Source organism: Gopherus flavomarginatus, chromosome 2 (assembly GCF_025201925.1).
Source record: "Gopherus flavomarginatus isolate rGopFla2 chromosome 2, rGopFla2.mat.asm, whole genome shotgun sequence".
NCBI classification, from domain to species: domain Eukaryota; kingdom Metazoa; phylum Chordata; order Testudines; family Testudinidae; genus Gopherus; species Gopherus flavomarginatus.
Window position 1 is genome coordinate 33118695 of NC_066618.1, and position 72089 is coordinate 33190783.

Sequence of the window (72089 nt, forward strand, 5' to 3'; positions counted from 1 at the left end):
GACATGTGGACTCTGGAACAAAGATGAAAATGTGTAATGTATTACAGGACGGGGGGGATGTCACTTGAACTCTCTTTGGAACTAATCAGACAAAAGGAAACTATATATAAATTAGCTTTACTATGAGATTAAGAGCACTTCACAATTAAAGTTTAGCTCTTCTCATGAGGATTAGACCCATCATTTCAGTTGCTGTCACCTGACACTTAGCACTGCAGGGTGTGAAAAGTGCACTACATAATGAGCCCAACATTAGGGAATGAAAGGAGTGCAGTAGCAGCCCTCTCCCCAAGGGAGCCACCTCTCATTCAGCAGTAGAGTGCTCATTGGAATAGTTTCTCAGGCAATCCTAAACCAAGGTTTGAGAAAAAGGATTGTCACAGAGAAACAAGCCTCTGAAAGAAGAGGCAACTAGATGCTTTTGTCCTTCACTCAATAGAGGACAAGGCTGACGTGGAACCTCACCTGTGCTCTACTTAGGGCAAAAAATGAGCTGTAAAATGAGAACTGAGTTTTATCTTGAGAAAGCAAGAAGAACTAGGGGCAGGTCAAACCCAGACATGTTTGGATTCAAATTCCCATGCAGGTCTGGAATAGCTAAACTAGGATTCTCCCCTCTGTCATACTCTGGAGATGAACTACCTGAGCGCAAAAGTCCTATCCAGCCAACTGGTCCATGCATCCAACCTTCTTTTGCAACTTGTGCTCTGGAGATGGAGAGCTTTTCTTGGCCAGTTCTTTCACCTTGTGGCCCAGTGACTCATCTCCTGAACCATGCTTTCAGCATTTGGGTTCGGGTCAGTAGAAAGCAGTGTAGCTAGGTTTGATAAGGCTTAAATACACCTCTAAAACAGTTATTCGCGCTCATGTAAGCTCCTGCAGGAACAACCTGACAAGTGCGACTTCTCAGAGCTCCTGTGGGCAGATAAGACCCATTTTTAACACAGGCAGATAGGACAAATTTACCCATAGAAAACTGATATCTATCATCTGATTCATCTTCCTCCTATGCTTCCTCTGGCTAACGTGAAAACTGGTCCAAATCTCTATGTTCAGTGAGGAGTTTGTGTTGTGTCAGTACTGACACATCAGGGCACACTTAGCATAAAGCCACTCTCTTATCATCTTAAGTATTAAGAGGGAGTGACATGTCTAGTATGCTGACACCAGAGTACTGCCTCCAGGAAGCAGGAATGTTTCACTCCTATTGCCTATAACCTTCCTTGACTTCCTGTTCATCTCTGATGCCAATATGCTCTTCTTGGTTTTCCAAAGTCTCCATGGACTTGCCTCATCTTACTTCTGAGCTCTGATGCACCAGTTCCCTTCCTGCTCATTCCAACCCTGCAATCACAATTCTGTCTCTGTGTTTGTTCCCTGCAGCTCTCCATGATTACAGTCCATACTTTCACTAGTCCTGTCATATTTAACTGGGCTTTTCTCTCTTTGGACTTCATCTTAAAATCTTTCCTCCTGACTTTAGCCTAACTTGAATTTCCACTCACTTCTGCAACCTTCCATTTCCTCCAACTTCTCTCTCCTGCATCTGCTCTGCAAAAACATTGATTTACAAGGCATCTGGAGGTCTTCAGATATGGTCCTCTTTTCTTCGACTCCCCTCTGTCTCTGCCCATTGTTTCTCCCTCTCTGCCTGTATGACAGTCCTTTTGCCCAAAGCATTTCCTCTCTATTACACTACTCACTGTCAGGTTTTCCTTGTGATACTTTACAGGGAGCACACTATGTAAAATTTTTATTGTACCGTATCCTAGGGAACCAGCCATTTTTAGTGTTATCAATAGTGTTACTAGAATTAATGTGATTATAAGGAAGCCTGATGTGAGGCAGAAGCCAAGCTACAGATTTATTTACATCAAAGAAAGAGACAGCAAGTCTTGTAAAGTGGGGAGAGAATATATGACAGCATCTTAAAAGGCATCTACCAATTACATCAGGCTAAAACAAAATCCTGAAATAATAATAGGTCTTTATAAACCCAACTAAGCTTTCACCTCATCTGTTTCACACACTAGTGAAACTTTTATGTTCCCTTTGCCATCTTTTCTATTCAGATAGCAGAGCAATTATTCCCAGAATAGCTCATGTCTAAATGTGATTGCATAGACACCTCTGCACATCCCAGAAGGTAGAATCAGTACTTGCTAAGCAACATGATGAGTATCATCAAGAAAAATGCGTAGATGGTATAAAATAGGCAACATTGCAAATTATTCCTTCAAAGAAAAAGGATATTTTGTACAATATCACACATGCAGAAACATGTAGATTTCATGATGTGGCTATCTCCATGATATTAAGAGCATGAGTTAACTAGGGTCAGAAAATCAACTCACAAGTCTAAAGCAATGCCCTGATATGACTGAACAGGATTCTGCCTTGGGGATGAGCTAGTATATGGCATACCCACTGTATCTGAAAACTATAATTACAGCTAGCTATAAACCAAATTCTATTCTATGTGCTGCAAGCACTGGCTGCTACTTAGATTCCACCTAGCCTCTCTCATGTCCAGCTCTGCCTCCATAGGATCATGAAACGTTGTAACATGTCTGCTTTTGGAGAAAATAATCTGGGACAGGAGATCAGATGCCACCCAATAAGGCAATATTACTGCTCAAAGCGGGAAGAGGAACAGAGAGGCTACTAACCCATGCAATACTTCCATTTCACACCCTTGCCTGAAACAAAGTCCAGCTCCACTCAGCCTCCCCAGCCACCCCACACAGTGGGGATTAGTAGGTTAGGTGGAGATAGAACACACTAATGGATTTACCACTATGCACAGTCCTGCTGCTGCTCCTTACAGAGTTGAAGAGTCTGAACTAGCCACTTTGGAGTAAGTAAGTGCCCTAGGTCTGCCTCAGATTGCTCCATTTCTTCCCCACAAAAATACCCTGTGCCAACCCTATCTACTGGAGCCTAGCGTTCAGTCCAGAATTTTGCCCTGGATGTATATGACACAATCTGAGCAATTTGGAACATGCAGAGACTCTGAGTTCGAGATTTGAATCAAAGAGCTGTCTTGTGATGCACAGACACGCTGCTGAATGGAGCAGCCCTTACAATAGCAGGAACTCTCAGAAGGCAGGGGCTTTTGTGGTGGTGGCTATGCAAAGAGGGATGAGTGCAGCCCTACATCTGTGTGGAGTTGGGAGGGTCACCCTGTTATTAATCTCTGTGCATAGCACTAGGCCTCTATATATGAAGTTTTGAATTTGCTTCCAGGACTCTAATTTTAAGCACCCTGTTCACTGATAGCTGCATCTCATTAACTCCCAGGTTAGGATAAATGCTGAGTGTCGAGTGTTGCCAACATCTCACAATTATATCACAAGTCTTGTGGTATTTTATGCTTTTATTAAAGCCCCAGATCCTGGAGTCAAGTGGTTACTAGAGCTGAACCATAATGAGGTTATCCATTCTGGGAAAAATTCCAAGTTTCTGATGTTGTTGCTGTTGTTCATGCTATTCTGTAGCAGTACAACTCAGCCAGAACTGGCAGCTTGGAGAGCTGGCCAGGTGGGGAACTGGCCTTCCAGCTTCCCAAGGAGCCAAATAGGTGGGAAACTGGCCACCTGGCTTCCTGGGATTCCATAGGAATCAGGAAGCTGGGGGCTTGCCTGAGGTGCTACCCCAGAGTCTGGGCCCTAGTAGCCCAAGCTGCTGAGTGGCCATGGGCCTGGGAGCCAGAACTCCCAGAGCTTCCAGGCTCCCTATCAGTCCACTGGGGGGCTCCAAAGGACCTGGGCAGGTGAGCAGGCAGGAAAACAGACTGGAAAATTTTCAAGCAGCTCTAGTAATTATGAGAATCTCAGCTTTCATTTATAAAAAATAAGTTTCTAGCCATCATGGATGGAGAGAAAAAGCTTGAAAACAGGAACTGAAGTGAGCCCAGAAGGTACATGAAAAGTGTTTCTAGTTTTAAAAAGCTCACAATTTTTATACCAATTTCAAGATTTTTTATTTTATTTTATTCATTAGAGTGGGTGAGTCATGATTTCTGAATTCATGGGGTTGGCAATATTGGAAGTAGCAGTGGGCCGTGGACCATACTTGAGGAACCTCTAGCTTTAAGGAATTAATCGTCTTCCTGCCTCACTTTAAGTTATAAATCAAACCTGTTTAGAGCCATCTTTTCCAAGAACCATCTACTTGATACTCATAACTTAAATTTAAAAGTCAACAGTCAGATTAAAATCATACTGTTCAAATTGTATTAGAGATAGCAAATACTGCTAACATTTTCTGCAGAGATTCACATCAATAAAATATTGTATTCACCTTGCTTGCCTTTGTATCCCTTATTTGTTCACTTTGTACTAATATTGTAGCTGACACAAATCCTGGCAGGACTGCTCATGGAAACAGGGAATTTTGTTTTAAGAGAATATTGGAAATTATTGTGAAAAATTCTGATGTTGAGTATTTTCACCAGAACAAGATGCTAATAGTGTGCGCATGCACTCAGCAGACAGAAACATACAGCTCCCATTCTGAAATTCAGATGCTCATAATGTCCTGCTCACAGGCAGTCTGCATACAAGCCACTAGTCATAGAAATTATTTGTCAATAATTTGGAATAATTGAATACACCTGAGAAAGTCGCAAGATGCTTTGCAGGCAATTCAACAAGAGTGAAACTCAGCCCTGTGCAGTGTGTTAGCAAAAGGCCTAAGCACCACTGAAATCCCAGTTAACTCCATCTGGAATTAAGCGGCTCCTTGTCTTTGTTCTCTGAATATCACCGCAACAAAGAGATGAAGTTGGTCACACAAATTACCAACCACTCACACACACAGGATATATACATTAAAATACTCTTAAACGTCCTCTTTTCAGACATGTGTTGGCTTGAAAGCAATGCATGAACCAAATGCTTTATATTTATTTAATTGATTTACTGAGTATATTTATACAAGAAAAGTTCCTTGGGCTTCTGTAGCACAATTTTCAAAGAGGCCCTGTGATCTAAATCCCATCTGTGAATCCCCCTGCAGAAGTAATATTTGGAGAGTGTTAGGACAGGCAGATGTTCTGAAACAGGGGAACATTGTGCCTGTTTGAAAGCAATGTGAGATGTGAAGGTAAGAATTCTTTTGGTGCAGAGCCTTGTATCAAATGTGAGACATCTTATATTTTGGATTGACAAACGTTGAGCATCCCTGGAGAACAGCGACATCTGAAAGATCAATTTCCAGTGTGGAGCAAAGATTATAAATTCTAAGTGGGAGAAAGGGAGAGGCCAAGGGAAAGCTCCACCAGAAAGAAGTTCTGCTTTTTGACACCATAATAATAGTACTTGGCACTTAACATGTTCAAAAGCTATTACAAATGTTAATTAATCCTCCACACCTCTGGGAACTTTGTTCTTGCCTTTTATATCTTCACCTCTTTTCTGGAAAAATCCTGACTCTGCCCTCATTGAGTACATGCTGGGTTATACATATGGTTGCCAATCCTCCAGGATTGTCCTGGAGACCCCAGGAATTAAAGATTAATCCTTTACACAGATTACACAGCTCCAAAGTCTTCATGCTTTTCCACCAGTCCTTCATTTGAATTGCAAATCTTTGCCTGCTTATTCTATGTGGAATGTGATGTTGTGAGGTGTCTCTGGGACTGACAAGCAGGAGCATTTATTTATAGTTCTTTTGTTACTCCTGAAATGCTAACCTGTGGGCGTTTCCCAGACTCACAATAGGTTTGAATTACAACCACGTAGCAAAATTTTAAAACTCCAAGCACTATGTTGACACATACATTATAATAATCCCTTGTGGGGATTGGGAGCTAATCAGTGACCCATAGGATGTTCTGCTTCTCTCAGCTCCAGACTCAAAAGCTCCAAAAGCAAAACTAAGCCTTGTCCCTGAGTTAGGCTGTCCTCCTCCACCAAGGGACTGAGCAAACCTGGCTCATATTTGACTAGGGTGACCAGATGTCCTGATTTTTTAGGGACAGTCCTGATATTTGGGGTTTTTTTCATATGAGCTCCTATTACCGCCCACCCACTGTCCCAATTTTTCACACTTGCTTTCTGGTCATCTTGTATTTGATACAACAAACTGCCTATATAAATCACCCTGTCATCCCATCAGAACCTTCATCTCTACTGGCTGTTTCTAGTCTACTCTGTCACTGCATCAAATTCTAGGCTGGCTGGGAAATGTATGAAGGCTCTGAAACCATAGTTGCTGTAGTCCATAGGGCAGGTCCCCTAGAAGCTCAGTCCAGCATTCCAGGTGCTGACAAACTCCACATGCAGTTACAAAGAAAAATAATGTATTTTTTCCCCAGGAGTTTATAAATGTGATACAAAGGCACGAGAATATTTTGAGACACAAGCTTAAGTTTCAGCAAAGGTTTTTTTCATACAATTAATTAAAATAAAAAGTTTGGAAGTATTTTACTGGCTTGAAACACAAAACAAGCTAAAGAAAAGTCTCTGTATTGTAACAAGAAAGACAGACAGTCAGCAACGTCTAGGTTCACATCAGAGTCAAGTAAGTGATGTTCTGGTCATGAATTTCAATAGTTTGAGGTTTGGGCTTTTTTAAATCTCTAAGGGCTTATCTACACTACCACGCGGGATAGCATAGCTGAAGTCCACATACTTAGATTTACTTACTGCAGTGTCTTCACTGTGGTAAGTTGACAGCTGATGCTCTCTCATTGACTCCGCTTGTGCTCCTCATTCAGGTGGAGTACCGGAGTTGACGAGAGAGCGCTCAGTGGTCGATTTATTGCGTCTAGTATAGATGCAATAAATCAACCCCCGCTGGATCGATCGCTGCCAGCTGATCTGGCAGATAGTGTAGACAAGCCCTAAGAAAATACAAAAAATATGTTTCCTAAAAAATATTTTCAGGAAGTGAATACAATATTGACATACTATTCAGATTATCAGAGAGAGATGGAGAACCTTTCTGGTTTTGATAAAAAGGCCCTGCTATATTTTTTTCTGTATCAAAACTTTCAGGATCATAAACTAAACTAATTAAAGAAAGAACAAAAGAACAAAATCTGAAATTCATGCTGCAGTGTCAATAATGACAACAATTAATGTGCTAACTGATGTAGTATTTATACACTGCCCATGCTGGAAGCTCGACTCAGCATCATTGTACAGCGTCCAATGGATTGTTTTGTGGTGAGAAGAGTAGAACTCTTTCAGATGAACAGGTTAGACAAACGCTCATGAGGGATGGTCTAGTTATACTTAATCCTGCCTCAGCACAGTAGGGATGGATGAAATGTTCTGCTGAGGTCCCTTCCAGCCCTACATTTCTATGATTCTACTACCCGCCTTTAATTCTTTATTAATAGAATCCTGTATCAGCCATTTCATTATTTTGCCTGGGATCAATGTCAGGATGACCTGGAAAAAGAACAAGAGTACTTGTGGCACCTTAGAGACTAACAAATTTATTTCAGCATGAGCTTTCGTGAGCTACAGCTCACTTCTTCAGATGCACAGAATGAAACACACAGACAGGAGATATTTATATATACAGAGAACATGAAAAGATGGAAGTATGCATACCAACAGGAAGAATCTAATCAATTGAGATGAGCTATTGTCAGCACGGGAAAAAAAACTTTTGAAGTGATAATTAAGATGACCCATAGAAGGTGTGAGGAGAACTTAACATAGGGAAATAGATTCAATTAGTGTAAAGACCCAGCCATTCTCAGTCTCTGTTAAGGCCTGAGTTAATTGTGTCTAATTTGCATATTAATTCAAGTTCAGCAGTCTCTCTTTGGAGTCTGTTTTTGAAGTTTTTTTGTTGCAAAACTGCCACCTTCAAGTCTGTCACTGAGTTGTTAGAGAGGTTGAAGTGTTCTCCCACTGGTTTTTGAATATTATGATTCCTGATGTCAGATTTGTGTCCATTTATTCTTTTGCGAAGAGATTGTCCGGTTTGGCCAATGTACATGGCAGAGGGGCATTGCTGGCACATGATACCATATATCACATTGGTAGATGTGCAGATGAACGAACCCCTGATGGCATGGCTGATGTGATTAGGTCCTATGATGGTGTCACTTGAATCGATATGTGGACAGAGCTGGCATCGGGCTTTGTTGCAAGGATAGGTTCCTGAGTTAGTGTTTATGTTGTATGGTGTGCGGCTGCTGGTGAGTATTTGTTTCAGATTGGGAGACTGTCTATAAGCGAGGACTGGCCTGTCTCCCAGGATCTGTGAGAGTGAGGGATCATCTTTAAGGATAGGCTGTAGATCTTTGATGATGTGCTGGAGAGGTTTTAGTTGGGGGCTGTAGGTGATGGCTAGTGGCGTTCTGTTATTTTCTTTGTTGGGCCTGTCCTGTAGTAGGTGGCTTCTGAGTACTCTTCTGGCTCTGTCAATCTGGTTTTTTTACTTCAGCAGGTGGATATTGTAGTTTTAAGAATGCTTGATAGAGATCTTGTAGGTGTTTATCTCTGTCTGAGGGATTGGAGCAAATACGGTTGTATCTTAGAGCTTGGCTGTAGACAATGGATCGTGTGGTGTGTCCTGGATGGAAGCTGGAGGCATGTAGATAAGTATAGCGGTCAGTGGGTTTCCGGTATAAGGTGGTGTTTATGTGACCATCGCTTATTAGCACAGTAGTGTCTAAGAAATGGACCGCTTTTGTGGATTGATCTAGGCTGAGGTTGATGGTGGGATGGAAATTGTTAAAATCGCGGTGGAATTCCTCGAGGGCTTCTTTTCCATGAGTCCAGATGATGAAGATGTCATCAATGTAGCACAAGTAGAGTAGGGGCGTTAGGGAACGAGAGCTAAGGAAGCGTTGTTCTAAGTCAGCCATAAAGATGTTGGCATACTGTGGGGCCATGCGGCTACCCATAGCAGTGCCACTGACTTGAAGGTATATATTGTCCCCAAATGTGAAATAGTTGTGGGTGAGGACAAAGTCACAAAGTTCAGCCACTAGGTTAGCTGTGATGTTATCGGGGATACTATTCTTGATGGCTTGTAATCCATCTTTGTGTGGAATATTGGTGTAGAGGGCTTCCACATCCATAGTGGCCAGGATGGCGTTTTCTGGAAGATCACCTATGGATTGTAGTTTCCTCAGGAAGTCAGTGGTGTCTCAAAGATAGCTGGGAGTGCTGGTAGCATGGGGCCTGAGGAGAGAGTCCACATAGCCAGACAATCCTGCTGTTAAGGTACCAATGCTTGAGATGATGGGGCATCCAGGATTTCCAGGTTTATGGATCTTGGGTAGTAAATAGAATACACCTGGTCGGGGTTCTAGGCATGTATCTGCACAGATCTGTTCCTGTGCTTTCTCAGGGAGTTTTCTGAGCAGATGGTGTAGTTTCTTTTGGTAATCCTCAGTGGGATCAGAGGGTAATGGCCTGTAGAATGTGGAGTTAGAGAGCTGCCTAGCAGCCTCTTGTTCATATTCCGACCTATTCATGATGACGACAGCACCTCCTTTGTCAGCCTGTTTGATTACGATGTCAGAGTTGTTCCTGAGGCTGTTGATGGCATTGTGTTCAGCATGGCCTAGGTTATGGGGCAAGTGATGCTGCTTTTCCACTTATACTTACCTGGGTCATCCTGTCTGCACTTTTAAAATATTGGCACATTAGCTCGCTTCCACTCTTCTGGAACTTTTCCTCAGCTTCAAGACCCATTAAAAATCAACAATCGAGAGAGAACCTCGGCCAGCTCTTTTAAAACTTTTTGATGCAAGTTATCTGACCCTGCTGATTTAAAAATCTCTAACTTCAGTAACTCCTGTTTAAAATCTCCTGAGCTACTGTTGGAATGAAAAGTATTTTATCATTGTATGATATGTTTACATCATCTAGCTTCTTTCCCAACATCAGAACAGAACTATTTATGGAATACATCTGCATTTGCTGCATTATTATTGACAATTCTGCCATTTCCATCTAGCAATGGACCAATACCACCGCTAGGATTTTTAAAATATTTTAAAGAAGTATTAAAGTTTCACGTAAATGCTTTGAAAAAACTCCTTCTGAACACAAGCCCCAAGTGGAACTAACACTCAGGATTCTCGGCACTGGGTAAGTCTGTGCAGGAAATGCCTCATTGAATTTTCCTGCCTCGCTGGTTCCAGCCTGCATATTTCTCCAAATGGGATGGGACAATCCTGCCTCTGGCTACCATGTGTATAGTTCTATTGGTTATACACTCTTCCATCCTCTGTTTACTTTATGAAATAAAAATAAATAAATCAGTAAAAAAATAAAAAATATTCTGTCTATTTTATATATGCCTCTGTTTCTATACACAGAGATACAACCACCAAGGAACACACTCCAGACCAGATCCTCTGCTACGGCTGGGGATTGCAGGGTGCAGGTGGACATCAGAGAGTACCAAGGTAGTGTAAATGTTCCCCATTGTACTGTCTTGATGCTGGAGTTGCCGTGTGCATGGCCAGTTCCCAGGAGGCTGAACAGCCAAAGGGTTCTTCTGACTTATACTGTCTGCTAACAGTGCCAAAGGGCTAAAACAGAACACAGAGATTGGCATTGAAAAGAGTCATCCTAGTCAAGTCCCCCTTTCTTGTGGCCACATCCTCTACATAGGCAGCAGGAAGGGGTCTGGTATAAGGCCCCAAGCTCAACTGTGTACCCTTGCACTGGGATGATTCTCCTAGGGCAGGACAGAACTTAGGCCTGGTCTACATTGGGGGGCAGGGGAGGAAATTGATCTAAGATACGCAACTGCAGCTACGAGAATAGCATAGCTGAAGTCGACATATCTTAGATTGACTTGATTGACCTACTTCGCATCCTTGCGGCATGGGATCAACAGCTGCTGCTCCCTCGTCAACTCCGCTTCCACCTCTCGCCCTGGTGGAGTTCTGGAGTTTACGGGGAGTGCGATCGGGGATCGATGTATCGCATCTAGATGAGACGCAATACATGGATCTCCAATAGATCAAGCACTACCCGCCGATCCAGTAGGTAGTGTAGACATACCCAAGATGGAATTTGCTGGCAGCATGGCTATGCTGCATCCCAGGATGTAGCCCTTTGTGTGCCTGTGAAATATAAGAATTTGACCTACCATTAAAAAAAGGAAAATGTATTTCTGCCACGCTGTGTTTAGCCCATAGTGCACACACAATGACTCTTAAGCCTGCACAATTTGCAGGTAGCATTCCTATAGGGACAGAACTTGCCTAGAGGCCAGCATGCAGACATCTACTGCAATCATGTATCATCTTTACTGTTGGAAATGCCCCTTCTCATTATGCAGTCTCTAGAGGAACTTGACAGGGCCCAGGCTTATTCCTAAAGAGATAAAAGTTAAAAGGTCACACGTCTGGGTCAAAGGCTAAAAGGCAGATAAAACATCCTGCCTTCAGAAGCAAAATCCAAGGTAAATCAAACCAACTCCCAAGAAATCAAGTCAGGCTGAGCTCCAGTGACAGGATGCAAATGCCCTTATTTTAGAAACTCCTGATTTCTTTTTTTTTCCCCCTTCAATGTTTTATTTTATTTTTTTCCAACACTGGTTAAACAAAACAAAGCTAAGCACACACAGATAAAAACAAAAGGACATGAAACTCTGGCTGCCTTCCGATGTCTGAAAAAAACCTGTATTTAAATCAGGAAAGATAAAATTCTTTGTAAAAATTATTACTGTAACCAGCTAGGGAGACAATTGTTCTACTAGCTGGTGATTTTGGAGGGGACTTCAAATAACAGTGGAGGTAATGCCACTGACTCACTTGTACCTAGAGGGCCAAAGGCTGAGAAAAGCACCTCCTGCTGAATTTAGACCACATATTTTTACACAAAAGATATTGAACAGATAGTATTAGACTCAGTCTCCCAGATAGAATTTCTGCAACTAGAGTGGCAGAGAGATATACACAAACAAAGTGCTCAGTCGCATGGCAGATACTACCATACGCATGCCAGATACTACCATACGCATGGCAGATACTACCTAGAGTTTGCAAACCCACACCCACATGAGCAGTTCCATTGAGTAAGGACTTCTTGGTGTGATTAAGGGTTTGCAGGATCATCCTTCAGTTTGCTCATTTTTCTCCAGCATGATGCTATGAACAACATGGAAATAATAGTGCATGGTATACCAGGTGCATGCCTACTTGTGTTTGGGTCTAGTTCCTAAGGTTTAAAAAACATTAAGAACCATTCTATCTTCAGTTTCATGCATATAGACCCAGCTCCTTTTCCCAATGACCATCATGAGTGTTTTGCTGCTTCAGTTGCTTCTTCGCTACTACTGCCTCTGTATGCAGTTGAACCTTAACACCTCAAGCTCTTCAGCACATTACTGATATTAGGAACCAGCCAACTCTGAATATTATTGAACAGGCACATGGGAAAGAGTGAAAAGACCCAAATAACTCAAATAGGAATAAATAAGATAAAAAAAAACAAACAGAAATTCTTCAGGGATGCCACAGGGATCAGTTTGTTTCCATGCGTTGCTCTGCTGGAGAGCACCTAAAAGGGCAGGAAAAAAGGCTTCCTTAAAGGTGAAGTGTAAAGGATATTTACACTTTTAATTTACTTCTGCAAATCCACATGTACCGACTGCCCCCTTTCATTAAAGTGATGGTGGCATTCACCCAAATAATTAAGACTGACTTCTACCACCACGTTGGCCAGTTCTGCTCACTGATTACATCTTTATAGTGCTCCAGACTGGTTGCCAGCACCATAAGACTAGCATCAGAGCTAGAATGGAAACAAACAAACTCTATCTACAGTATTTATATGGGCCCATTATAACAGTACCTGAAAATGCCTCACACTCTTTAAGGAGACAAGGTGGGTGAAGTATATCCTGCGACCAACTTGGCTACAACACCATGGCACATCGCAGTCTTTAGTGTCTGTATCTTCACAACACCCCTAGGAGGTACGTATGTACTACTAGCTCCATTTTACAGAGGGGGAATTGGGACACAGAGAGCCTAAGATCTGGCTGCACAAAAGGAGCTAGGCATTGTGATGCTGAGTATCACAGCACCTAACCTAGAAAATCACTGGGCTTCCACAAAGCCTGAGTTAGGAAACCAGGCTCCCTGTGCAATGAATGGGGAAATATAGGCGCCTTCTAAGGAGATCCACAAAAGCCACAATGCTAGGCAGGGAGCCACCTAAACTAACCAATGGGCTGTGGGCTAAGTCCCGCCCAATCACAAAGATAGGCATCTACCTAAGTCAAGGCTGCAAGGAGGAGTTATTTTAGCCAGTAATCTTCAGCTGTTAACACTTTCCTGTCAGGTACCTGTGCCGTTTTCGCACAAAGCCAAGGAAGGTAGGGGAGGAGGAGGACCTCCCTCAGAACTTTTAGCCCAGTGGATCGGGCTGCCCTGAGATGTGGGCAAAGGGATTTAAACAGGGATCTACCACCTCTCAAGTGTGTGCTCTAACCACTGAGATATGGGATATTCTGATGTGGGGCTTTCAGTCTCTCCTGCTGAGGGCGGATGGTTAGAGAGAGAGAGAGAGAGAATGACTCTATCGCCTGGTATTTTGAGCACTCACCCAGGAGGTGGGAGACCCAGAATCCAATCCCCTTGCTCCAATGACTCTTTAATTATTTGTCCACAGCTTCACAGGAGACACTGGGGGAGGCCTTTCCCAACTCAGAATATCTCATAGCCCAGTGATTACAGCACTTATCTGAGAGGTGCAGATCCCTTCTGCCCCTCAGGTGGAGAGGGGACTTGAACTGGGGATCTCCCACTGAGTACCCCAATCACTGGAGTAAAAGTTATGAGGGAGGTTCTCCTCCTCCTTCCCCTCTACCTCCAGCTGTTTTGAGTGAACTCTTATAGGGCTTGATCTGATAGACATGGGGCAGAGAATTCCTACTGGATCAGGCCCCACATGTTACGCAGGCAGCCAACGCCTCTCTTACTCTGGTTTGTGGATTGTTCTGGGGCTTAGACAGGAGATAGGTGCCTGGACACCTAGAGCACGTGTACCCAGAGGAACAAACATAGGCACGTAGGGTACTTCTACTGCAAAAAACTAGGCACCAAGTGAGTTTTAGGTATCCACAGGTTCAGCGGGAGTTTTATGCATTGCAGTGGAATGAAACTAGGACTTGGGAATCTCATTCCTTTTGTGCATCCAGGCCTAAGTGACTTGCCAAAGGTCACACAGGAAGTCTGTGGCAGAGCAGGGAAACAAATCCTGGACTCCCAAGTCCCAGGCTACCAAACTACTCACTGGGCTGTTCTTTTTCCTAAAAAAAAGAAGAGAAAAATACCTCAAGAGTTTTACAGAATAATAAGAGCAACGTATGTTTGTTAAAACAGAAAACTTGCTACAAAATTAATTGTTCAGTATTTTAACAGAAAAATAAGTTTTCTTTTCCAAATGTTTCCCTCACAAAGAGAGAAGCACCAGCCAGTCTGGGATGTTAAAATAACATCTAACGTATAGATCTTCAAAAATAAGACTATATTTTGGCTCATGGTAAATGTCGATTAGAAGCAAAACCAACATAATGAATAAAGTTTTTAATCTAGCAGCAGATATTGTGAAATCATTACTATTACAGAACAGGCCCTCTGAGATTCATTTTTGGCTTAAAGTTTATCATTGAGCACATTTTAAGACCTTTGAAGTTAGTCTGAAGTAAATCAATATCTAGTTCGATTTGATTACAGGCCTTTATTTAAAATTTCCAAGGGATGCAGCCCAGTTTTCAAACACCAGGAGTTCTTGGGCTAGTTTTAACTAAAGATTCTTCATTCTGAATTTTGGAATATTGGAATATTCTGGGAAAGCACCAGAAATGATTCTGCCAGGAGTTGAGCAAACAGTTGCATAAACCCTGCTTCTAATCTCGGATGTTGACCTAGCAATTCATTCCTTGTTTGCTGTGGTGAGTTCTGTAAATCTAGTTTCCATGGCAGCCATAATCCATGAATAGAACTGGCTCCATCGGTGGTCAGTTACAACATGCTTTGTCCTTTCTGTGTCCTGTAACTGGCTGAATTAAGAGACCGAAAAAAAGCGCCTTCAGTAAACATGACCTAATGAGGGCCACGGCTTTCAGCTAATGAGGGCCTAATGCCTTGAAAGGGAATGTTGCTAAACGGCAATATGCTGGGACACTCGCATCTGCTGAAGTGTCATTTTCCACAGAGGTCTCACAAAGGTTTTTAGTCATTTATTTTGATTATTTTATTTACACTAAATTTTCATTCACTTCCTGGTTTTTTAGAGATACATGTATAATTGCGTGAATATGGTATAATGCAAAGGGAAGGACTGAAAGCATGGGTTAAGCTAAGTATGGTGTGTTCAAGTGCTATCCAGGGTTCCTCCTCAATTCTGCAATTCCCTTCTGTTATAGACTCATAGACTTTAAGGTCAGACGGGACCATTATGATCACTATCAGAGGGGTAGCCGTGTTAGTCTGGATCTGTAAAAGCAGCAAAGAATCCTGTGGCACCTTATAGACTAACAGACGTTTTGGAGCATGAGCTTTCGTGGGTAAATACCCACTTAGACATGCATCTGACAAAGGAGTATTTACCCACGAAAGCTCATGCTCCAAAACGTCTGTTAGTCTATAAGGTGCCATAGGATTCTTTGCTGCTTTTACATTATGATCACCTAGTCTGACCTCCTGCACAATACAGGACACAGAATCTCACCCACCCACTCCTGTATCAAACCTGTGTCTGAGCCACTGAAGTCCTCAAATCATGGTTTAAAGACTTCAAGGTGCAAAGAATCTTCCAGCAAGTGACCCGTGCTCCATGCTGCAGAGGAAGGCGAAAAACCCCCAAGGCTTCTGCCAATCTGCCCTGGAGGAAAATTCCTTCCCGACCCCAAATATGGCTATCAGCTAAACCCTGAGCATGCGGACAAGACTCACCAGCCAGACACCCAGGAAAGAATTTTCTGTAGGAACTCAGATCCCACCCCATCTAACATCTCATCACAAGCCATTGGGCATATTTACAGCTAGTAGTCAAAGATGAATTAATTGCCAAAATTAGGCTGTCCCATTATACCATCCCCTCCATAAACTTACCAAGCTTAGTCTTGAAGCCAGATATGTCTTTTGCCCCCACTACTCCCCTTGGAAGGCTGTTCCAGAACTTCACTCCTCCATATCCAAATCAGATCCCGGCGGTCTTTAGCACATCTCAAGCACTATCTCAGAGGAGGCTCTAGTAGCCTTCTTCCTCAATGAGATTTTTGCCCAGACAGAGTCTGTCTTATCCATTCCATCCCTTCTTATTTCTTTACAGTCTACCTCATCATTGATATATAATGCTATTCCACCACTTTTGCCTTTATTTCTGTCTTTCCTAAACAGCACATACCCTTCAATACCTCTACTCCAGCCATGACTACTATTCCACCATGTTTCTGTTATCCCTGTAATATCCGGTTTCACTTCCTGCACCAGTAACTCTAGTTCCTCCATTTTGTTATCTAGGCTCCTCTCATTGGTGTACAAACATCTTAATTCTTGCTGTTTGGCTTCACTCACATTCTTTACCGTATTAGGCCCAGACAGTCTACTGTCACTATCACCTATTAGAATTGTATCTACACTACCCTTCCTCCGTATGTCCATTCTCCTACCCATGACAGTATCCCTTCTTGCTTCATTTTCTTCTCTCTCAATGTTAAAATCCGTCATGAAGATTACCCGGACATCTCCCAACCATCTCCCCCCAATTCCTAGTTTAAAGCTCTCTTAATCAGTTGTGCCAGCCTCCATCCTAGAAGTCTATTTCCCTCCCTACTCAGGTGAAGTCCATCTCGAGAGAACAGTCCTCTGCCCATGAATGCCTCCCAGTGGCCATTCTTATAGCACAACAGCCTGAACCATCTGTTGTTTGCCATAATCTTGTCACACCTTTGTCATCCTTCTCCAGGAACAGGCAGAATCCCACTGAAGATCACCTGAGCCTCAATTTCCTTAAGTGTCTTCCCCAGCCTGGTATAGTCTCCCTTGATATGTTCCAGCGAGAATCTAGCCGTATCATTCGTTCCCACATGAAGGACAATCAGCGGATTCTTTCCCACTCCCTTTAGAATCCTCTTCAGCCTCAGGTCCACATCCCGTATCTTAGTACCCAGCAAACAGCACACCCGGCAGACAGCACACCCTTCTGTTCTCTGGAACAGTTCTAGTTACAGGCCTGTTGCTTCTTCTCAGTAAGGAGTTCCCAGTCATGTAGACCTGCCTTTTCCTGGTAACGGTGCGATTCTCTGGTCTATCCCCTGTTCCCTCTGGCTGCAAGTCCTCTCGATTCCTATTCACCCTTGCAATCCTCTGCAACCCAACCCGTATTCTCCTGGGGCTCATGTTTGGTGTCATCTCCATTGACTCTTCCCCTCTCCTTATAGGGCTAGCTGCTCTTCTCTTCTTCCTTGCCCTCTCATCTTCAGCAACCAGCTGCTTGGCCCCTTCATTTTCCAACTCCGCAAACCTGTTCCTGAGCTCTATTGCTCCTTCACTAGCCCGTCTTTTCCTCTGCCTGGTTCATTTAGTCACATGCTTCCACTGTCCACTTTTCTCACCCAGCAGTCTCCCCTCAGAGGTCTTTGGTCCTGCTTCCATCTGCAAGTCTGAGCTTTTCCCTCTGGCCTCATCATGTCTTTGGTCCATCATCCACTCGAATCTGTGACAGGTTGGATCACAGAAAACCCCTGGGAGCTGCCAACTGATGTGCCAAGACTACCTCTGCTCCTGTTTTCCCTGCCAGCTCAGGACTCCAGCACCCTGTCTTGATGAGCCAGACACTCCCATATGCTCCAGCAAAGACCTAGGGTCTGAATTACTTGCCCCAAAGCTGCAGGTTTACCTGAAAGCAGCTCACAGAAGTGTGCTTGTCTTTAGCACTCAGATGCCCAACTCCCAATGGGGTCTAAACCCAAATAAATCTGTTTTACCCTTTATAAAGCTTATGCAGGTAAACTCAGAAATTGTTCGCCCTCTATAACACTGATAGAGAGATATGCACAGCTGTTTGCCCCCCAGGTATTAATACATACTCTGAGGGTATGGCTACACTTACAGTTGTACAGCGCTGGGAGTTACAGCTGTCATCGTACAGCTGTGTAGGGAAAGCACTGCAGTGTGGCCACACTGACAGCTACCAGCGCTGCAGTGTGGCCACATTTGCAGCATTTGCAGCGCTGTTGGGAGTGGTGCATTGTGGGCAGCTATCCCAGCGTTCAAGTGGCTGCAAGGTGCTTTTCAAGACAGGGGGGTGGGGTTGAGTGTGACAGGGAGCGTGGGGGAGACAGAGAGAGTGGTGTTTTGGAGCTGACACTGTTCTCAGGTCCCTGCCTTGCAAGTTCTAAGGACTGGAAGATACACAGCACCTACCTTCAATCATTTTAAAAGTTTTGACCCCTTCCTCCACCCCTCTCTTATTCACTAAATGCAAATTATGCATTCCTAAATAGCATTCAGACCACATAAGCAGCTGCTCAACACGGACTCTCCTCTCTCCTCAAGCAAACAGCTGTGAACATTGCAAAGCAATTCCCCTGCCTCCACTCGTCTCGTCACTCGCTCGAGCAAAGAGCAGCTGTGTTTGTTTTTTAGATAAGTAGCTCCGGGGAGCTCGGAGTTCAGCCATTCTTCCGGTTTGTTGTGGACAGGAATTCTGCGATACCTTCTAATACCTGGAGGCCAATAACAGCGCTTTTGGTGGCCACGCTTGATGAGCAGCGCTGCATCACCAGCGCTGCAGTCGTTACACCCCAAGCAGACCAGGTGTACAGCCAGCGCTGCAGCCAGGGAGTTGCAGCGCTGGATGTGCCTTGCAGGTGTGGACAGTTACTAAGTTGCAGCGCTGTAAACCCACCATCAGGACTGCAAATCTCCAGTGTAGCCAAGCCCTTAGTTAATTAATAAGTAAAAAGTGATTTTATTAAATACAGAAAGTAGGATTTAAGTGGGTCCAAGTAGTAACAGACAGAACAAAGTAAGTCACTAAGCAAAATAAAATAAGATGTGCAAATCTATGCCTAATCAAACTGAATACAGATCATCTCACCCTCAGAAATGCTTCAGTAAGTTTTTTCCTCAGACTGGACACTTTCCAGGCCTGGGCACAAATTATTTCCCCTGGTACAGCTCTTGTTCCAACTCAGGTGGTAGCTAGGGAATTTTTCATGATGGTTCTCTCTTTGTTCTGTTCCTCCTCTTTATATATCTTTTGCATAAGGCGGGAATCCTTTGTCTTTCTCTGGGTTTTCACCCACCCTTACTGGAAAAGCACCAGATTAAAGATGGATTCCAGTTCATGTGACATGATTACATGTCACTGTAAGACCCCAAGCCTTCATTCCTCCCAGCCTGATTCACAGGAAGGCTTGATTGCAAACAGAGCCCTTCGTCCTGGTTGATGGGAGCCATTAAGATTCCAAACCACCATTAATGACCCACACTTTACATAATTACAATAGGCCCTCAGAGCTATATTTCATATTTCTAGTTTCAGATACAAGAGTGGTACATTTATACAAATAGGATGATCACACTCAGTGGATTATAAGCTTTGTAATGATACCTTACAAGACACCTTTTGCATGAAGCATATTCCAGTTACATTATATTCACTTATTACCATATTTTTATAAACCCATATAGACTGCACAGTGTCACAGAACCATCTTCTAAATTCGACCAGAGTTTCCACCTGCATCTCCAGTTCTCGGATCTTTTCTTCCATCAGCTCTATCAGGCAGCACTTCATGAAGACAAAACTCTTTTCAGGTACCCCCTCCAGGGTCATGTAAATGCTGCAGCTTCCACGTCCAGTCATCTTCATTGTGTCTTCCACTGTTTGGGTCACTACAACTGCTGCCTCGGTATCTGTCATAGGCTTCCCACCTAAATCCTGTTAGGTCTGGGAAACACAAACCCAGAGGTGAAAGTAAGCGGGTACGGACCGGTACCGTAAGAAAAGGAGACTGACTGAGGGAGGGAGAGAGAAGGCTGCTCCCTGCATAAGAATAGTTTAAACTCAGCTGTTCCCTGATGGTTCAGCCCCCCAGGGCTAGGTGTCTGGCATCCTTGTTAATTTCACTCACAGTAGCTGGGGGGAGGGGGTAAAGGGGAGGATGTGTTTGACCATGGCAGGGGCAGTCCTTTTCTGCCCCCAGGGATGAGGAGATCTCTCCAATACTAATATACACAACAAATACAAGCACTTGGCTGCACAGCTTAAATCCAGAGCTAATAAAAGCAGGTGGAAGGGGAAAACCTCACTGTCACATTGGTTTCTTGTCTCCTCCCTCCCCCTCCTCCAGCCAGGCTGCAGACAAGGCTCTGCATTCCTCCCCATCCCCCCGCTCCCCCACCAGCAGAGGTTTTCCTCTAGGCTCTAGCTTGGAGTAGGGAGACTGGCTGAGATGTCTGCTGCTGCTGCCTGCAAAAGAACAGTTTAAACTCAGCTGTTCCCTGTGCGGTTCAGTGCCCAGAGTTAGGAGCCGTTTCTGGCATCCTTGTTAATTTCACTCCCAGTTGTTGTTGGGTGTGTGTGACTATGGCAGGGGCAGTTCTTTTCTGCCCCCAGGATGAGAGGGATCACCTAAAACATTCAAAATCAGGAACCATTTCCAAAATCAAATCCCGCCCCCCCCCAGCAGAGAATCATGGTTGTGATGTCCAAACTGCTTGCAGATCCTCTTTGAAACTGTTTAAAAAAAAACCAACACAAAAAACATGGAGAACATGGTGAAAAGATGTGTCATGATGATTAGGGTTTATTTTGGGCAAAGCAATTTTGCTAAAGCAACTAAAGATTCACAGGGAAAGCAAATAGCCTCCATAGACAAAACCACAAAAGGATTGGAGGGGAAAACTGAATATTCACAGAAATTATTGTGCCTCCTTTGAAAGAAATAATAGTTTTCATTCCAATCCACTCTCTTTATATATTGATTTAAACACTTGAAATTTCCTTAGGACATCAGGTGCAATCTCAAATCTTTTTGTTTTGTCCTGCCTGCAGAGTGCAGAGGCTGAAATTGACAAAACTGTCTCTAAATATCTTTTATAGTTCATGAAGGCTATTCCAGTTGTCCTTCATTCACTCCTGACTTCCCCTCTCCCCGCCCCCAGCTCCCTCCCTGGCTGGCTGGCTGTGGTTTTTGCCTTGGTTACTTACTCCTTGGCAGAACCAGCCCAGCAGCCCACAGGGGCTGGTTGCTGGGGTCACTGCTGGTCGGTGGCAGGCTGCAGCTGCATTGTTTGTGACACATTCATACACATACAGTCAGAGGTGAAAGTAAGTCGGTCCGGTCTCGCATACCAGCAAGAGCCAGTACGCCATGCTGGACTGCATCGACTTCCACGGTGGGGATTGAAAGGGCTCTAGGCTGCCCGCAGTTGCGGGCAACCCTGAGCCCTTTAAATCCTGGCTAAGGCTAAGATTTAAAGGGCTCAGAGCTCCCCACGGCTGCGGGCAGCCCAGAGCCCTTTAAATCCCGGCCGCAGCTCCGGCTGCCGGGCTGGGGCTGGGATTTAAAGGGCTCAGAGCTCCCCGCCACTGAGGGCAGCCCTGAGCCCTTTAAATCCCTGCTGCAGCTCCGGCAGCCGGGCCAGGATTTAAAGGGCTCCAGGCTTCCCTCAGTGGCAGGAGCTCTGGGCCCTTTAAATCCCTGCCCCAGCCCCACAAAGTTTGGGGTTCCCCCTGGCAGCCAGAGTCCTGGGCCCTTTAATTTGCCCCTGAGCCCCAGGGGGACCCCAGCCACCTCTGTAGCTGGGAGCCCCTGGTTGATTTAAAGGCTCTGGGTCTCGCAGCCACAGCTAGTTCCACAGGGCCTTTAAATCTTGAGAGGCCATGCCTCTTCTGGATAAGGCCACGCCCCCCTCAGGACTCCAGCAGTACCAGTAAGTCCTGTAAGTTACTTTCACCCCTGCACAAACCCACCCAAAACACCACCACCCACAGCAAAACAAACTCCCAACAAGCACCAAGACACTGCTAGAACACTGCACACTCCCTTCCGTAGCCTGTGTGTTCATCTGCCTGCTTCTTAGTCTTGCCCCAAACTCAAACTCCCCTGTTTACAGCTCTGTTTGCTGGCTCCTGTGCCAGTACAGCTATCAATGCTACTGCCTGACTAGCTGGCTACCTTTATATGACCCCTAGTCAGAGAAGCCCCACCCGCTAATCAGGGCTCAGCTTCTCTCCCAGCACACTGCCCCCACCAGCCTCCACACATACATATACAAATAGCTACAAATATCTTCTCCTCCAGCAGAAGTCCCACTCAAACTCCCCTGTTTACAGCTCTGTTTGCTGGCTTCCTGTGCTGCTACAGTTGTTATTGGAAGTTCTAAGCCTCTACAGAACAAAAACCACCAATTGTATGAAATTGTGCTATGAATCCTTGAGAGACTCCTTGATTCTTGAAAGATATCTTGGAAGGACTCAGATGAGAACCCCACATTTATGTTCATTTGTTAACCAAACAACAGCTGAACCCACTTCTCCAGAGGTTAAAAGAGCAGCATGTTAACTCATGGTTAATAAACTAGTCCCATGTTTCTAAAATCTATTAGCAAAAGGTTTCTGCTGATGATTTTCAAACAGAATTAAACTCTACAAAGAGAGAGAGAGATGTTCCACTAATTACAAGCAACTTCTTTCATTTCATGCTGGATGATCACATCAAATCATTTCAGTATTAAAATGATTGCTTTATTTGTACTCTCTCATGGCATTTCACAACTATTTAAGAGGATGAAGGCCAAACATTTCCAAAAGCATTTCAAGTCATTAAAACCCTTAGGAAAAAAGTGGCACTATATAAAATTCAATATGTGAAGTGCTTTAAAGTAGACATGTGGAGGGTACTTTGAGTATAAAAACTGGACGCTAAAATACTTCTTTAAAATACCACCTTTTCTCAGTACATCCCAGTCTATTTCCTTCTGATTTGAGGTTTTAAAGTCTTGCTGACCTTTCTCTTTTTCTTATATTAGATATGTTAGATACAATATGCAGAAAAAACATGCCGTACAGTGTATGAACATTTTGTGGAAACTCCACAAAGTGATTTCTTTTACCGTTCAGAATAGGACAGATCCTGTGTTGGTGTTATTTCAATTTTTATTTCAAGTGCAGATCTAACAGAAATCTGGATTGTCTTCATAATAAAGTGTCATCCAAAATGGAGACCTGATTCATAACTCCAAGACCTGAAAATAAAATTTGCAGTCTACAAATAGACAAATCCTGCAGTTCTTACTTTGGTAAAACTCTCACTGATTTTATGTAATATATATTTTACCCACAATTAGCAGATACAGTACATATATTTATAGGAATTCCTCTAAAATGGAAAACACAGGCAGACTAATGGAATCTAAAAGAAAGAAAAGGGAAATAACTTTGGCCATGGCACGCTTCCACTCCATAAAGCCCTGACTGGATAGCTAAAGGAACCTCTGGCCCAAAGCCAGGTCGATTACCTTAATTTTAATCAAGAGGGCAGCAACACTAAACACTCTACAAAAAATGTTTCCAAACATTGCCATTGAAAAAAAAAAGTCTTTAACCCTGCCTTCTCAGACACAGCTCTAGTCCTGGACAAATTACATTATATATAGAGTAACATATAAACATAAAAGACATACCCTTCAGTGAAAAACTTGCACAACTTTCCAGAATGAGTAGAATTAATCATAAGGAATAATTACAGTTCTAAACAAGAATATTTATGACATTACATAAACCCCATTAAAACAAACTGAAAGGCAATAATTTTTAGAAAGGGGAAAGGAGGAAGTGAGGCGGGGGAAAGAAAGCCAATCAAAGTTTATAGTCAAAAAGATAAAAGTCCCTGTGTGTCAGTCATCTTGGAAATCATTACTTCAGCCAGCATTTGGGTCTTGTTTACCTCCCTTCCCAAAAACAGGGAGAAAAAGAATATTGCTTATAGAGCTGGTGAACATTTGTTTGTTTGTTTGTTTGACAGATTTTATTTATTTATTTATTAAAAAGTGAGTGAGTTCTTTGTGGTGTTCAGAGCAAGACATAGTGATGGTACCCATCAATTACATTCAGGTCATCCTACCTCCTTTGTGTCCAATCTGTACCCACAGAGTTTCTAGTGCACCTCTAGTAATGAGAGGCCTCCGTCCCACCCCTTGTCCAGCCAGTAATGATATGGCCATGCCAGTTTTACCAGCCTACAGCACTAAGGGGCAGCATTTTCTAAAGAGGCCTCACAAAAGTACCTTGTACCAAAATAAATCAGTCTGTTTGGATGATGACCCAGAGGGTTCTAACTTGCTATTTTGGGGTAAAAAAAATACATTGTTACTCTTGTGGTATGTCCCATTTCATCTATCTGGCCAGCAATCTGAGCAGGAGAATGATGGACCATATTTCCTGCCAGATCCTGATATTACTTTGATCATCACTGAACTTTAGTTATTTAAGCTGACCCTCTAGACTCAAAGCATTTCCTAACAGATAATCAAAGTGGGATAAGCTGCCCACTTGAAGCCAAGAATCAGAAGCCAGCAAAGAGGGAGAAAATCCCCTTTAAACATCCCCTCTTTACAGAAGAGGCTGCTGAATGATGTAGGCCAGTTGTTTTTTGAGCAAACCACTGGCCAAAACGTAGATATGGGACATTCATAAGCCAAAAAGAGAGATGAAGCCTCTATAAGGGTGAAGTAGGACCTAATGGTAGGAAGAAGTATTTTGCTTAATTTTGTGATGTAAAACAGTGAAATACAGTGTGGAGTAATGTGAGCTGCTAAACAATGAGGATAGATATGGGGAACATCAAGTACTTTCATTCAGGGACAAGAAAATGAGATCTAACTTCTTAGAACTGGAATACTAATGCTTAATAGGTGAATTTTGCAGCATATGACTCTGTAACAATACTGTGCTCCTGCCTGGCTATGGACTGGATGATAGCTATGAAGTCCAAAACCAGGTTTTCAGTTACATGCACACCAATTCTGTGTGTAACTAACTGATACGTGCAAACACTAGATAACGTGCTGGCAAATCAGACACAATTACTGGGATCCATCACAGTATTCAATTAGAAAAAGTCTTACTTCCAATGTACAGAAGCCAGAAGAAAACCCAAAACAATTTTCCACTCTGCCACACAGACTCAGTCAGCCAGAAGCTTGTAAAAGTACACGGGACATCATAAACAGCTTGGGTTTAGTTGAAAGTGTGTGCTACAAGCACCCATGAAATCCTACACAATCTGCACCAGAATTCTTCTTCTGCAACACTGAAATGCTTCACTTTACAGATTAGTTAATTCTTCAATAAACTTCTGTTTAGAAAACCTTTTACCCTCTAGCCAGGCACATTCCACCCTTCTTTATGCACCCTGGAAACTAGAGAAAGTTCGGTCTCGTGACCAAATATGGGCAGTCACATGGGAAACAGTTTGTTACACCTTCCTTTTTCATTTTCACCATACACCTAGTGGCAGGCGGATGGGCACAGAACTGGATGCTTTCCTGCTGCACTGATTTACTCATCTAGGTCAGGTGGAGCTTTGCTTTACTAACTTCAGTAGTCAGGCAGTATTTCCTGAACCAGAATGATGGTTTAAGCGAGGTCCTTCCACTGACCTCCCCGTGACACCGTGCTCATGAATAACCAGGTCTGTTGCTGCCCCTCCTGCTTAATTTTCTCTGAGGAAATCTTCTGTTAAGGGGCAACAGTTTTCCATTTCAGTGTGCAGCACTACCCAGCTGCTTGTTATTTCACTTGGCTGGGCCTGACAAGCTAATGGTATGTTTGATTTGCTCTACAAGTTCCTGCTATAGACATCATTACTTTTATTACAGACGTGGTTCTTGTTAGAGCCTCGGCTGTCCATACAAGAAGAAAAATGCACATTTATTTCTGTCAACTTAAGGTTTAACTCATTATTTGCAAGTACAGCTCTTGTATAGAGCACAGATTCGGCTTCATTTCTTTTCATTGTATTTCGCTGTCATTTGGGTGGCACGCACGGAAATCATTCTTGCGCTTCTGGGTAGCTGCTTAGGTACTCATTTCTTTTACCTCATTCCTGATAGCTGGGACTTGCATTGCAAGATGCAGTATAATACGGCACAGCTAAACTTAACAGGATGGTTGATAAATAAAATGGATTGATATAGAACAGGGGTAGGCAACCTATGGCACGTGTGCCACAGGCAGCATGCGAGTTGATTTTCAGTGGCATTCACACTGCCCGGGTCCTGGCCACTGGTCCGTGGGGGCTCTGCATTTTAATTTAATTTTAAATGAAGCTTCTTAAACATTTTAAAAACCTTATTTATTTTACAAATAACAATAGTTTAGTTATATATTATAGACTTATAGAAAGAGACCTTCTAAAAACATTAAGATGTATTACTGGCACAAGAAAACTTAAATTAGAGTGAATAAGTGAAGACTCGGCACACCACTTCTGAAAGGTTGCCAACCACTGATATAGAAGAAGTAATGGCACCATATTTAACTGAACAGAGTTCAGGATGGACTTTTCCAGATGGTTTGCTTGCTCAGCAGTGATAAAGGTATTGGATTCCAGACCTGAGAACATACATTTCTGCTGTCTTCTTGCATTGTCAAAAACAGCATCATATTTAAAACCAATATACTGGGGGCGGGGAGGAAATGATTTTTAAAAGACTGAAAGATAATGCAGTCCTCCTAGTTGTTGAAATAGAAGATGGCCACTTAAATAGCTTGCTGAGTGACCTTGGGCAAGTCACTTCACTGCTCTGTGTCACAGTTTCCCCATCTGTAAAATGGGGATATGATACTGACCTCCTTTGTGAAGTGCTTTGAGATCTATGGGTGAAAAGCACTCCATCAGAGCTAGGAATTATTACTATTATTATTTGTATTGCAAAATTTGATTGAGCCACATCTGAGTGTACTCTTAAGTTCTATTCCTGGCTCTATATTCGATTCATCTTATGAACTTGGGCAAATCATTTGCCCCCAAACTTTCAACCGTGCTTACTGATTTAGGGTGCCCAGTTTGACATACCTGCAATGTCTCACTTTGGACACCCCCAAATATAAGTGCCCAAAATCAGGAATCACTTATGTTGGCCTTAACCTCCCTCTGTCTTAGTTTCTTTATCTGTAAAATGGGGATAACGCTTACTCACAGTAACACACAGGGGCTTTGGGACTTACTATGTAAAAAGTGCTTGGATAAAATGCAGCATAGAAAAGCAAAAAATAAATAGGTAAATGTTGCTTAGTTTTCCTTTCAGATGGCTGTTGAACTGCTGGGGTGCAAGACATTAATTCTCAATGTTAGCAAAAGACTGTTGATTTCTCATGCAGAATTTTCTTTAATAAGCATTTTAAGGCCATTTATCTCTTGATCCTGAATACAGCCAGTGTAGGGAGCATTTCTGCCAGACTGGATGCTTTGAAGTTCTAAAACTCATAAAGCTGGCCATTGCTGGCTGTGGGCTTGTTTTAGTTCCATATCTCTTGTCTCACTTTAGGACTAGACAGAAGATGGCACTATTAATAGGCAGCTCACAAGCACCTAATAGTTTAGGGGCAGCTTTTATATTTCTTCTTTCAAGCAGAGATGAAAGATTGTTAAAAACTCTCTTTTTTTTCCTCAGGGAATTACAGCTCACAAAAGTTCTTGTAACTCTTCACAGCAGTTATTTTACTACTGGAGGAGGATATTTACTGGGTAACTTTCTTCCTGCAGCAGGCCTTGGCTTTAATAAACGGTGTCTGTGAGCTACTTTATGCTCTTCATACTTTATTTTGATCTAGCTGTGTGTTTAAAGAGCTGAGGAGAGTGTGTTTTGATGAACTACTTGCACAGAACTCTGCTTTAGGCCAAAACGTAGACAGGGGTTGTTTTTCTGGTACACTGAAATTTGAAAAAGGGGCAACTTGCCAAGGGAGTCCGTTAGCTTCTGCTCACTCTGCATTCACATCTGTCTTCACTAAGTTGTTACCGGACCCCCTGGTATATTGCACAGAGCAAGCTCAGGAGAAATTTATAGAAGTCAGAGTTTCTAGCAAGGAGGGGGTGGAGAGCCAAGAACCTACAGAACTAGTAGCAATTTGTTCTGTCAGATTAAGACAGCATCTTGTTCTAGACATTTTTTTCACATATTTGTCAGCAGTAATGCAAAGTTGCTAATAGACAAAGATGAAACAAGAGACCCTGCCAAGAGGAACTTCAGAATGAATTCCACCATGAAATCCCACATCCCATTCAAGATGTGCCATAATACATAGCACAGCTTTTTCTTCTTCTTCCAAACAAAAATTCAGAAACTATTTTAGTACATGATTAAACTCAAACCACTCTTTTTTCTGTGAGGTCAGTTAGCACGAAGCCCCCGTTGAGGTGTGCGATTCTTGCAGTGCAGAGCACAATTTTAACACGCAGAAAAATCAACGTTGCTGTGCATCTCCATGATGTGATTTCATGGTGCTTAATCATAATCTTAGGGCCCACAAGTGAATCATTTTGCACACATATGTAGTCCCATTAATCTTAATGGGTGAAATTCATCCCTCTACACAGGGCTTGCAGAAGATCTATGCATTAAGTCCTACGTAAACCCCATTTGGAGAGCTTGCCTGTGACTTAAATGGTGCTCAGATCTTGTGCTAGACTCAGTAGAAAGGTGAGTTTTACACATTGAGATTATGCGTTTGAATAAAGTTACTCATACATGTAAGTGATTGCAAGATCAAGGCCCGGCAGGGACCACATCTTATTCTGTGGAATGTACAGCACTCACAATATCAGTGCTCAACAAATAACTCCCCTTCGGAGGTGCCATTTTTAAATATATATCTTCACACTCTAGACGCAGATCCAGCTTTCCACAAATGGACACATTTCCAATTCATTCTTTGTGTGCTATCTATGCTTGTATGCCCACTATAGAACCAGCAGTGCCCAGGTTTATGGGTTTATTAACTGTGACCAGACTCAGTAAGTAAACAGATTAATATGTATTATGCGGCATTTGTTCAAAGTTCAGAACTTGTACACACACGTGAAAGTGGTATTTATCCAACGCTCCTACCATGGGAGCTGATTAAAAACAGGATCATACAATGCAAGCAGGGCTGTAAAAGACAGCATTAAAACTTTTTTTTTTCTGAAGTATCCTGAATAATTGTTACTGGATTTAATGGCTCAGCAACCCATAACTCTCATATAATCTTGAAGGGTTCATGGTTTTATGTTGCAACTTGTATTTTATGCTGTGAGAAATGTAAGTGCTTACAAAATGGTTTCTTTATTGTATCCAAGACCAAGTATGGCAAGAAGAAGTCCTACTACACTGTCTATATAGTAAACAAATGAACAGCAAAGAGGTAGTGGCATGTTAATAATCACATTCTCAAGAAGGGATGTTCTCAAAACTAAGACTCTAATAGTCATTGAAAATATGACACCAGACATTAATTTTGTGGCTTGAAACCTTTAGGTATTTTCTATCTAAACATAGGGGACATCACGCTGAGCCACCATTTTATAATAGCAATATAAAGCTTCCAGTGTTTGTTAATACCATCAGACCTGCCAGTGTTAAGTACTACTGGAAAGCCTGTCAGTTTACCGCAGTCAAAGTGATATCAAACCAATTATATTGGCAGAGCTCTGTGGGTATCAAGAACAAGGACCCACTGTCACGGTGAGTCCCATTTTAAAAAGAGCTGAGAGCCAGATTTCAGAGAACTCAGCATAGCTGGCCAGAAAATGGAAACCCCTTCCTCAGGGCCAGCGCTTCCATTTAGGCAACCTAGGCGGTCGCCTAGGGTGCCAGGATTCGGGACGGCGGCAGGCGGCTCCGATGGACTTCCCACAGGTGTGCCCGCGGCAGGTCCACTGGAGCCGCGGGACCAGTGGAACGTCCGCAGGGACGCCTGCGGGAGGTCCACCGGAGCCGCGGGACCGGCGAGGCGGCCCTGCGCCTAGGTGCAGCTCCTGCCCTTCCTAAAAAAAATCCCACTGTTTGGACAAAAACATGAACATTGTCACAGAAAGGGTTTGGGGGGAACCCAAATGGAATTTTTCAGCTTGCTGACTGCCTGGCTGGCAGGTTCTTATCAATGTCACTTTCTCTGCTCAATCTGAAAGTGACTTTGACAAGAACGTTGTAGGTGGGCAGTCAAAGGCTGAGCACTCAGGTTCTCTGCCTCTCCTGCCCCCCCCCCCCCCCAGCTGTCTTTTCAGCTCTGTAACTGACCCACAGGCCTGATGCCTCTCTAGTAGCCAGGCTGCGGGATAAGAGAAGGGTGGGGAAGCTGAGCTATAATTCTATAGGGTGCTCCAAAAAGGCCAATACAAAAGTTATTACTTTCCATTAAATTCACTACTCCTTTCCCATAATGACACAGTTTTAATTAAAATGAATATATTTGTTATTTTAAAGGCACATGTCTTCTGTTAATAATATCTTAAACAGTGGTTGGTACTTTTCAGAACTAATTTCACCTTTAAAGTTTTGCATTATTTCTCTGAGCATGCTCAATGGAGCAGTAAATGGTCCTTCTCATGAATCCCTTTCTTTTAAATAAACAATCCATGATAGTAGCCACATTGCAAGGGCATGACTTGCACAAACATATAATGCTAAGTTTGTTTTCTTGCAGGACCCCTATACTTTTTGATAACAATGCTGTGCCTCACCTCTGACTGATGGCACACACAATATTCAAGTGCTGCACCACGGCTGAGTAGCAATTGTTGCTCACAGTGAGCTGTGAAAGTGAGAATTTGTGATGTGCTGGAAGTTTGGCCAAGGCTAAACACCATAACTCTAGAAAAACTACTAATGAGAGTAGTCACTGAGATACCATGATGATGAGCATGTGACAAACAAGCGTGCCCCACCAGTGACACAGTGCTTGCTAGCAACACACGGAAGCATCGGTTCAATACGGATTCAGAGAGAAGAGCTGAACACTTCCTTTAAGCAGCTGGGCTTTCCTTGGAGATCTCCCATCCACTTACTGACCACTAGTCCCAAACCTTCTTAGAAAGAGATCTAATACAAACAGCCCCAGATGGAATGGCTGAATTGCCATCTGGAAATATCAAGCAGCATTTTGCAATAACTCCATAAATGCCCAGTGACACCACTGTAGTTGTTTGGCTGACATTTACAATTAAAACTATTGCAGGGTTTCCCAAGGTAAATATTAATAATTTAGAAAAGGAAATACTAACAAACACTAAATACACTCCAGCCCATCTGTTTAAATAGCTATCATTTTTAGTGGGGTCACACAATCCAGCTTTTTTTAGAATTAAAAAAAAGAAAGAAAGAAAAAAGAGGGCTAAGCAGCTATACTGATGTCAAACCTCCTCAAACACAATTTTATGTTTTTCTTTGACTTACCCTATAAATATTTTTACTACAACATTCAACGTTTATGAGATCACTAAGACTTGTAAAAAGGTGAGTAACTGGAAACCAAAGGCTAATACCTACCACAGGGATGCAGGGATTTTTCTTTCTTTCTTTATTTTAAAACAATCCAGTTTATTCTAGTAACATTAGCCAATTGTATTTTACCAGTGATCTATTTCCAAAACTGGATATATCTTTTTCCTTTTAATTTCACAACAAATGGCAACCAGAAATGGCATCCAAGCTATTTGTTGGTGCTGTTTTGGAGCACTGTTCTCAAGTTAGAATACTGTGGCTTTTGCCCTGCAGCCAAGCTACTACAGATTAAATACTATGAAGCCCAAGTATGACTCAGGAGCTACAAATCACAGTATTATTGAATCTCAGGAATTAGTGGAGCTGGGTAAATTATTTGTTGTGAATAGACCTGACAAGTTTAGTCCTTTTTCTTGTTTGTGACACCCTTGAAAATAGACTTTATCTTTACTAATGTATTCGCCCTTCGTATTGTTTGTGCAATCGTTTAAACATACAGACGTCAGCCTGGGAGTTGTTAGGGACATAAGAATGGGCACACTGAGTCAGAGCAATGGTCTATCTAGCCCAGGATCCTTCTTCCAAGAGTGTCCAATGCTAAATGCTTCAGAGGGAATGAACAGAAGAGGCAATCATCAAGTGATCCCTCCTCCCCCAGCTTCTGGCAAACAGAGGCTAGCGACACTCAGACCATGCGGTTGCATCCCTACCATCTTGGCTAATAATCACTGATGGACCTATCCTCCATGTTCATTTCAACCTGATCAGCACAACAAAGTGTCACAATGTCTGAACACAGTGGCTAACAATCATGTCACCAGAAATGAGGCGAAACATAATGTGACCAAGTCACCACTAAATAGTGTTCAGCCTCATGTCTGCTATCACTAGGGTGACCGTTGTTAAAGGGACAGTCCCATTTTTGGGGACTTTTTCTTATATAGGCTCTTATTATCCCCCATCCCCTGTCCTGCTTTTTCCACAGTTGCTATCTGGTCACCCTAGCTATCATAGATGTTAACCACTGCATGCCGTTAGTTAATTTGCTGTTCACTATGCTGATGAGAAATTGGTCACTTAAGACACATGGGATTTTTCTGCTCTATGATCGGATAACAAACTTTTTAATGAGTGATGAAAAGCTATTTCCCCAAAGATTGTATAAACAAAAAGCTTTACTTCTGCACATACATTCATGACTAACAAATAAAGAGATAACTTTGGTGCAACTCACCAGCTATCCAGATTATTCACAAACATTGGTTTTAACATATACAGCTGCTTCTGGAAAAGATCTATTAGGTCAAGTCCACCAGTGCCCGATTGTTCTCTGCAGTGTATTTTCTAGTACCTTTTCCAGACTAGCTGTAAATGCTTGAAGTCATAGCTCAGCGGTTTGAGCATTGGCCTGCTAAACCCAGGGTTGTGAGCCCAATCCTTGAGGGGGCCAGTTAGGGATTTGGGGGTTGGTCCTGCTTTGAGCAGGGGGTTGGACTAGATGATCTCCTAAGGTCCCTTCCAACCCTAATAATCTATGATTCTATGAATTCCATCACTCCTTTCTAATCTTAGGAGACTGCCCCACAGTCCAATAGCTCTCCGTGGCCCTGATCCAAAGGCCAATGAAGTCAGCGGGAGTCTTTTCACTGATTTCAGTTAGCTTGGGATCAAGTCCACTGTCTGGGAGATTATCCTCAGATTCAGCTCAGATTTTCTTTCTTAAATTTCATCCCATTAGGCCTAGGTACCTCGGAACACTCTCGAGAACCCCTCTCCATCTTTGCTATTTACACCTTTGAAATATTGTACAGACAGCTCTGTCCCTTAGACCAACATTCTATGTTTAGCATCTTTTAATTAGCCTCCTAAATCAATACCTCTAGATCTTTAATGAGCTTTGTTGCTGGTCTCCAAACTCTCTGCAGTTTTAGATATTGAAGTGCCCAGAAAAGAATGCAATGCATTATTTTTAAAATATGCCCTTTACCATCTCTCAGGGTACAAAATGCCTCTCCACATTAACTACCCAAGAGCAGAGTTTGGAGGAGAGATCCATTTAGACACCTTGCCACTCAGTGGTATCCACAGCCATAATTAAGCACCCTGGCCCAAATCCATTGAATTCTCTAGGAGTTAGAAATCTAAATACCTGGATGGCTCTGGGCCCCAGGATATCTATAGAAAGTGTGGTGAGAGTTCAGTGCCTAAGAATGGAATCTGCAAAAGCCAAAACACTGAGCAGCGAGCTGCCTAAAATAGCCAATAGCAAATGTCAAGAGAGGGAGGGTTGCTTAAGCCTCACCCCACTCATGGAGCAGAGGGCCTGTCTCTGTTTGGGATTCTCCACTGCAACCTTTTCCACGTTGTGGCAGGGGGGTTGCAAGAAATGCAAGAGCACGCTGCCAATTCACTTATAACCTGTAGCCCCGTGGTTAGGGCACACATGCAGATGATGGGAGACCCCAGTTCAATTCCCTTCTCTGTCTGATGCGTAGAAGGAGTTTGAACTTGGTTCTCCCCCAACCTGAGCATCCTGCCCTAGCCACTGGATGACGAAATCACTCTCATGGTGTCTCTCTGACCCAATGCATATGTCAGGGGTCCCCAACGCGGTGCCGACAAGTGACGTCATCGAGAGGCGTCGCCGCCGAAATGCAGCTGAAATTCAGCGACATTTCGGTGGATGCTCAAACGCCACCACGATCCTTCGTCTGGCACCCACCAGACGAAAAGGTTGGGGACCACTGGCATATGTAATTATTTACACACTGCTTCAGCAAGAGAGCAATTTATCCCACAGTCCAGTGATTAGGGCACTCGCCTGAGATGGAGTGGAGAACAGAGCACACTTTACTGGTCTACATCAGCCAAAGAAGGGAATTGAACTGCAGTCTCCTACCTCCCAGGTGAGCACCCTAGCCACTGGGCTAAAGATCATAAAGGAGGTTTGCTAATCATCCCCCTGGCCATTTACGGTATGTCTACACTGCAATTAAAACCCCACCGCTGGCCCATGCCAGCTGACTCGGGCTGCAGCTAATGGGCTCTTTAATTCTAATGGAGATATTGAGGCTCAGGCTGAAGCCTGGGCTCCAGGTCCCTGCAAGGTGGGATGTTTCCAGAGCTCAGGCTGCAGTCTGAGCCCGAATTCTACACTGCAGTTAAACAGCCCTGATTCCGAGTTGGCTGGCACAGGCCAGCTGGGGTGTCTAACTGCAGCGTAGTCAGACCCTTGGGGTGGATTTAGGTGTGCCGGAGAATCCCTACCAGAGCAGGCCCCACAGGTGCGGGGTGTGGGGTAGGGGGAAGACTAGCTTGAAAATCAATCCCACTGGGGCTTAGGTGTGAGCTAGGTGCCCAGGCACCTAGACTGAGGTGGCTGTGCAAATGCTCAGTGGCACCTGGGGGACTTAAAGGTGAAAACTCAGTCACTGTGGGATTGTAGGCAACACCAGGCTTCGGTGGCAGCTGAGTAGCTGGGTTTGGAGGATTTCAGTTGATCCCACACATTGGACTGAGGCTCCTAAAGTAGCAGGCAGGCGCCTACATTCTTTTGTGGATCGGGACCTGGGGCTGTGGCAACACTATCAAGCTCAGGGGCTCTCAAACTGGGGGTAAGGCTCCTCAGGGGATTGTGACAAGGAGGGGGTTACGAGCTGTCAGCCTCCACCCCAAACCCCGCTCTGCCTCCAGCATTTATAATGGTGTTAAATATATAAAAAAGCATTTTTAATTTACAAGGCAGGGGTTGCACTCAGAGGCTTGCTGTGTGAAAGGGGTCACCAGTACAAAAGTTTAAGAATCACTGATCTAGCTCACAGCACAAAATGTCCCTTCCTCCATCCCACATGCAGAGGCTGCGTGAACTCCAACAACCTGCTGCTACTGCCTGTATCTTTTGTAGCTTTTCTTTTTTTTATTTTTGATCTCATTTAGATTTCCTTTGCCATGTGAAATATACAACCTAGATTTTCAACTACCACACTGGACTGAAGCTGCATGGGTCCCTTTAAAGTCAGTGGGAGATGTCCCAGCAGAACTCTGCACAATTCCACAAGTAGCGTAAGCTAACATGCTAAGGTGACTGTAAGCACAAATATGTAACTGTGAATAGTTGCATTTATTCTCAATGGAACTTACAACATAGCCAGTAAGTTACTTGGGAGAAACCTCTGACATCACACTCATATTCTCCTTTGCTCGTAGCATAGACCGTATGTCCCGTTTTGGCTGGGACAGTCCCCTTTTTCAGCTCTGTCCCAGCTGTCCCTAATTTCTCACCAAAATTGCACATTTGTTCCAGCTGCAAGGCAGTGCAGACAGCAGCAGCTGCTCCCAGGGAGGTCAGCTGAAGGCAGCGCTGCCTGCCAGCAAGAGAGCGGAGAAATTTGCTGCTAGCAGGTAGTGCTACCTTCAGAGCTGACCCCCACCGCAGCCCCTGGGTGGCAGAAAGCTCAAGAGGTTAGCCTCAGCCCTGCTGCAGGCAGCACAGAGCTCAACAGGGCAGCCTTTTCCCCATCCTCAGCTGCAGGCAGCACGGGGCTCTGGAACTCAGCCCCAGGTGCGGGAGGTGCAGGCCTTGGCAGGTCAGCCCCAGCTGCAGGCAGCTCGGAGCTCAGGGGGACAGCCCCAGTCCTAGGTGGCTCTTGCAAAATCTGTGAAGTGGGAGGGGGGCTGGGCGAGTCCCAGGCTGTCCCATTTTACTTTAAGAAATATGGTCACCCTAGCTAGAAGCCAATGAGCCTGTAAATAGAGGCACTCTCAATTTACATAGGAATGAAGCATTCCCTTCAAGAGGTGTCGAAATCAAGCCAAAAGGTGAATGACATTTTTATGTGAACCTCCTGCTGTTTCACCCTCCCTTCATTCAAATGCTGTTGGGGAAAACAGAGAAGCCCCCTTTTCTTGTTGAAATGCAAATCAGTATTCATGGGATAGGAAAGGAAACAAGAAACTGACACCCACTATAAAACACCTACTTTAGAAAGAGTTACCTTGTGGGACTGGAAAATCCATCTTGTTTTTCTGCATATTGACTCTAACAGTGGCACATTGATCGGGGGGAATGTTTTCTATGCACATCCCAGGGGAATATGGCTATGTCAAGAGAGGGTTCACTGGCACTAGAGGAGAAAGGAGAGGTGCTATTCCTCGCTTGGTTGCTCTAAGCAAGAAGCAGCCTTAACTGCCGTTATGCTGAGAGAGAAACTTTGTTCGGCTGATGATATAAATAACATTTCCCATTTGGTAACACATACATTGGGCCTTCCCAGTAGTGCCTTTATCATAGTAGCTACTAGGCACATTTATTTATAAAATATTTATTTTGTGATTTTCTCTTTTCTGCTCTATCCTCAAAAGTTGGCTCCTACATAAGAACATAAAAACGGCCATACTGGGTCAGACCATTTAGCCCAGTAGCCTCTCTTCCAACAGTGGCCAATGTCAGGTGCTTCAGGGGGAATGAACAGAACAAGCAATCATTGAGTGATCCATCCCCTGTCTCCTATTCCCAGCTTCTGGCAAACAGAGGCTAAGGACACCATCCCTGCCCATCCTGGCTAATACCCATAGATGGACCTATCCTTCATGAACTTATCTAGTTCTTTTTTTGAACCCTGTTATAGTCTTGGCCTTCACAAGATCCTTTGGCAAGGAGTTCCACAGGTTGACTGTGTTGTGTGAAAAAATACTTCCTTTGTTTGTTTTAAACCTGCTACCTATTAATTTCATTAATTCATTAATTCTAAGAGCAGGTTAGACAAACACCTGCCAGAGATGATCTAGATAATACTGAGTCCTGCCATGAGTGCAGATAACTGGATTAGATCACCTCTCCAGGTTCCTTCCAGTCCTACGGTTCTAAGATTTTTGCCTTCACTCACAGACAGAAGGAGTTGTGATTCCTCTTCAAACAGTTCTGGAAAAGGACTGTGCCTGCATCTTGTGGGTGCAGAAAGGGAAGCTGGGCTTTACAGACTGACCTAATAATTTTCACTGTGTTTTATTAGTCAACATTATGTATAAGATTAACCAGATCTCAGAATCAGCTAAAAATAATTCAGAGATGAGTGGTGGTTGCTGATAAGGGCAAGTGTAGACTGGCTGATGGTATGTACAGCATTGCTCATTGCTGCCCCTAGTGTAACAGGGGGACAGCAACCGATGAGCAGGGAAGAGGGAAAGAGAAGGAAGAACTAAAATAATCTTAATTATGGAAGGGCCTGATAAGGTCGTGTGGCAAATGGGAAATGTGGGCATTTTGGCCTGGCATTGCTAGACCTGCTGTTTGTTTGGAAGCACATTACATCTGGCAAGATCTTAGTGAGAACATCATGATTTGAAGGTGTGATCTCTCCACCTCTGAGGGCATCAGTGTTGCCAACTCTCAGGATTTTATCATGAGTTTTGCAATATTTGGTGTTTTTCTTAAAGGCCCAGCTCACAAATTCAAGTGATTACATGCAAATCTCTTCTTTCATTTAAAAAAACAAAGTTTTCTAGCCTTCGTGGTTGCAGAGAAAAGATTGAAGATGCAACCCAAGTGCACCCTAAAGGCTCAAAAAGGAGAAGGCAAATAAAAAAGAAGCCAACATTTATTCTTTTATAAAATCTCATGATGTTTGAAAACTTGGGGTTGACCAATGCTGCAGAAATAAACAGGAAAAGCTGGAATCTCAGCTGTTCATCAAAAGAAATGTATGCACTGATCCATGAGATATTAGACCTTGAGCATGTCACTAGTCCCTCCAATTAACAGTGCTTTTTGGCATTGGCCCAGAATTAAATATAGCAAATCCTGGACCTCAGACGGGTGGTCATTTTCTGTACTTGTTCTGAGTTTTCTCTCTGCTCTCAGAACACAGCTTTCCTCAGAAAAGTCCCTGTGGGTAGGGTCAGAGAGTGCCTGCACTGCCAAAGAAGAGGACCAGTTTCAGCTCCTCGTTCTAATCTCTCACCCTGCAGCTGAAAGTGTTGCAGAAGCAAGCAGTGCACTCGGCCACAGGAAGATCCAGTACCTTACATCACTCAACAGTGACCCTTGAATCCAGCTGAGGAATGGTACCGACTAGTTCCACTCCTTGACTGCAGGAATGCTGTCTGCTTTGCAGAGACATGAGATGATGTCAAGAAAATGTGGTGGGTTTTTTGGTGCTCCTGAGCAATATGGTGGAATATCCACTCTGCCCTTCCCCTCTCCGAAAATAAAGTTAATTTAACATTACTTACCCCAGGGTGGCGACTTAGTTAATACGATGTGGTATGATGACTTGTATAATATTTCCAGAAAAGAGTAGTGCAGGATCACTCTTCATCAATTTAGTTCTTTTCTTGTCTTGTAGACGGAAGACAATCCCCAGCTGCTGAAGTTGTTTTTACCATATGCTGAACAATACACAATTCAAGGAACAACTTCCAGCAGGGACAGTGTTTGCACAGCTCCAACTGCCTCACCCAAGGAAAGGCTCAGTTTTGGCTCACTTGGCAAGAGATGCTGCCTGTGGAATACAGAGTCTCATTTTGAGTCTGGAATGTGGCAAGAGCATATGAGGACACTAATGTTTAGCCCAATGTTGGGAGGCAGGCAACTCCATTAAGTGGCTTAGTGTCTGGACCCTACTTAAGAGACACAACCGAGTCAGCATCTCTCACTGACTCCTTACAAAATGGAGTGGGCTAGTTTGGTGTTTCTCGGCTGGTTCCATGTCCTACAGTGCTGAATGTTTCCCTGTGCTCTCCCTAGAGTTCTTCTGATTCTCTTAATCTATTGGCGCTTACTTGATGGCTAGTCAAGTTAATAAAATTCACTGGACTTTCATCAGAACACATCCTTCCTTTGTAGTTATTGTAGCTCATTGGGAAGAATGTAATGCCAGAACGAGCCCTATAGCATCTCCACTTCTCCAGCAATCATAAATAACCACTTTGGGCAACAAACGATATCTTGCAGTTTCGCAGGGGTAGGATGTGCAAAATGCATCAGCTGTCTTGTGTTTTCAGCCACGCCATGTTAAATCTCCTCTCAACACAGTACTTGCCACGTTGTGGGGAAAATTCACCCCGGCACAAAGTCACCACTTACCTTTATATGCCCTTCATTCACTTTGCATGGGGACAATGGGTTGATCCAACAGCAGTGGATTCCTCATCCCATCCATGTCCCCTCCTATTTACACCCTGTGCACGGTATTCAGGAATCCTCAGCCAAACTGAATTTTGTGCCCTTTCTTCCTAATCCTACCTGCTTGCATGGCAAAACCAAGTCTACAAAGGTAGGGAGCAGGGCTTGTCCTTAAAGAACATAGTTAAGAAGTGTTATATAGAGAAGTCTATGAATTTACCAAAGCTTTGGGGAAGGTTTCTCCTGGATTTTGCAGGAAACCCCTATTTCTAACATAGGCTGAACCAGAAGCCTGGATTCAAACACCCTGGAGTTTTGGGAGAGTTTGGATTTAGATCCAGTCTGGGTACACAGTCAACTCAATTTGGAATTATGGTGCTGTAACCATGGCTGTTTAGTTAAGGTTGTGGCCAGTTCTGTATTCTAAGCCTGAGTTCAAACACTGTCTAACTTTGCCACCAAACATAAAAAGCAAAAATCTACTTTCAGTTTGAAGTGCTTTATGCATAATCTAAGCCAAGAAGAATTTTTTTTTTTTGGAAGTTCAAAAAAATCATTGGCAAATCATCCAAGCAAATGTGAAGTTAAAGGGCAGTTGAAACCAGACACATTTCTGACTTTCCTAAAAACACTGCTTCTAGAGAGGAATGGATTTCAGCAGGTTCATGACAAACTCAGTGACCCTGTGAAGAGAACATCAAGTCTCAGAGGGAATACTGTAGATTTTGATTTGTAAACGAGTTAGCTGTGCAATTAGACCCCTACTTTGCTCACATGGTCATCACATTCGGGCACGCAAATTACTAACTGTGGTAATTTGCACACACATTTACTGGATAAGTGCATATAGTCACAGTAATTATGTCAACAAATTAGGGGTGAACCCCTAAGCAGAGGGCCTGCAAACTGCCTATCCACCACTTATGTCCCACGTCAGTCCTCAGAATAGAGTTTATGTGGGATTTAAAAGGGACTGTGGAGCCTATTCCAGCACTTTCTATGTAGTAAGGTTCTGCTTTATGTAAATCCTCTTTAGCTAGGTGAGACTCATAGCATCAAATCCTGTCCTCATTTACACCCATGAAAACCCACGGATTTAAATCTGTGCAACTGCGATTATATTTTGGCCTATTACCTAAAACTCCAGTGAGTTTTGGGTTCCATACAAGGCATAGAATATTCCATGCCAGGGGTTGATAAACTCTGGCACATGGCTCACCAGGGTAAGCACCCTGGTGGTCCAGGCCAGTTTGTTTACCTGCCGCATCAGCAGATTCAGCGGACCGCAGCTTCCACTGGCTGCAGTTCACCGTCTTAGGCCACTGGGGGCGCTGGGTAGCAGTGCGGGCAAGGGATGTGCTGGCCCCGGCTTCTTGCCACCCCCATTGGCCTGAGACGGCGAACCATGGCCAGTGGGAGCCGCGCTCGGCTGAACCTGCCGATGCAGCAGGTAAACAAACTGGCCTGGCCTGCCAGGGTGCTTCCCCTGGCGAGCCGCATGCCAGAGGTTGCCGATCCCTGCCCCATGCTATCGCCGTGGGTCCCCTGAACAGAGTGGCATGAAGTGTGACATGTGACATGAAGTTCAGGGTGACATGAAGTGATCACACTAGAACTGGATGAAATTTTTTGGCCAAAACTCTTTTCAGTAAAAACTGCAGATTTGGTGACACCAAAATATTACGCTAATTTCACTTTTGCTAAATTGTTTATTTGGGGGAAGGGAGGGGATTAAACCCAAAACATTTCACTTCAACATTTTTTAAATGAAACATTTCCATTCAAAACCACTTTTTTTTCAAAATTTCCTTTAATTTTATGTTTTAAAAATTCAAAACCATTAAAAAACGGTTAAAATCAATATGAAACATTTAGTTTGACCTGAAATAAAATTGTTTTTCCACTTTTTGAAATTTCCACCTTACCAAAAAAATCTATAATTCTCCTAGTGCTCGCTTAGGCCACATCAATATAGTATAAGATGTGGTGGTTCATAAAAGAATGCAAATCAAAGGTGAACTGTAAAGTAAAAATGAAAATTGAATTAGCCACCGATTTTGGTGCTGAATCCTACTCATCTACCCATTATGCAGGCCAGAAAAGGCATAATTAACCCTTTGAAAGTTATAGTCTCCCCTCTTTTGAATCCTCTTGGTATTGCCCATGGTACTGATGTAACCCCAGAATGCATCATTCTGCTACATTATAAAACATTCTAGATCACACAGGTTGCTATGTAATTCTTAGGGTGCATGAAGTCAAATTCTGGGAGACCTTAGGCAAACCAGGAAATTTCAAGAGAGTTTCACAAAGGGAAAGTTTGTTTCTGTGCTGTCTCTCTCACCTACACAGCCTGAATAAAGGAGCATTCAGTATACACATCTATAGGTCAATTTCTGGTTTTGCTTTCCAGTGCACTGTTAAAGATAAGCTCTCAACTAGAGGCAAGATGATGAAAGGTTAGTCCAAGAGCTTGAAGTACATGTATTTTCTTCATTGAATTTCTCTCAGATTGGCAAAAACTTATATTTAGGCAACAATTCCTGCCAAGCTTTTAGTATTTCATACAACTAACTCGGGCATGGTCTCTAATAGCAAATCATGTATTAGTATCCAGAACACATGTTTCCAATTCCAATAGATATAAAATAGAGATCGGATCTGGTTTCCACTGAACACAATGGCAGAATTCTAATTCACTTCAGTGGGAGGGAGATTGGGCCCTAAGGGAGTAAATAGCACTGCTAACGTAAAGCACAAAAATTATTAATCGGGAAATTTTAAATGTATTTAATAACTAATTATGGCACAACACAAAAGGTGACCTTTGGGGGATTGTGCAGTTGTAAATACGAGCAGAATTTAGCCCTGTACGTACATTGCATTTACTACAATTCCAGATGCAATATTTGTAACTATTTCAGTGTTAAACATAGCATACTCAGGATGTCTAATATTTACGATTGTGTCTTAAGAATTGCCGAGTTAAACTTGTTTTGCTATATTGAAATAATTCAGCTCAAGTCACCTTTGAAAACCCTGATTTTAACTTAGATTTTCCTAACCAAACTGAATTGGTTTATTTAATTTTTTAAATGTGTAAAAATCTACTTTACAAACTTAGCCACTGTCTCTGCTCTCCTGCAGCCACCTTGTTTGGAGGAGCACAAAGCAGTCTAGTGATGTATTGGGTGTGAATCCTGCACTGGAATGCAACTTCTGTCTTTCAGAGAATGCTGCCCCTCAAGGTGGGAGTGAAGGGGTTACGGCTTTAGCCATATGTTTCAAAACCAGATTGACATGGTGGGTAAAATCCTGGTCCCGCTGATACCCAGGGCAAAACCCCAATGAGGCCAGGATTTCACCTTCTGTCTCTAATAGGTCCCCATATTCTTAGGTGCTGCAGGATTCGGTGAGTTCATAGAATCATAGAATATCAGGGTTGGAAGGGACCTCAGCAGGTCATCTAGTCCAACCCCCTGCTCAAAGCAGGACCAATCCCCAACTAAATCATCCCAGCCAGGGCTTTGTCAAGCCTGATCTTAAAAACCTTTAAGGAAGGAGATTCCACCACCTCCCTAGGTAACCCATTCCAGGGCTTCACTACCCTCCTAGTGAAAAAGTTTTTTCTAATATCCAACCTAAACTTCCCCCACTGCAACTTGAGACCATTGCTTCTTGTTCTGAAATAGCAGCTCAGAACAGTGGGGGTTCCAGATGCAGTTTCTCCAGAGAGAGTGTGTGCACTAGTGCCTAAACCAAGATGGCACACAGGACTGGGGCTGCTCAGACCCTCCTGCAAGGTCTGGTTTGTGCTGGTGTTCACAGACCATACCTGGGAATTCGTTCTGTGAAAGGTGGCCATAAACCAGTCCCTTTGTGTTCTCTTGAAAGCACAATTTCAATAAACCAAAAGAACTGGTCACTTTTTCCTGTCCCAACCCCTAGGTGCCTCAGATACCACATTACAAATACCTAGAGGGCTCCCAAGTGCTAGAATGAGCCTCGATTAATTGTTGAACCTCTATTGATTGTTGGTATTGTCAAGAGCAGGGCAGGGCAGTGTCCTGTTTCTCCATCTTCTACCTTGACAGTGTCAGACAGGGCCACTGTGCTTCCCAATACCCCAGGGGCTCCTCAAGGGCCTGATTCCTCCCGGCAACCACTTTAGCCAGAGGGAGAGACAGGTGGACTCTGTACCAGGCCCATGAGCAGCAGCATGCCATAAATCTTAGCACAGTAGCAGGGAACCTTTAGTGATTCCCTAGCAATTGCAGATTAAACATCAAAACCCTATAATGTGTAACACATATTATAGCTACTAGGGAACTCCTAGGCTATGGCTGCATTACGAGCTGGTGTATACGTATTCATGCTACACATACTACGGCTACACTGTTATTTATACTCACACTAGCTTGTTGAGAGCTAGGGTGACTATATGTACACGAGCAGGGAAATCACATCCCTAGCTCATAGTGTAGACATAGCCTTATTAGGAGATTCCCTAAACCTCCAGAGGGGAAACCTGCTTTTACTATTACTTTTTTCCTGTTTGGTTTGTCTGATTGAAATCAATTGGTTTATTTGCAATGATAATAAAAATAATAGGAGATATACCAATCTCCTAGAACTGGAAGGGAAAGGTCATCAAGTCCAGCCCCCTGCCTTCACTAGCCAGAGCAATATTTTCCCCAGGTCTCTAAGCAGCCCCCTCAAGGATTGAACTCACAACCCTGGGTTTAGGGGGGCCAATGCTCAAACCACTGAGCTATCCCTCCCGTAATCCGATCTGAATGGGAAGCTATGAGGATTCTGTAATACTGTTCTTCCTCCACGGTGGCTATGTAACGGATAAGCTGGGTGGGTAAGCTTCTGTTGGGAACTGTAAACCTTTAGCCTCTTTCCGATGAATGAAAGTGTCAGGTTCAAAAGTGGAACAACATAGTAAAGAATAATATTTCCACCAAATCTTCTCGTTCAGTTTGCACCAAAGTCAGACCAGTTTACTTCAGCAGCTTTTGGATTCAAAAGTTTCTACAAAATATTTTAAAAGTAATAATTGATACAATAACTAGCATAGCCTCTCCCTGCTAGTCCCATTGGGTTTAGATGTAACAGGTCGTGACTGGCAGCTTTTATTTAAATAAATATTGTTTAAAACTCCTATGTAAAACTCCAGAGAAGTGCACAGACCTGCTCTGACATTTGGGAAAGACATGAAGTCAGGATCCAACATTAACCAGGTGAAAGTGAAAGTACTTTAATTTGTTTTAAAAGCTGAAGGTGCACTGATTTGGGGATCTATTTTGCAGTCAGTGATAACCATTATGTTGTAGGGGACGGGAAAACCATTCATACACATTCTTAGTTGTGTGAAGATTTGGTACCATGTGAAGATCTTGTATCACACAATTTTCATATTCATTACATAAAAAGCTATTTCTAGATATTTGGAACCTTGCTCTCACTGCAAACAAGATCACTGGATATCTTGGACAAATTAATCTCTGTTGTGACTGCACTACAGACCATGAAGTTACACTCTTATAACAAGTATTCTTTAAAAAGTCTGTATTTCGTCCTACCAGCCAAATTCAGCCTAGCATAATCCCAGTGGAGACAACAATATACTTGTTTTCTTTTTTTTAGCAGACCTTTTGCTCTTTTAGTAGATGTATTTACTTAAGTGAGTCCACCTCATCTATGGAAGCTTCTCTTCAGTTCCTTAGGGTTTAATGGGTCATAGGAAATTGGACACTGGCAAAACCAAATATCTCCTGGATAGTCATGCTGGGGGATGTAAAACCACATCCTAATGACAAATGTACATGAACACCAACTGTACCAAAGGGGATCTCAAAAAGGCATTCAAGTAATAGTTGGACTGAACATCTGCCTACGTCAGAGTCCATTTCTAAGCCTGAAAATAATCAGGAAGGCCCATCTCCAATCACCTACCTTCTCAAATAACCTTTTGATAGCTGCTACTTGTTTTCAAAGGGTAACTGATTAGGAATTATTGATATAATACTTCAAGATTTCATAAGATTCTGTCATTAAAATGAGATCTGGCCCTGGGAAAAATGCCTCCTGCCAAGAACAGAACCATGAGGAGACAATGGCCATATCTGTGCAGTACATGTCAGCACACTGCCTTGCCATTTGTCAAAGAAGAGAACATAACCAATTAGGCCCAAACAAAAAGGTGAAACAAACGAGTCAATTTTCTGAAGCTGTTCATATTGAAGAGAGGGGAGGGGAAAGTATGAATTTTATTTTACTTGTCTATAACCAAAGTTTTGAAGTTTTCAAGTCCAGAATCGTTTATTAGCTTGGCAACTCTGCTAAAGGGGAAAAAAGAGAGACAGGAATCTGCAACAGGAATTTGAACAAAAACCAATCTCTGCCATTAGCATTTCTTTGATGGTCCTTTGGTTTATTGTTGTCTGTTAACTTTTGTATAATCACATAATTGTTACAACATTCTTATAAATAATGCATTTGAAAGAGAAAGTAAACAGTGTGTCATGTTCTGTTCTCCAGTGGATTCTGTGTGGCCCTCCGTGTAGCCCCTTCCTGGCCAGGGCCCTCTTGGTTTTAATTTCATACAAGCCACCTGTGCTGGTGAACCTTTCAATGAGCCCTTGGTCTGCCAGCTGTTATTATGAACTACATCAAAATAATTTCTAAGTACAATTCCTTCTGTTTTCTTTCCCTTTCAAACACTTAAGAATTTAAAAAACAAAAGCCCTCAGCATTTGACACAGTTTCAGTTCCAAGATCTAAAGCCAGTTTTGAGTATAGGTAGAATAAAGAAAACTGCATTTGGATATAAAATCCTGGGATTTTACCCACATGCCTGTGCCTGGATCTCAACAGTGTTTTATAAACTGTCATTTTTCAGACTTATCTTACTGGATTCTCCTCTTCTGCCAGGCTCTCTGGGTCTGTGCTGGTCTCTTCTGAATGCAAGTTACCAGGAAACATACTCTATTCAGAGTGTAGCTATAATAAACAGTCAAAAAAAGAGAAGAATAAAAATATAGATCTATAGGTGTCAGAATCTCTTATTTAGTAAGATAGGGTTATAGGTCTGCTAGTATTTTGGCTACTTCCTCAGGCACACTGATTTACGTTATATTGCTAGAAGTCTCTCACACACAAAGGCCTAATATTTACTGCCTGTGTCCCATGCAGCTCACACACCGATGCTCCAATGAATGCCAAGAGAAAACATAAATCTGAGCTGTCAAGGGTTAGCATTAGCCAGGCTGGACATGTGGTTGCTGATCTGGCTGATGGATTGCAGTTCAACCCAATCCTGTAACTCAGAGGCCCATTTGGACCCTGGGTCCTAGGTGTGGCCATATACTACCACTCCTGAAGCTGTAAAACCCGCTTCCCTGGACACCAGGAAGGCGTCATCAGTGAAGCATTGCATGCACTCAGTGCTTCACTCAGGTGTCTTCCTCAGTCAGGAAGGGGATGATCTCAGCTGACAGTTCTGAAATGGAGCTGTTGCTTGGGAGAGGCAAATATTAACTCTGTGTGTCCTTTCCTTGTACTATACCAACAACCTCCTCCCTCCCCAACCCACCATCAGCTGTCCTACCTTCCTTTTCTACCCACCTACTCATAGGGTTCTTTATACATTGGGGACATATCCTAGCCTCCCACTCATTCCTCACATGGTCATTTCATGGGGCTTATTGAGCCTCAAGGCAGCAGTAGCTGCAATGGTCCCTATGTGGCCAAATAAGACCACTATCTAAGGAGTGGCACTGGGGGCTGCTCAGGATATGAGGATCTATATTACATCAGGTCCCTGCTTCCTCAGGCAGTTCTGCAGGTCCCAACCATGAAATGGCCACAAAGGAACTCCCTTCCCCTGGCACTCTGAGCCTGACTGATCTAACGTTTCGAGGTCTTATAGCATGTTACACAGACACCATATCTGGAGAAGATATACTGTATTCTTCATGCAACAAAAGAAGTTAAATCCCTGCTTTGAGTGCAAAACAGAACCCAACCTGAACACACAGGCACTACTGTGGCTCCATAATCCCACTGATATATAAAACTATAGAGTAAGTCAATTTATAGCTTGTTTACGCTAGACACTTTTTCCCCACCACTGAGGCTACTGGTTCTGCTCCAACAGTGGTAACAAAGGTGGAAGCACCAGCAGCTTCCCATGTTTTCACCTAGACCTGCCCTGAACAGAACACTGTGCTTAAAATGCCAGCAAATCCTTGGAGTTCTCACTACACTTGTGATTCCACTGTTGTTACCACCAGTAGAACTGAACCAGTGGTAGCAAGGGTGGGAAACTTGTGGCAAAAAAGCCTGGAGTAGGCACAACCTGTGACTGTATAGTTGTAAACAGATCATCTCGTATTTCTGAAATCCCCTTCATTGATGTTATCTATTGTGAGAAAACCTTTGTCTCTTGGGTCATCATATCAACAGCCTTTCTGTTTCCATGAAAACAGACTTGTGTTTTCTATTGTCTTTAGGTGATAAGATCAGGCTTTGAACTTAGATACATTGACATATAGCAGTGTCTTGTAATTCCCTGATCTAAAAGGAATAAGGGGCACAATAAGAAACACAGCATTAATTTTGCCTACATTTGCTTCTCTGTGCTTCATTAGGCGCTTAGCCAGTAACTAGTCAGGTGCAAAGGAGCAAAGACCTAAATATGGGCCTCAGAGGACCCATATTCCATCTGTAAGGGGTAAGGGTGAACTGCAAGCCAAATTCATTTAGTTCCCTTTACATAATTGTCAGCTTCACTCAAAGCAGTTTCTTGTCCTTGATGGCAAGGGAAGACAGTCAATTGTTGTTCCGTTCACTTCATCACATAAACCCATTTGACAGGCATGACAGCAACTGCTTGCTAATTATGAAGCAAAATTTGCAGTACAAGGTTTGTTGTGTCCACGGTCTCTGGGACAATCCTGTGATTGTTTTATGAGAAGATTGGGCAGTCAGGGTTCAGTACTTTCACTTCAATTATCCCCATTTGCTGTCATGGCTTGGAGCTGTTCTAGTGGAATGAAGAAAACAAAATAATGAGCTCTGCTCCCACCCCTGGGAGCAGTGTCTGAACCCTGAAGAATATGGTTGGTCCTATCTTTGCTAGGCACTATTAAAGATATTATTAGAGTAGTGCCCACTGGCAGTATTGGAGCTAACGGTCTGTTAGCACTTCCATGTTATTTCCAGGGATTCATAACTCAGCTGCAAAGATTTGTACCAGGGTGAAATTTGACATAAAATCTCAGTCTGGGAAGAGTTCTATTTATTTTACAAAGGATCAACTAATCTAAAAAATAACAATGTGGAGATTACTAGTTGGTTCATCTGTTTGTTCAAGAATTGCATTTTTTCTAATTATTCTTTCAGGCTATTAAGACAAAATAATTTCTCAAACTTAGGAGGGGAAAAAAGTCAAGGACAGAATTATTTCATTTAGAAAACAGGATAATTTGAATATGCATTTGGTACACAAAAAGGATGTTCTTGTCGCTACAGCACAGGACTGGCACTCAGGCAATTGATAGATTTTTAGGGCCAGAAGAGATCATTATGATCCTCTAGTCTGACCTGTATATCACAAGCCATAGAATTTTGTCAACTAATTCCTGCCGCAAGCCCATAGTTTCTGCTTTAGCTAGAGCACACGCAGTCTTGATTTACTTTCTCCAAGTGATGGAGATTCCACTACTCCCCTAGGTAAGTTGTTCTAATGATTAATTACCCTTAATTTAAAAATGGCACCTTATATCTGATCTCGAGTCATCTGTCTTCAACTTCCAACTCTTGTTTTGCCTTTAATCAATTAGACCTACCTCCTATCAGATAGTTTCTTACCAATTCTAGAGATCTTAGTTCTATTCCCAGCTCTGCCGGAGGCTTCCTGAGTAACATTGGACAAGGCACATTAATCTTTATGCCTCAGTTCCCCCATCTCTAAAATGGAGATTATAATATTTCCCCGCTTCACAGTGATTTGGGGAGGCTAAACCCACTATGGGCCCAATCCTGTAAATGGCTGCATGCTAAATTGCCCTCTGAGTTACTGCCTCAAAGGACTGAGCCATGTGTGGACCTTGGCAAGCTTAGATGGAAGTGCAAAGCATTATTGTTTTCTGCTCACATCTTGTGAGATTTTCAGTATGTGGACTGAGTGCACTAGTATAGCTGCTGTCCTGGCATAGCAACTCAGAGTATATTGTAACACCTAAACGCTCCCCAAGTGCACTTTGACAGCACCAGAAACACTGCCGTCTTTTCTCCCTCTATGCAGAATCTACACACATGTACAGATTTATAAGGTAGACAACTATACTGCAGGAAGCGGGGTATGTCAATAGACCACATAAATTACCTGAAGCTCCCTCACCGCACTTGGGTATTCTAAAATAGATGTTAGTGACAAGTACCCATGTCCATGATAGTCTGTAAAGACTTTATTGTTGTTGATTCATGTATTGAGGTATATCATAAGTGCTCGTTGACAGATTGTGTCTTTTCCCCTTTCACAGAGATTGCTGGAGCTTTGACTGAAAAAACTCTTAGGTTTATAGATGGGAGGAGAACTAGGGAAAATGTGAGGTTTTACCAAAGCTCTAGAATATCTCAGCAAGTTCTGTTTATTTTGCATAAACATTTCAGAAGGTTTTCCCCCAAAAAAGTAAAAAAATATTTATTTCCTCCTCCCCACCCCCCATCCTTGCTCTACAGCCCTTAAAGTTCACTGAGGGTTCGATTTCCTCAACCCAAGAACTTTTAAAGGGCTAGAAATGATAGGTTTTCCTATCTATCTGCCAAAAGGGGTAAAGGATCATAAGAGGACAGCGGAAGGGGGTAGGGATGGAAATAGGGCAAACAGCGACTCTGAAATCAGTAGGAGTGCAACATCAGTATTAACCTCAGGGCATGTTAATTCCATGCATCTTGCTGTGCAAAGAAAGAACTTCAGAGAGGGCATAGGAGTCCCCAGCTGAATGCCCACACATTGGGGCCTAGATTTTCTTGCACCAGTCCTGCTGCTATTTATAATTATAGAAAATAATACACTTCCTTTATTTGTTCATATTTATTTTTAATTTTTTATGTAATATTTCATTGAGGTCTTTGGTTGTTTTACACAGCCCACTAAACAAATGTGAAGAATTATTGGAAAATCATTTATACCACCTAACACCTGAACACTAACAGTTTATTTCCCATGATGTGGAAACTCAGTTAAAGTCCACATACGAATCCAATTAACAACACAGGCATTGCATAGTAGATGCAACTTCCCAGGGGATTTAAATACCTACATAGGGAGAGGATTTGGGAGTCAAGGGCTCCTTAGTCTAGCAGACAAAGGCATGATAAAAATCAATAGCTGGAAGCAGAAGCTAGATAAATTCAGGCTAGAAATAAGGCATAATTTTTTAAATAGTGAGAGTAACAAATCAGTTCTAAAAGACATGTTGCAGTTCAACCAGGGGTTATGGCCTTGATACAGGAATTGCCAGACAATATTCTGTGCTCTGTATCTATGCAGAAGGTCAGGCAATCATAGTGGTCTCTTCTGGTTTTAAAGTCTATGAGCCATTTGACAGAAAACAGAGGATTTGCAAAATTCACAGTGAGACTCAGTCTCTGAATTATTTCAAAGTTCAGGGATGTTCGTGCCAGATGATTGATTTTCCTGTAACAGGAACCCTTCACTGCTTTCAGCTGTAGCTCTTAAATTATTTTACCATTGAGGTAAGGTCACTTAACCTTACAAGGCGAGTTTAGGCCAAGGGCAGGTCTAAACTAGGATCAAAGGTGTATTTGTCCAAAATCAGTTAAATTATCTTTTGTCCTAGTCTAGACACACCCTTGGGCACAGACCAAGGTAAGCAGTAGTACAGAATTACATCATTCCAAGGGGAGCATTGGGAGGCATTCTCCGGGCATTCCCAGTGGTGCACCTACTCTGCCTTTTTCTAAGTTGTTCCAATAGTGACAGGTTTCAGAGTAGCAGCCGTGTTAGTCTGCATCCTCAAAAAGAACAGAAGTACTTGTGGCACCTTGTGGCTGTAGCCCACAAAAGCATATGCTCAAATAAATTTGTTTGTCTCTAAGGAGCTCACCTTAACTGAACACTCTTGTTAGAGTGTGTATGGTAACACCCATTCTTTCAAATTCTCTGTGAATATAGATATCTTCCTATTGTATTTTCCACTGCATGCATCCGATGAAGTGGGCTATAGCCCACGAAAGCTTATGCTCAAATAAATTTTTTAGTCTCTAAGGTGCCACAAGTTCTCCTGTTCCAATAGCAAGTTACTCACTGGGCAGCTCCATTGGGTGGGATCATACAGTAACAGTAGAGACAGGTTTGAATGCACAAGCCAATAGTCACAGAGATCGCAGTAGTCAAACATTGTCACCAGCCAACTCAATGCCAGACAGTAGATGTCAGGAACGAGGGGCTGTAGTTGAGCCTGTGACTTACTTAGCAGACTAATGAACCCAGATAGACTACAGCAGAACTGCCTGATTGGCTAACCTGCCTGGCTGGTTGAAGGGAGCCATTAGGCATGCTCTTAAGCCCAGCAGCATCAGCAGGTCACCAGCTGATCAAAGCTTATGCCTGCAGCTATGATTGCTCCTGTGCCTGCTTTGTTCCCAGCCTTGCTCCTGACCTGTTCCAGTCCTCTCCAGTCCTGTTCCCCTGCTTGGTTCCTTAGTCCAGCTCTGACCACTAGACCTGACTGTCCAACACTCCAACCACTAGGACTGACCACTCATGCCCCAGTCTTGACAGTGTGAGCAGCCTAAACAAATATGAGGAGGGACAGGTTCTGCTACTGAGATGGACCCCACTAAAGCGAACATCTCCTTATTAGGGCTAGTAGTCGCTTTGAGGAACCTATAGACCCAGATCAATGTCCTCCGGGCACAAGCTGCACCATCTAGGAGAACCAAAGATTCCCTGGATGGACAAGTTCAACGATGACCATGACAAGTTCCTTGTGTTTTTAAACCAGCTCCATCTCCTCACCTCATCATCGCTATGACTGTCCCATTGAGCTCAATCCAAAACTGAGGTCCCCCTTGGCTATGTCTACTCCCTCTCATCACCTGAGTTGCAACTGCTCTGAAAGAACCTGGAAAAGTGGTTCACTTATCCCTCCATGTTCCCCAGTCTTCTTTGTGACTAAGAAAGACAGCTCCCTTCAGCCTTGTGTGGATTACCAGGTATTGAACAAAGTAACTATCAGAAATCAGTACCTCCTATGGCTCATCAATTAGCTCTTTAACAGACTTTGCTCCACCAAAAGTCTTCACTAAGCTGCACCTCCGTGGGACCTAAGATGTAGTCCAGATATGGGAAAGAGACGAGTAGAAGACTGCATTCTACACCCAATATGGGCACTTCGAGTACCTATTGTTGCCTTTTGGGCTGTGCAATACTCCAGCAACATTCCACCACTTTATTAATGATATCTTTATGGACATATTGGATCAATTCATTGTTGCTTAACTTGACAGTATCCTCAATTTTTTCCAAGAACCAAGCCCTTCATGACCAACATAGTGCTGAGTCTTGGAGACGCTCCACCAGAACCACCCCTGCGTAAAACTCAAGAAGAGAAACTTTGATCAGAACATGATTGAGTTCCTTGGATATATTGTTTCTCTCAAAGGGTTAACTATACATCTGTGCAAGGTAACTGTCATTTCCAACTGGGTGGCTCTGACGGACACACAAGGGGTACAACAATTCCGGGTTTCGCCAACCTTTACTGGCATTTTGTCTAGGAGTTTTCACATAGGATATCCACAATATTCGGAAGGGAATCTGATTCATCTGGTCCTCGGAGGCCCAGTGCACCTTCAACCAACTGAAAAAGGCTTTTACCTCAGCCACTATCCTCGTCATCCAGACCCACCAAGCCCTTTAGAGTAGAAACCATGCATCTTACTATGTCATTGGAACAGTGTTATTCCAGCATACAGGTCTCAGCATAACCAACTTCACCTGTTAGCAATTAAGGCAGCTTTTGAAAAATGGCGTCACCCCCTGGAAGAGGCCCAGTTTCCACTTCAGGTCCTTACTGACCACAAAAACCTAGACTATTTCTGCACAGCCAGACACCTCAATCAGCACCAAATCTGTGGCTCCCTCTTTTTTGCCCTATTCAACTTTGTGGTGACCTACAGCCTGGGGGCAAGAAATGGAAAAGTAAATGTGCTGTTCCTTAAGAATGAATGGCTGAACCCGGCACTGAACCTTTTTTCACAGTTCCTAAATCATCCAAATTTGTTAATGGAACAGTGGAAAGTTGTCTGATGCTTTCCATTTGGTCTCTGTTGCCTCATGATCCATTCACCACCAGATCTGTCAGACATTGGGCAATGAAGATACCCAGAAAAGCTCAGAGTTCCAGCTGCAGGATATGATCCTCTATTACAAGGAGTACATTACATCCCAGAAGGGCAGCCTAGACTTAAGATTCTAAAACTGTGTCATGACACACCACTTATGGGTCACTTCAGTGAATCTAAAATGCTGGGCTTGGTTTCATGGAATTTCTGGTGGTCAAACCTATGCTCTGATGTCAAGAAGTATGTAAATTCTTGTGATCTTTGTTCTTGATCCAAGACCCCATGTTCAAAGCTGATCAGTGTCCTCCAGCCCTTGCCCATTCCTCCCCACTCCAGTCCATCATCTCTCTAGACTTCATTGTGAAGCTGCCTGCCTCTCATGGGTGCACAGTGCTGCTGTTCACAGTTGGCCTCCTGAGCAAGATGGAGCATTTTGTTCCTTGCAACACAATCTCTACTGCCCAGCAAACTAGGGTGGTTTTTTTTGGAAAATCTCTTCCAGTTGCACAGATTGCCAACTGGTATCATGTCCAACTGAGGTCCACGGTTAATTTGGCACTTTTGGCATATGTTTTTCAAGCTCCTTGATGTGGAGCTCCTTACCTCATTGGCATATCACTGAGAGACCAATAGGCAGATGGAATTGTTCAATCAGATCCTTGAACAGTATTTCTGTTGTTTTCTGACTTACCATCAAGACAAGTGGGTCCCAAGGCTACCATATGCAGAGTTTGCCTACAATAATTAAACCCATGCCTCCACCCAACAAAATCCATTCTATGCCAGTTATGGCTTCCATCCATGCTTTCACCCAGCCCTTGGGTTCCTCAGAACCTGCAGCCGCAGATTTGGTTACCCATCTGCACCAAGTACAACACGAACTCAAAGAACATTTGAGGCCTGCTAAAGAAGCTTATAAGTGCCATGCCAACCAGGATCACCAAGCTGTACCCAACCTTGTAGTAGGTGACAAGTCTGCTTATCAGTGCGGAACCTCAGATCAATCCACCCATCACCCAAGTAGGATAACTAATTCTTAGGCCCATTCACAATCCTGGAAAAAACTAACCCAGTGACATTTAGGTGCAGCTACCTGAGTCACTGAAGATTCATCCAGTATTCCATGCTTCCCTCCTTAAATTATACACAGAGAACCCATTTCCAACTAGTTTCAACCCACCCCCATAACCATCCAAGGGCAAAAAGAATACCTTGTCCTGCAGATTCTGTAATCCAGCTGAGTTCAGGGTAAACTCCAGTACCTGGTGGAATGGGAAGGTGATAGTTCAGAAGCCCAAGCCTGGGAACCAGTGGAGAATATCCATGAGCTGGACCTGCCAAGGAAATTCCACCAAACTCATCCCAAGAAGCCAGGTCTCGGTGGCACTAGAACTGCCCTTGAAGAGAGGGTATTGTCAGGAATGCTGGCCTGCGGCTGAACCTGGGACTAGCTAGTTCAGTCTCCCAGCAGACTAATGAGCTCAGGTGTGCTATAGCAGAACAGCCTAATTGGCCTACCTACCTGATTGGTTGAAGGGAACAAGTAGGCATGTTCTCAAGCCCAACAGTACCAGCAGGTCACCAGCTGTCAATGCTTATGCCTGCAGCTGCAATTGCTCCTGTGTCTGCCTTGTTCCCAGCTTTGCTTCTGTCCTCCTTAGCTTGGTTCCTGACTTTGGCTCTGACCCTCAGCCCTGTTCCTGGCCTCTGACTCCAGCTCCAACCACTAGGCCGGACAGCCCACCATTCCAACCATTTTACATGACAGCCCACGCCTTGGTCCTAACGGTAGTGATTTATAGGTATCATGTCAAATATTGGTTTTAAGGAAAGGAGGGATTTAAAAGAAAATAAAGTGGTGGCTTTTCCAGTTTTGCTAGGAAGTTCTCCTCAATGGTAAGGTAAACCTGGAGAAAGCATGAAAGAGCTTGTGGGGAACAGAAGACAATTTAAACCTGTATCATTGCAGAGCAAAGGTGGAAGCTGATGTCATGATAAGAAATGGGATTTGAAAGTTAGGGTGGAGCGAAATGATCAATGTTCTTAAAGATGAGGATAAGAATTTTGTATAGGGTGCAATGGAGAAAAGGAAGGCAGTGGAGAAACACAAAGAGGATGGAGTGGTCAAAACAACAGGCCAGAAAGAAAGCCCATGAATAGGATTTTGAATGCACATAAGGAAGCCACAGTTGGAGTCAGCAAAGCCAGAGACGGAGAGATTACAGTAATCAAGATATCAGATAAAGGCCTACGTAAGAGTTAAGCAAATAACATGTTGCAAGGAATTTATTCAACACATTTAATCTCCTTTTCTGTTTGTTAATTGTCTGAATAGCTTATAGTTTTCACATAGTTAATTCCTTATTCAAAATTCATTGTGGAATCAATTCCATGAGTAATTATTGGCCCGATAATCATTCACAAGCAGATCATTGGAAGCAACTGATATTTGAAATTCAAGATAAGATGAATAATTTGCTTTTACACATAGGTCACCCACAGTAACTGTGTCACACACAAAAAAAGTGATCTTTATTGCCTGACACAAGTCATGTGACACAGACCTTGGTTACTATCACATGGTAGGGGTTATACCCACTGACTCTAGTGGCTACTGTTACAGTATGGTGTCACTTCCCTGATCGTGGGTGTAACCCTTAGCATCAAGCAGCAGGTGGTTTGTGTCTGTGCATACTTGCATTTACAAATTCAAAATTAGATTTCAATGGGTATTCTTCCTTACCGGTCATTTAAAGTGAACATTCCTGCCAGTAAGTTTGTTTGCTAGATTATCTATGGAACATGAACACAAAAAGGGGCCATGAACAGAGCAAACTGACTTCGATTTTTTAGTTGAGTGAAGGCTCAGGGAACAAGTGTGCTAGCAGGAACACTTAGGGAATTATGGAAGGAATTTCAAAGTATTTTCTCAGCTCTGCTCAAAAGGTGTGGACAGTTCAGAACTGATTCAGATAAGGATCTACATTTTAGGTGCTAGTGCAAACTGCATTGAAAAGTTAACTATCCTTTCATTAAGTGAAACTCTGCCTATTACAGTACATATGCAAATCATAGTCAATGAACCCAATCTCATAGAAATGGGAGTATTAACATTAATCAAGGATAACACAGATTTAGTTTATGGTAAAGTACAAAGAAAATCAAGCAACATACTCCGTTAGTGTGCGCTGTTTGCAGCTCCTGTCACCAACACCACATTTTATTTTGAAGAGCCACCTCACACGTGCCTCAGTTATGAAATACAGCCTGCATTCTGCGCATGGAAACAAATCAAAAGAAACAAGTTTCAAAGCCAGGGCATCAAGATGAGCAATAAAGTGACTGAATGAAGATCAGTCTCCAGCGTGAACAATAGATTTTGTTTTAAAGGCAACTTTTATGGTTGCTATTCTTTGAAGAAGTGCCTCATTTCAAGTCTCAAGAGCAGCCTCAAATCCGGAATCAGCCCAAAAGCTGTTCCATTTGAGTGAACTACATGTCTTAACATGACTTTATTGCATTTCCTATCCTGGTGGGGATCACTGGAGACTGGAAAATGCATGCTGTCTATGCGGGATCATTAGGAAAGCATTTGGAAGTTGTGCAATATCCTCAGAGTTGTATCATTAATAGTTTCCTTTGTGGTCATTCTGAGGAAAAACAGGTTTTCTTAAGCAAATATAAAACTGTTTGAACAAATATCCCCTAGAGCACTGGACAGGCAAACCCTTGGGAATTCTGAAACTCCTTTCTCCCTCCTCCCTCCCGAGAGGAGTTTTTCTAGATTTTTATAGGCAGCAGCCTGACGTCTGGTGGTGGCTTTCTGGCAGCAGAGCTGGGGTGGTTGCATGAAAAGAAATAGAAACTCACGAGCACCACTTAAACAGATTTCCAGTCTTCTCAGTTACTGTCCTGTTATTAAGCCTGCCACCGCTGGTCTTACTCCCTATCGACTAACTAGTGTCCAGTCCTATCTACCCACACCTCTATGCTCCTCCAAGAGTGGTGAGCGAACAACATTTCATTGTTTTGTGGTGGTTGGTTGGTTGTTTTAGTCATCTCCTGTTATGCTCTGCCATGCAAGAAGCCTGTCTACACTCTGGTTGAAGCCCAGCTAGAAATAACCGTGGGTTTGGCAAGATCTCCATAAGCAGTGTGGGAAAGGATTTTGTTTTCTCAAGATGCTTCTGTGCCAAACCATGCTACTCACACTCTCTTGGTAACCTGCTATATGATTTCCCAGAAGGGAGAGGGGAGTGATCTGTGTCCACATGGGTCAGGGGAACCATCCTAGAGCCATGCTATAAACACAAAATAATAATAAAGAAATCCTCCATTGCTTCTCTTTCCCCTTATGTTTCCATGTTGTCTATGTAGACTGTAAGCTCCGAGAGACAGAGACCTCTCTTATTTTCTGTCTGAAAAGCTCTTAGAGCACTTTGGGGCATAGTATAAATAAAATACATAAATAAAAATATATATTAATATTAATATTGGTAATAACGAGAACCTGTTTGCTCACATGGTCTCAGGCACAGTATGGACAGATCTCAGCTGGCATGAGTGCACAGTTTAGCAGTTACTTTTAATAGATTTTTAAGGCCACAAAGAACCCTTATAATGTCTAATCTGACCTTCTGCATAGCACAGGCCAGAGAATTTCATCCAGTATTCAACAGTGATGTTCCAGTGCAAGTCAGAAGCAGTAAATACATATTTTAAACAAAAGGTGCACCAAAAGTAGCTCTGTAGTCTGAAAGCTCGTATCCAAAGCTCATTAAAACCAACTGGAATCTGTCCACCCGAGGAGATATATTTTTCACTGTTCACCAGACATCAATTTGTTTGAGAAGCCTGGTCTACACTACACGTTTAAACTGAATTTAGCAGTGTTAAACTGAATTAACCCTGCACCCGTCCACACAACGAAGCCCTTTCTATCGATATAAAGGGCTCTTTAAACTGATTTCTGTACTCCTCCCTGATGAGGGAAGTAGAGCTGAAATCGGTATTGCCATGTTGGATTAGGGTTAGTGTGGCCGCAATTCGACGGTATTGGCCTCCGGGCGATATCTCACAGTGCACCATTGTGACCAGTCTGGAAAGCAATCTGAACTCAGATGCACTAGCCAGGTTGACAGGAAAAGCGCCGCGAACTTTTGAATTTCATTTCCTGTTTGCCCAGCGTGGAGCTCTGATCAGCACGGGTAGCAATGCAGTCTCAAATCCGAAAAGAGCTCCAGCATGGACCATACGGGAGATACTGGATCTGATCGCTGTATGGGGAGACAAATCTGTTCTATCAGAACTCCATTACAGAAGATGAAACGACAAAGCATTTGAAAAAATCTCCAGGCTATGATAGACAGAGGCCACAGCAGGGATTCAGCACAGTGCTGCGTGACAAGCGTAACGGAAAGCTAAAGAATCAAATGGACGCTCATGGAGGGAGGGAGGGCGGACTGAGGACTCCAGTTATCCCACAGTCCCCGCAGTCTCCGAAAAGTATTTGCATTCTTGGCTGAGCTCCCAATGCCTGAAGGGTCAAAAACATTGTCCGGGGTGGTTCAGGGTATATCTCGTCAACTTACTCCCCCTGTTCCTCGTGAAAGAAAAGGGAAAAAAAAATTCTCACCTTTTTTCAGTGTCACCGTATGTCTACTGCATGCTGCTGGTAGACGCGGTGCTGCGATGCTGAACAGCAGCATCCTCTCCCCTTTCTTTCCTGATGGCAGATGGTACAAAATGGTGGAAAACTGTCTTCATCATTCCGTGAGTGCTCCTGGCTGGCCTCGGTGAGGTCGGCCAGGGGCACCTGGGTAAAAATGAGAATGATTCCTGGTCATTCCCGGCAGATGGTACAAAAGGCTTGGTAACCATCCTCATCATAGCAGCTGGAGGCTGATCTCCATCACCCCCCCCACCCCCCTTTCATGTCTAAAGAAAAGATTCTGTACTCCCTGGACTATCATAGCAGCGAGAGGCTGCGCTCCTCTCCCCACCACCCTTTAATGTCCTGCCTGGACTATCATAGCAGCTGGAGGCTGCCTCCCCCTCATTTTATCTCACTAACAAGTCAGTGTTTCTTATTCCTGCATTCTTTATTACTTTATCACACAAATGGGGGGACACTGACACGGTAGCCCAGGAGGGTTGGGGGAGAAGGGAAGCAACAGGTGGGGATGTTGCAGGGGCACCCCCATGAATGGCATGCAGCTCATCATTTCTGCGGGATCTCTGGGACTCTGACAGGGAGCAGCTGTGCTCTCTGGCTCTCTAGTAGACTTGCCCCATATTCTAGGCAGGACTGACTCTATTTTTAGACAAAACATAAAGAAGGGAATGACCCAGGGAGTCATTCCCATTTTTGTCCATGCACCCCCGGCCGACCTCAGCGAGGCCAGCCAGGAGCACCCATGACAGCAGCAGATGGTACAAAAGGATTGATAACCATCATCTCATTGCCAATTTACAATGGCAGATGGTGCAATAGGGATGGTAACTGTCTCTGCTACCTTGCAAAGGCAAATGAATGCTGCTGTGTAGCACTGCAGTACCGCCTCTGTCAGCAGCATCCAGTACACATACGGTGACAGTGACAAAAGGCAAAACAGGCTCCATGGTTGCCATGCTATGGCGTCTTCCAGGGCAATCCAGGGGAAAAAGGGCGCAAAATGATTGTCTTCTGTTGCTTTCACGGAGGAAGGATTGAGTAACGACATTTACCCAGAATCCCCCGCGACACTGTTTTTGCACCATCATACATTGAGATTTCAACCCAGAATTCCAATGGGTGAGGGAGACTGCAGGAACTATGGGATAGCTACAGGATAACTACCCACAGTGCAACGCTCCGGAAATCAACGCTAGCCTCAGTACATGGATGCACACCGCCGAATTAATGTGATTAGCGTGGCCACATGCACTCGACTTTATACAATCTGTTTTAAAAAACTGGTTTCTGTAAAATCCAAATAATCCCATAGTGCAGACATACCCAAAGAATTTTTAAAATTAAATTTCCACTGACTCCTTTGGGTGGTCTCTGCGCTGTTGAATTGGGATCTCAACAAAGCCACAGAGCCAGCTCAGAAACTCTGTGCCAGGTACCTCCCTGCAGTTAGAAGACTAACTTTACACTTACACCTGAAACCAAAACAGGTCTTTGCCTTTGACAGTTTATTCATGGTCAGAAACACTTCCCGCCAGAATGCTGCCTGGGTTTAGGGAGCTGAGTGACACTTTCTCCTGCCACAATAGGTGAAAAATCTACCAGTGTAAAAACTACATAAATCCTTTGACACCATCACTCTCTGCCATAGTGTGAAATGCACAAAAATATCCCTCCAACATTTACTAGTACAATCAACACAGGCAGCAAAACACACTTTGCTAGATAATCCCAATACACTATAACACCCACAATCAGTGGCATGGTCTGAATCTACCACTGTGGGGGATCGCAGTCTTTCTTCAGATGGAGGTACAGGCTTTACAGTCCACATTTACTTATGGGCAGTGGAAAAAATACCACTGACCAACAAATTACCAAAAGCTTTAGGTAACAAAACCCTGACTTAAATATTCACAGGAGGCAGACTGAAAGGTGCCAGCCTGTAAGCTTGTCATGACTTCTGTTTCTGGCAAACTTCAAATACAGTTCTAATAATAACTGTTGGTACCTAGTATGAGTCAAAAAGGGGAAGGAGGGATACTGATTAGTTAAAAATTAGATCAATCTGGCTACAGCATTCAGGACTGTGAAAAATTTCTCACCCTGAGCTCCGCAGTTATGTTGACTTGACTCCCAGGGTAGACAAGGCTATGTCAGCAGAAGAATTCTCCACCTCTCAGGGGGATGGATTAACTACCTCAATGGAAAAACCCTTCCGTCAGTACAGGAAGCATCTACACTCTGTGCGACTTTAGCAGCTGTTGTGTAGACGTGTGCTTCTTCCCAACAGCAGGTGAGGCCAAAGGAGGCAGGAAACATTCCAAGGAGCATGCACCCAGGTGCAAAGAAAAAGCTGCAGTAATGAGGCACTGGAAATACATGGCAACATTGACAAAAGGAATGGACAAAGTGCTGACTGATACATCCAGTAGTTCAGCCAGAATAAAAAGGCTATATTCATACCATGATTTCTAGAAGAAAGGGACTTTGCTGAACATTTTCTATGTAGAACTGCAGGGCTCCAGATATGTGATAAGACACAGTGTATTCCTCCCAGCACCCAGAAGCATTATGGGCCTGGCTTTGACCCATTGCAATGCTCACTGACTTCAGTGTTCAGCACCTTTGAAACTCAAGACCATATGCTCAACTCAGGCACTGAACCTTTCCTTCCCCTCCACTGGGGATTTGAGCTGTACCTTGGCCATAAATGGATTACAGCAAGGCTTCCCAAGCTTTAAACTGTATTCGTACGACACAGCAGGAACCACAAATCCTACAACAATTTCAGAAGAGCTTTTCCAGAAGTGTTAGCAAGCAGTCACAGAATCCTTTGGGTTGGAGGAAACTCTGCTGCACCCCTACACTTCATAATGTAGTGTGCACAATGCAGTGGAGTAGGACTGATCTCACTATTCCTAAACCCTAGAGTTGAAAGCCAAGGAGAGCCAGTATTTGGGGTGGGGGGAGAGACACAGCTCTGCCTCCTCTGCTAGAAGCACAGGGATAACTCACCCTCCTTTCTCTGTCCTGGGATGGCAGCATCCCTCGACAGCTCCCCCTACTTCGCATTTGAAGTGAGAGCTCCCCCACTTGTTAGGATCGCCTTTAACCACCACTGAAACGGCCCTCATTAGATAGCTGTCTCGGCTGGTGTTGCCTATCCAATGCTTAATTTGTAATGAAAAAGGTGCCGGGTTTCAAGCAATTAGGTTCTGGGGCTTAAGCAATTTTTTTACTTTCATAACTGACACAGCAAGCCCAGAGGTGCCGGGGCTATGAACTGCCAAGCCTAGAGGTGCTGGTGCTCAGCCCTGGCAAGCCCTGGTACAAATTAAACACTGTGCCTATCCCCATTAACGTCTGTGCATACACATTCGCCTTAGCAGCTCAGTCCATTGTTTGCCTATTTTCCTAGTTATAGAATTCCTCTTAATATTTCATATACATTTCCCTGGTGACGACACTCCTGTCAGATTTTTAACATTCATTACACAGAGAGCACATGCAGTCCAGTAATTTCTATATGTTCTTTATCCTCATAGCCCAGAGACTTCTTTGGGGTTAATTCCTTTTATTATCTGAAAATATGTATATAGTATATGACATAGCACAAATAACATGGCTGTGAATATGACAGTACATGACATTTACAATACAGTTTTACCAGTAAATGCACTATCATCAAATTCCTGTTTGGACTTTTGTGCAAAGTTTATCTGAACTTGCCTGCATTTCTCTCATCTAGGAATGTGGCTAGAACTATATGAGGAAGTATTTCTTGAAATGTCTGATCTCTTCTGCTTCTGAGCTGGAAATCCCATGTATGGCACCTTTCCCCACAGTATGTCGCTATTTGCCTTCCAGGCCTAGCAATACAAAAGGCGGTACAGAAATGGGAGGGTATGGAAGGGTGTGGGAACTGACTCATTTCTTAAAGGTTCATTTACATTGTTTAACTGAAAATCAAACCCAAATCCAGATTTTAAGCAACATTTCAGGTTAAACGTTATTTCCTGCCAACGTTGCACTGTCCTCACTTGAGGTCAGGCACAGTCAGGTCTGCGGTGGTCAGCCTAACGTCCCAGGCAAGTGAAAGATAAATATAATAATTATTGCAATGATTTGCTACACTGGAAGGAAGTGGTCGCAACTGAAATGCATGGATGCTGCATAGTACTGCTCTGCTGGGTCTTTATGGTCCCTCTTTCACACATCATCCTTTATTTAAACTACTTACAAATATGAATACAATTTATTCTTACAACACCCTGGTGTGGTAGGGAACTGGGATCCCCATGTGGCTGGTGGGTGGCATAGAGCTGGTCAAAAAGGGAAAATAAAACCTATGCAAAATTGTATATGAAATGTCCATATTTCATCAAAATTTCAAATGATTTCACCAGCCATGGGGGAGTTAAGGCACAGAGAGAAAACATTTCAAAAGCGGCTAAGAGACAAACCCATATCCCATCTTCAAAAGTGGCTTGCATGTCTTGGGCACCATTGAAAATGTTACCCCCAGAGACTGAGTAATTTGCACAAGGTCACAAAGGATATCTGTGGCAAGAATCAAAGCTAAGTCTTCTCAGTCCCAACCTCTTCACCAGAAGAGTCTATTTCCACAGGATGCATGCCTGCAGAGTTTGCATGCAACTTTGTCATTCAAAATATTCTGTATTTAATGAGATTGTTTTAAACAAGTGGTTTGTTAAAGCAGCAAAACAAGATACACAGTATTAATTCTAATTGTCATATAATTGGATGCATATAGCTCTCTGTATGAACGAGGGGAAGCACTGTTTGACCCTTATGGTCCTTATATTCAGTAGTTTAACCTTCAAGTCACTCATTTATATCACTGTGAATACAAACTAGATCTCCTCACCTATCTACAGCAAAACAAAGCTAGAGCTAATCCCAAATATTCCAAATGTAGAAAAATATGAACTGGAGCAAGAACAGTTCAGCATGGTGCAATATCTGTGGTACAAAAACAATAACATAAGAAGTATTTTCCGTTTTCACTGCTCAGGTTAAACAGGACACAGGGCTAATGTGGTGCCTTCTCATTTCAGCATTCCCAGGTGTGAGTTTATGACCTTGGAATGGAGACTATATCAGTTCTACCTGAGTTTTGTTTAATTTAGCTATTTGAGGGTGAGAATGTCAAAGGAACCTCGGAGAGTTAGGCACCCAAATGCCACTGAATTTCATTGGATTTGGGCACCACACTTCTTTAAACTACTTTTAAAATCCCAGTTTAAACAGCTATTTTTTTTCTAGTTGCTGTTATACCCATCCCATCTTTGAACATCTCTTACCTGGTATCTTTACATGGGAAATGTTTGGGACTTGAATATTATAAACACACATCTGATTAACGACCTACTATTATTTTTGTAACATCCATTTATCTACACTTGTATGCACTCTATGGATATGTCTACATTGCAGCTGCTGTGCCACTGTATTGCTGTAGTGTAGACACTTCCTACGTTGGCAAAAGAGGTTTTTCTGTTGATGTAGTTAATCCACCTCTCCAAAAGGCAGTAGCTAGGCAGATGGAAGAATTCTTCTGTCCACCTAGCCACATCTACATTGGGAGTTAGGTTGACCTAACTACGGCTCTCAGGGCTCAATATTTTTCACAACCTTGAGTGTCATAGTTAGATTGATCTAATTTTTAAGATACAACCAAGCCTATATATTAGTTAACAAACTTACCAGCACAAATTTCAGATATCGGAGGAGGAGGAAGAGGGGGAACGCAGTGTGCTAACGGAACAACAGATATTTTTTCAGCCTGCTTTTTGAGCAAAGTCTCTGAAATCTAAAATGTTAACGAGCTCATTTGATTGTATCCATGCCAACAAAGAGATATAAACAGCTTTAATCATTGTTTCATGTCGCTTTTGACCCCCTGCTTGGCTTCATTATTCTCCTTTTAGCCACATCAAGGCATAACACTCCAACTAAATCATTCAGCCAGTTTGTGAAGACCAGTCCATGTAACAAGATTATTTTTTTAATTACCCCATGTTTTCTTTGCACTGCTGTTTAATAAACAGCAGGCAAGCTGGGTGTTAGTTTGAATGAAGCATCTAGGTAAGGAATTAGTGCACAATAGCTCTTGCTCGGTACCATTGTTTCCAGCTGAATTTCTAAACCTGTTGCCTTAAACTAACTGACCCCCACAGTGATAATGAATAGGTTGCTAAGTGTTTGGTGATCTGCTATATTGTCAGTAAGATCACTGAAGAGAGAACAAAACACTGAAGTAAAGGAAAAAGGAAGTGTTAATAGTTTGGGACTTGCACAGTAAGGATCGGCTTGCTTAAGCTAATAATATCAGACAATTCTCTATAGTCTAAAATGTCCCACTGTTCTCCTATGGAGTTGCAAGTACTCCATGATCAATCAACCATGCTGTAATGATACATGCTTTTGTGGAGTTTAAACATTTGAAATATTAAAGCTTTTCTCTCATGCATGCTAACAGTGGACTAGTCTGCTACCCATCCGTTAATGCATTTGGCTGTCTCTTGATCAACACAACAAGGGCATAAGCCAGCAACACTTTAAAAAATCCAAAATAAGAGTGTGTGGAGTGTACCAAATGTGAAACAAGTGCAAAAGGTCATTGGGGACTGAGGTAGGATGGCATGAAGAAAATATTGTATCCTCATCAAAAGTAGGTCATTTCTTTCTTCTCTTAATAGACTCAGGAAATTCCTTATACACATTAATCATTACTGCTCTTGAATGAAAATTGCCAAAAGTTTATAAGAAACATATTCATTCCTCTTGTTACTGGTGTGGAAAAGACAATATTACTTGCAGGACCCTGGGGAAATACCACTAGATCCAAATGAATCTAATCTCTCTTTGATACCAACTTTTATCTCCCATTAGGAGTTAGAAGAGCACATCAAGTGAAGAATAAATGTCAGTGACCTCTGAATTTTATTATAAATGGGTTCATATTTCCCCTCAGAAGTTTACCTCTTATTATTCTTTTGAGCTGTTTTAGTGGATCCTTTCGTTTATTTTCTAGCAGAGTCATAGTTTAGGACTCAGTTGTGGCTTTTCCACCCACATAGAGAAGGTTGTATGGAGCAGAACCAGTGAGCTCCACAAGAGGCAATGATTCGGAATGTGCCATAGTATCTCTCAGAGGTCAGGTGAGCATGGCTACTGAACAAGTCTTTCAAAGAACAATTTAGTCCCTAAAGTCTAGAACTAGCTCTGCTGGCTGTCTGGCGTGCATACTAGCTTCTCTGTCTGCCCCTTTTGAGATCCATGGGATGAAAAGTGTTGTATACACTTAACATTACCAAGGAGATGTATTTCTCACTCTTTGGGTATGTCTACTTTACAAGCCTTACAGCAGCACAGTTAGATAGCTACTGCTGTAGCGCTGTGGGTAAACAATTGCTACAGCGACACAAGGGGCGTTTCTATAGCTGTAGTAAATCTACCCCCTCAAGATGTGGTAGCTAGGTTGACAGAAGAATTCTGCAGTAGACTTAGTGGTATCTACACCAGGGTTTAGGTCAACTTAACTCAATCTCCTAGGAGTGAAAATGTTTTACCTAAATTTGACCTACATTTTAGATGTAGATCAGGCCTTTCTCAAGCAAAACCTCATTGAGGTCATTAGTAAAAATAGTAATTACTATCAATAATTACTTGTATTGTGGTAGCACCTAGGAATCCCAGCCACAGACCAGGGCCACACTGCGCTAGATGTTCTGCAAGCACAGAACAAAAAAAGATAATAATTCGTCAAAATAACTAGGCAGTTGGAGAATGAATGTAATATTTAGAACCTTTTGTTATTTAGACGTTCAGCATTTTATTAAATCTTTTATTGGTTCACTGTTAGAAAATTTCCCATTGAGGGTTAATTGAAAAAATGTTTTCCCTGCATACATAATTTGCAGTTGCAGCTGAGCCAGAAACGTAGGCGCTAAAGCTCCTTTGTTAAGATTTAATCTGTTGCTGCAAAAATGCCTAATCGGGAGGTTATTAAATTTCTGATGAAGTATTTTAGCTAAAGAGTATAATGCAACATGAGGCCTTGTTGACTGGACCTCAAGTTAAAGCCACAAGAACACTGAATGCCTAACCAGAGTATAATGTGATTAGTAGAATCCAACATGATTGCACAGACATTACTATCCTGCATTCCCCTTGGAGGCTCTTAATGAAAAGTTCATTTTTTATGTATTTTGTGTCTTAGCAGCAGAGGACATACACAGCCATCTCACACGGCACAGTAATGCAGAATCTATGGGGATTTTTCATATTAAGGATCTGATGCTGAGAGGTGCTGAGCATCCGCCATTGACTTCAGTACAAGTTTTGGCTGTTTAACATTGCTTAGGATCAGATATGAGTGGGAGATTTTCCTAACAAACAATTTTTGATCTGTGCTACACCTTTTGAGGGGGTGGAGGGGAAAGAGAGGAGGTATCATTCCCTTTCCATTTTTGTGGGGGAAGCAGATCATTGATTAATCTTCCTTTTCTCCCCTTCAGATGACAGTGGGAAAGGAACTGGACATGCGCCATTCGAAATAGTTAAGGTCTCCAAGAACTGAAAAGGCTGCTACCTCCTAGTATCTTCCATTTAAACGGAGGAAATGGAGTCTCCCTCTGAAATGATACAGTTGTAACTAAGGATTTCAGTCCGCAGGTCTTGCAGAAACTCAGCTTCATCACATACTGGCCAGCACCACACACCCAAGTTGTATAAATAGGAAACCCAAAGGCAGTGAGCATTTTTGGGTCTTCTACTGGCTAATGGAACAGCCCATCCACAGAACTGCTGCAGCATGAGCCCTACCTTTGCAGCTTTTAAAAATAGCCTATTGCACAGTTTCATGTAGCATGACCTGTAATGGCCTGACAACCATATTTAGAGCATGACTTAGAGCTTGTGGTGGCCAAAATGGGATTTGAATATGGTTTGATAGTCCAGAATGTATGAGGCTAAACTATGTTAGAACAGTAGTCAAGAAAACCTGTTCTAGACCAGGGCTCAGCAACCTTCCAGAAGTGGTGTGCCGAATCTTCATTTATTCACTCTAATTTAAGGTTTCTCGTGCTAGTAATACATTTTAACCTTTTTAGCAGGTCTCTTTCTATAAATCTATAATAGACCTCTACCTTGATATAACGCTGTCCTCAGGAGCCAAAAAATCTTACCGCTTTATAGGGGAAACAGCGTTATACCGAACTTGCTTTGATCCACCAGAGTGCGCAGCCTCGCACCCCCAGAGCACTGCTTTACCGTGTTATATCCAAATTTGTGTTATATCAGATCGCATTACATTGAGGTGGAGGTACATATAACTAAACTATTGTTGTATGTAAAGTAAATAAGGTTTCAGAATGTTTAAGAAACTTCATTTAAAATTAAATTAAAATGCAGAGCCCTCCAGACCAGTGGCCAGGACCCGGGCAGTGTGAGTGCCACTGAAAATCAGCTCGTGTGCCGCCTTTGGCACCCACGCCATAGGTTGCCTACCCCTGTTCTAGACTAAAGCCAACGCTTTCAAACATGGGTGCTTAAAATCAAGTACCTAGGTGACCTAATTTTCAGAGGTTTCAAGCATTTGCAGCTCTCACTGACTTCTTTGAAAGTTGCAAGCGCTCAGCAACTCTGAAAATCAGACCATTTTATTTAGGTCCCTCTGTATGGACCTTTTGCTTAAATTAGGGCATCCAAGTTTGGAAATTTTAGCCCATATTCCTTCAAATTCAAGCTAAATCACAGTAGTTTTAATATATTTTGGCCCCATTGCACTGGACAGCAAACCAAGTTAGAACCCTTTTGTCTCCAGCTTATTTAAGCTGTTCTTAATTATGATTTTTAAACGGTTGTAAAGTCAGTATAGACTGGGCCAATCTGTTTATGACTGTTATTTCCTGGAACTGCTGTCGAGGCAGTACACTGCCACCCCACCATAAGTTCAAGGCATAAGCAAACCTCATACATATTGCAATATGGGTTTGAACTTGCATCCAGATCCAAGCTTTCTTATAGTTTGTGTGGTTTGGATCTAGATTTTTGGTTCAGGCCTATCTCTTTTGTAATGTTCATTCAAGAAAGTCTCGTATTTCTTCAATGGAAAGATTTATAACCATATGAGAAATTTCCTAGCCCAGTATGTTCATAACCTCATAGTTATAAACACCACAACAGTATTTCAGAGAACATTATTACAGGCATACAAATCCTGATTAGAATGCGATATTCCAGAACAATGTGCTTAATGCTATTAATGTTTAAAAGCAGTGTTACTTTGAAATAATGTTGAGCTTTGATTTTACAACAGGGAAACTACCAGCTTTTGTCTAATCTCCATGCTGCCATTCCTCAGAGAGTGACCATATTTCAAACATGTCTGGCTTAATGAAATTCTTTTTATTTCCCTCTGTTTTGGTGTCAGATTTATTTTTATCCATCACACAAAAAACATTTCAGATTCACGGCAAGCATCAGTTCTACCCCAGGCAAAGCAAGTGGAGTAGAACTGAGCCAAGAGACTCTGTAATACCACTGGATTTTTAGCTAGATTAAACATTAATAATGACTTCTTTCTGCTTTTGATCAGTGAAGTAGCAATGAAGTGGTAGAAGGAAAGTCTAAGATGTTGACATATGTTTTTATTATCTTGTGGTCAACTCTTTTTTGAAGTCTTGGGAACTAACTCCACAAATACTTCCCAGGTCAAAGGCAGCAAAAGAAAGAGAGAAAGAGAGAGAGAGAATTATGTTATTTAATTTCAGCAGTTAGGAGGTTGTGTAATTTATTTATAAAGATATAGTCAAAAGTTATGCTTTCAATTTTTATCAAGAAACCAGTCAAATAAAAACTGCAACATTCTTTAAAAAAAATTAAGCCAAATTTAAGTATTGCTAATTTAGGGTTACAGACATTTAAAGTTCAAATATCATTACCCCAACCAACTTTCAGCACCAAAATTGAACAGAACCTTTCAGCTAAATTTTATTTGAATCTCACTTTTCTTTTTTATTTTTAAGCATCTCTTCATAATTCTGGTTTTGCCAGGAGTGGAAGCAAAGTCTCCTAGAGTGATAAAAAGTTCCTTTCCTTTCCATTCAACAGACCACATGAAAGTATCAAAAAATCTCACAAGAAAGCCGTATCCTCACAAGATTTCCAGCTTCGTTTTGCAGGACTTGAGGTATAGATAAACTTCAGAAAAGCATCTGAACTTTGTAGTGCTTATCTGGAACAAACCTGATATCTAAACCTTTTGAGATTTCCCCATCATTAGTAACGGCTGCAATAGACATGTTTCTGGCAGCAAACTTATTTTTGACAGGGTTTTTTGGGTTTGTTTTTTGCTAAACAAAAAATGTTTTGGTTTTAGTCACAATTTTCCAATTTGATGATAAAAATCTGAAAAAATTCCAAGTTCATTTGTTTGTCTGTTGTTTTGGTTCCCCTGAGAAATCTTTCATTTTGTTAAAAAAAAAAAAGAAAAAAGAAAAATTCCATGACAATATTTTGGGGGGGAAATTTCATGGAAAACATGTAGCAGTTTTAGAACAGCTGTTAGTTAGAACTATGAAATGCAGAGGTTTAAATAAATGATAATTGGGGGATGGGGTGAGAGGGGAAATGTATCCATTTTTTTTCCAAATCTCCAAGCAGATGAGACACAAAGGCAATACTAAATCCTTTCCTCTTTTGCACTGAAAGACGGAGTGATGTCTGAGAATGATCTGCTCTTAAGTGGTGTCTAGTACTGTTTCTGTAGACTGCAGGAACCACTGAACTACTCAAGTAGCACTAAACTACTACTGAACTGCTCTATTAGTACTTATGTGGCAATTCAGTATTTCCTGTCAACCATAAACGTATTCCTAGAGACCAGTTAATAGCAGTTCTTTATACTGAGAAGCATGGCAGTTTCTGGGTTGGGCTTTTTTTTTCTTTCTTCAAAGTACAAAAAAAATAAACTGAAAGAAAGAAAGACCAAACATTTATCAAAGAGTTTCATACAGCTTCAACATCTCCCCTGGTCAATAACATCCTTGGAACAAATCCTTGCAGAACAAAATCCCAGACATGTCCTATGACACAGATTGTTGACAGTGGATAATGAATGATCAGCACATGAACAACTCAGTGTCACTCTGGATAGACTTGACTCATGCATGGATTTTCCAAAAACTTTAATTTTTTCCCCTTCCTATTTTTCACATTTATATAGTGTATAAAGACTACTTTATAATTATGTTTTATTTTCTATACCCTCAGAGCAGCACTTTATCCTGGTAGAATAATGGGATAGCAAAATGTGAATAATTCACAAAAATATAAAGACCTTATTTAAAAAGAAACATAAAGCAGCTTTAATATCCTGGGACCTACAGGCTCAGGATTTTACAAAATAGTGATCAAAATTACAATGTGATTGT